At 39.1% G+C, this 72,089-nt stretch overlaps 2 protein-coding genes across 2 annotated transcripts; both read right to left on the bottom strand.

The window, feature by feature from the left end:
- Window positions 1-40,359: 40,359 nt before the first annotated feature.
- Window positions 40,360-54,816, bottom strand: G3PP4 (Major facilitator superfamily protein). Its single transcript, XM_089141396.1, has 4 exons — window positions 54,456-54,816; window positions 52,953-54,325; window positions 41,288-41,839; window positions 40,360-40,672 (listed from the first exon to the last, which is right to left on the bottom strand). Exons 2-4 carry the CDS (start codon window positions 53,986-53,988, stop codon window positions 40,635-40,637), a joined length of 1,626 nt encoding a protein of 541 aa, XP_088997522.1. The 5' UTR covers window positions 53,989-54,325; window positions 54,456-54,816; the 3' UTR covers window positions 40,360-40,634.
- Window positions 54,817-66,667: 11,851 nt separating this feature from the next.
- LOC149029270 (uncharacterized) lies at window positions 66,668-68,683 on the bottom strand. The gene has a single exon (XM_089142713.1). It carries the CDS (start codon window positions 68,681-68,683, stop codon window positions 66,668-66,670), a length of 2,016 nt encoding a protein of 671 aa, XP_088998839.1.
- Between the last annotated feature and the right edge of the window lie 3,406 nt (window positions 68,684-72,089).

Genomic DNA, 72,089 nt, shown 5'->3' with positions numbered 1-72,089 from the left:
GATTACATTCTCAGAGGGAGCTTTGTCGTTCGCAAGGGTTGAACTCATAACTTTTCTATGATCTCCACTGACAGTCATTTTTCATTTAGTGAAATAAAAAGAATAAAAAACTGCACATGGGTGCACCATCCAATAAATGTGAGAGAGAACCAATCTAGGTTGGTTTTCACATGGCTCTAAATTATAGAAATCATATTGGATTATATCTTTATACACCGAAAAAACCTACATAATTTTAAACCTTCTAAATGCATTAATTAAAAAATTCCTCTTACCAAAAAAATTAATTTAATAAAAAATTAAATAATTCCAAAGTTGTCCTATATATTTATCATTTAATCCTATTTGTTTCCAAACCACCCAACTCAGAACGTGCTAGCTGCAACAGGTAATTAAATCATTTCCAAATAATAATTTTGTTCATTACCAATTAATGGACTTTTGAGATCTATTATATATGTAAACGAAGGGAAGTAGGTAGGTTTCCAACCATACATATAAGTAAGTTAATAGAGATTCATGGCTTCCATGAATTAATGAGCTGTACATACATGTATACCTCCATATTTTCTAATCTATTTTATCATCTAGTATTTTTAGTTTGAAATTCCCTCACTTTGTCGTTTACATGGATATTGAAATCATTCTTAAGATGTTTGAGGTCCTCTATATAGGATGAAGAGGAAGAAGTCAACCATTTGACTTGGTTCTTTTCTTTGAGAGAGAAAAATGTGTTGGGAAAAATACCGATAAACGGTTCACTCTTTTCCTGCCTGTGTAAAAGATCAACAGAAGAAAAAAAAGTACAAAAAGAGGTATTTGTGAATAGTGTCTATGAATAGTGCCCTGTGAATAATGCCTATGTGGGGGCACACGTGAATAGTACATGTGCGGAGCCCACGTGAAAGATGAATGATCACACAAGAAGCACGGACACAACAATATATGTGGTTCAACTTTGCCTACATCCACAGGTATTATGGGACTTTTCACTATGAGAAAGTAGAAATACAACACTTATAGAGTGCTTGGATTTATAACCAATTCCAACCCCGTATCCAAAATAGGATACCCTTGTACACCTCTCTCAACTCACACTCTCAACCCTTGAAGAGTTTCAAACCCACTATTCCAACACAAATACACTTCACTCAACTCTTTGTACTTTCTTTCGCTCACCTGCTCATCCCTTAGGAAACCCCCCCCCCTCCCCATCTATTTATAGATGGGGAGGAGAGCGATTATGAGAGACGAAATCTCTCTCATTAATTGCGTCCGTCTGCTTGCAATTAATAAGGAGATAAGTAGAGAAGAAAATTCTCTCATTTAACCTCCTGATGCGTCCAAAATCTGCTCAGCCCTTGGATCTCCACGTGATGTCCTGCAAAACGAAAGCGTCAGATGTGGCCCGACCGCTGGGGTCGGGAGTCCACCTCCGAAGGCTAAGTCAGTTGATGAACTTAATCACAAACGGCTCTGCTAGAAGCGCAGAGCTAAGGAATGAAGAAATGGGAAAGGTGATCTAGATAGCAGATCGCGGATAGTTTAGGTCTATCAGTATGTATCTGAACCTGAGTCTCAGATAGTATTCTTCTTGATCGATTGATCCGTCCCTCACCCTGTATGGTAGTGAGGTTTATATAGAGTGTACCTTCGAATCTCCTTCGTTGGATGCACTTGAGCCTTCTTCCGGTAGTCGTTGGATCTTATCAGTTAGATCCGTTGAGCGATAGACTTCTACTAGTTTAGGCTAGTAGAGGACTCCTGAGATAACCTTTAGGTTATGCGATAGTTATCCCTTCGATAATGATTATCCGCAGCCGTCAGTTTGAGTCTGCCATCATCAGGGTGATTACCCTAATCCATAAGTAAGATTAGGGCACGCTTGTAGCAGAATAAGCTTTCTTCTTCACCAAGCCATATTCCGGATCAGGTTCGCTCGGGAGCGATTCGGTTTTCTCCGTCTCGACCGGGGTCGAGGGTTGGACCAGGTATGAACCCGGTCGGATCATAAACTCTCCATATCACGAGCCCCCCAGACCAAGCGTTCGGTCGATCCCAAGGGCTTGGTTTTTAACTGGGTTCGTCGTCAGGTGATGATCTCTGCGTGCTTCATTAAATGTCATATCACATTTAATGCGGTGGTCACTTTTCCTCGAGCGTTGTGAGTGTAAAGCTACATATCTCGTTGCAGTTGATCTGTTGTGGCTCACGTCATCCAAGCGACGGTTTCCGAACGCCTATTTCGGATTCGTGAGTTCGAACTTTCAAAACGTCTTTCAATCTTGATCGTTGATTTTGAATTAATCTCGATCGTTTAGATTCCCGAGCACTCGTGCGGGAGTTTTAAAAGCGGTTCGTTGTCTTCGTAGGTTTCATTCTTCCTGTCTGAAATTTGAACCTTTGTTGTCTGCTTCGCGCCTTCCTGCCCTCAAGCTTCCGTCTCACCGAATCGGTAAGTTTACTGATCTTTTTCCTTTGTAGTTCTTGAAATGAGTAATGGCGGACGATAGGGCTTCTTTAGTACCCCATGTTGGTAATAGCAGTGATGCTTTTGCTTCTCCTGCTCCCGAACAGTCGGATAGTGATAACAAAACCCTAACTGTCCTCTGGCAGGAGTTCGCTGAAGTTTCTCAAAAAGGTTTTGAAAGAAAAATCGAAACTTCTCCTGTCCTTCTCGAGTTTGGATCTTCCAAGATTGTCGAGTCTTCTAGGCAGCCTCAAACCTCCGGGTCCAATGGTGGACCTGGCTCTGTTCCCTCCATTTACAATGAGGAAACCCTTTTTTCAGCTGTCCAAGATTTTGATCTTCCTTCCTCATATCAGGTTAGGGCTCCCCACCCTGATGAGAGGGTTGATTCATCCCTTTCGGGTGAATTTTCTCTGTATATAGATGCACTGGAAAGTGGGGTTCGCTTTCCCTTTTTTAATCCTTTGTTCTCCGCAATTTTGAATCACTGGAACATTTGTCCCGGAATGCTCCTCCCAAATAGCTGGCGTCTCATCGTCGGCTTCTTGGGTTTGTGTTTTGAGCTTGGCATTACGCCATCTCTTTCTCTTTTTGTACATTTTCATGTTCTTTCTATCTCCCATCCTCCCGGATGGGTCTTTCTTTCCAAACGCAATAAGGCTGATCTTGATTGGAGGGGCAGCATCCTTGTCAAAGGAACTTGCCCTTCTAACCACAAAAGATAGCGCGAACGATACTTTTTCTGTCGAGCGCCTCCATCAGATCTTAACTTCCCAACCGCCTGGAGGAGGTTTACTTCTTCATCCGAGAGTAACCGGGGCCTTCCCTTATCCAGAGAAGACGAGGCGGCCATCAGGAAGATCAAATCCATTCCGTGGTATCAAGAGATACATGGATATGAAGTGGAGTATAACTCCATCCTTCAAGATCTTGGGGCTTGGCTCATTGTGAGCTTCTAACCATCATCCTTTGATTTGATCAAGTGATATGTTTTGAATTTCGACTCTTGTCCTTCCGGAATGAACCCCGAAAGCCTCTGCGGGTGAAGGCCGCTAGGGCCGTTGTGACAGCCAAGCAACGATCGCCCAGGGTCTTGACCGTAGATCAAGAGGCTTCTCTTCCCTCTCCCGACCCCTCTTATAGGGGTATCAGGAATAGCTGATGCTTCGGGTAAAGGGAAGAAACCAATGGTGGAGAGGGCTAATGTCTCTTCCTCCGCCCGAACCAAGAGGAGGCATGACACAATTGATGCTCCCTCCAATAAAAAATCCAAAGCTTCGACGGATGGTGAGGAGGTCTTCATCCCCCAGTGGATCCTGAAGATGACCGACAGGGTTACTCGGGATCCCAAGAAAGCTGCAGAATGGAGCTCCCTCAGTCTTGCTCCTTCTGATCGCCAGGAGTTTGAAGCCCTGGATGACACCTCCCTTGTTAGTCAATCTACAAGGTACCGGTCTTCTTGATTACTTATGTTTTCATAATTTCTTATGACTTCTTCTGATATCTTCCGTCTTCCCAGGAATGTTGTGTTGAGCTTTTATCAACACATGGAAGCATTGAGCCGGGTTGGTCGCACCAGCTCCTTGCCGCAAACTTGTGAAGAGAAATTGGCCAAGGCCAATTCCGAAATAGACCATTGATCGCAGCCTACCGTGGAGCTGCAAAAAAAGCATGAGGAAGAAGTGATCTCCCTCAAGGAAGCCCTCGAAGCTTCGAAAATTTGTGTCACTGCTGCCGAGCGCGAGGTCAGGAAGCAAAAGGCAGCTGCCACGTTGTTTGGTGACAGCCTTGAAATCGAAAGTAGGGAGCTTGAAGAACATCTGAAGTTGGCGATCCCTAGCAAACCTGAGCATATAAAGCCAGAGCTTCGGAAGGAGTGCATTCGGAAATACCTGAACAGTGTATCTTTCTCCGAGTTGCTAGGTCTCTACAACATTCAAGCTTATCGCATGGGTCAGAACGACGTTTGGGAGCAAATCCTTGGAATGATCCCTGACTTCGACATCTGCCTCCTTTTCGTGAGGTATGCCACCAAGAGGTCTTCGGGAAAGTTGGTATCGATCTCCTGATTGGGCTCGGGAAGAAAATGATCCTTTTCCAACCGACCCTTAATATGAGGCATACCGAATGACGAGCCGGCACTTCCCAGAGGAGAAATCACAAGCCGGGTCTCAAGTTGTTGTTTGTAGAGGACTCAGCCGATGCCACTCTTGAGGAAGGCTCTTCTCATGGTCCCGAGAAAAGTCCTCCCGACCAGGGTCCCTCGGGCAACAATGAAGAAAAGGCTTAGGGAGTTGTCCTTTTGTAAAGATTTACCCTCAATTTAATGAATAGACATTTCTTTTTTCATGTTGGCCTCTAAATTTCCCCGTCTCCTCGCCGAAATCTTGCCTTGAATATCAAAGTATTAATGATAAAACTTATCACTTAACTTTTCATTCCTCGCCGAATAATAATCTTGTAGAAATATTGTGAAGATGCGTTTCGGGAAGATGCATTAATCTTCCCCACTACTTCATTTATTGCAAAGTTCGCACGTTTCCCCTCGCGAAGTTCAAACGTTTTCCGCTTTTTGTATACCATTCATTGTTTCCAATGAATCGGAAATACATCCGTTATTTTAATGGCGGTGCGACGATTGGAGGTATCTCTCGCATCGGTGCTCACTTCCACATGTTTCCATGTGGCATCCCTTCGACCGTCGATCTTGCTTTTAGCGGATTTCGAAGCGTCATTTCGATCTGGGTCGTCGGTTGTCCTTAGCCTTCAACCGTCGTCTTATACCCGAGGCTATTTAAAGCCTTCGTGGGTACTCTCCATCTATCCCGACTTCGCAAGTTAGATTTGCTAAAGTGCCAAAGCAACCTTTCGTCCTTCGGCCCTGCTTCCGTATTCCTCGTACTCCAACAACAGCTCTATCCACTTCTGAACAAGTGAGTTTTTTGATTACTCATCTCTTTCCCTACTTCCCCCCTGAGTAAACTGCACAGTAGTTAAACTTGGGGTTTAGTTTGTTGGTTTGTCGGAGTTTCGGAGAAAACTAGGGTTTCCCCACCGTTGTTGTGTCGTATATTTCTCGATCGATACTGACTGTGGTTTTTTTTTTTTTGTTGTTTTGCATAGTGGCTCCCAAGATCAACCCGAACTTTATCGAGCAAAAGCTTGCAAGAAAATTGTTCCGTCGGTGGTGGTTGGGGCCAGTGCGATGGTTTCAGCTAGTGAATCCTCCAAGCGTAAGGCGCGCTCGGCGGTGAATCTTCAAGTCAAATTCCCGCAGTTTTTCTCGATGCCGTCCTCGCGCCTCCTTTGCCCAAAGTGATCGCTCGTCTTTCCCAGGAAGATCTTGATCACTCCGTTGCTTGATGGTGCTGCTTGGCGCTCCCGCTGTTGGTGAGCTTGTTGGTGCACCCCCGAAGGAGACTCTTCGGGCATCCGAGGCAACTATGTTGGCGTCGATGAAGGTGTGGTCCCAGCAGTGCTGCTCCTATTTCTAACTCTAGTGCTTGTTTGGCATCCTCCTCCTCTCCTTCTGAGTTGGAGGATTTTGCCACTAGGAAGCGTCGTCGGGTGACAAGTGATGAAGCTCATCCTTCTCTTGGTGTAGTTCATCCTTCTCATCCTTCGCCTGAATTAGTGTCAAACGAGTTTGATAGAGCGTTGGAATGGTGTACTGTTGCTCGAATGACTTCTAAGAGCGCAGTTCTTTCCAAACTTCTAGATGAAGTCTTTACAAAGTCACTGGTGATGTAAGTCTTTCTTCATTATTCTCTGATTCTGAAAAATTACTTTTCTCGCTCCTCGCTAACTTGGAAGTTGTTTGCAGGAGTCTTCTGGTAACTTCCACAACCAAGTGGAAGCAAGTTACTAGACTCGATGAGGTTGAGCAATGAAGTTTCTAGGCTTCGGGAAATCTCTGAAGCTAAAGATGTTGAGATTGCTCGCCTTCGGAATCTAGCTTGGGAGGTGGCAGGAGAAAAAAATTCGATGATTGGTCGTCTTCGGTCGGACTTGGATGATGCCAGGGAGAAGATCCGGCGACTGGAGCGAGCAGTTGGAAAGTCAGGAGCCAAAGGATCTGAAACGTTACCTGAAAGGCAAGCTGTCGTTCCTTTGCCCGAATCCCTTCCAACTAATGTTCGCAGAGCCTGCGTCTTCAAGTATTTACACAGTAAGCCCTTTGTTGATATGCTGAATGCTTATAACTTGCAGGCGTACCGGGATGGTGAGAACGAAGTATGGGAATCAATATTAAGGAAGGATCCTCATTTTGATACGACTCCCTACAAGGTCTTGTTTGCCATCCTGAAGTATTTACCGACCTGGGTCTTCCTCCTCCCGACTGGACCAAGGATAAGATTGATCCTCCACCTTCCGATCCAGATATTATGCAATATCTGGAATATTCTCCTGTTTATTCTCCGCTAGAAGAAGTCAATTATGACGAGCTTGTACTGAATGCGAATTTGGTCGAGGACCATTCTTCTCTTGGACAAGCTGGACAAAGAGTATGAAATTGCGGAGGATTTTATGCATACCGAAATATTTTTTTTTAATCCTCATTTCTTCTCTTCTTTTCCTTGTATCCCCACCAATGGTTGACTCATATGTTTGTTCTAGCAAAGTCGCGTCGATCTTCTATAACTTGTTAACAGTCACCTGTAATGACTTTCTTCTTTGATCAAAGATTGTATCCAGCTCTTGTAATTGTTTTGATACTGGCCTCTTTGGATCTTTTGAAGAAATAAGAAATTACTTTATCTTGAACTTTGCTAGCCACTTGAATCGCCGTTGTATTAGGTCTTAGTTGTTTGAAACAATGCCTTTACTTAAGGATTTCCGGAGAAATACAATAAGTCTGAGAAGGAACTCACTCGGGTTTTAAACCAATGCCTTTACTTAAGGATTTCCAGAGAAATACAATAAGTCTGAGAAGGAACTCACTCGGGTTTTAAACCGATGCCTTTACTTAAGGATTTCCGGAGAAATACAATAAGTCTGAGAAGGAACTCACTCGGGTTTCAAACCGACGCCTTGCAAAAGGAACTCACTCGGATTTTCATCCGATGCCTCGACTTAAGAAAGTTCGGAAAATTTCCATAAGTGTTGAAGTGTTGAAGGACCCATACGAATTTTCATCCAATGCCTTATAGTTGGATCTTGAACTTGAATGTGGTGTATGATGCCCCCCAATCAAAAGATAGTTTGTTGAAAGCCGAAAATTGCATTGATTGAGTTGAAAATGATTACATCTCAAACAAAATTGAAATCATCCTCAAGGATAAAACTTTTTGAGATGCCTAGCATTCCACGAACGATCCAACTCTTTCTGGGAATCGATGTTCTTCAGCCTGTAAGCTCCTGAACCGACCGGATTCACAACCATATAAGGTCCTTCCCAGGAAGGGTCCAACTTTCTCTGGTGACGCGGGTCGGAAGCTAAGGTACTTCTCAACACCAGATCTCCGGCTAAGTACCGACGATTCTTCACTCGAGTATTATAATGAGACGCTATCCTTATTTGATAATGTTGAGTTTGTGCTATTGCCTTTGCCCGAACTTCGTCCAACAAATCAAGACTATCAAGCAGTCCTTGTTCATTTGCTTTTTCCTCGAACTCACGATCCCGTAACGTCCCCGCCATTATCTCCACAGGTGCCAATGCTTCGGATCCATATGCCAACCTGAATGGCGTTTCTCCTGTGGGTGTTCGAATCGTAGTTCTATAAGCCCACAGTACATTATGTAGTTCTTCGACCCAAGAAGCTTTGTCAGCTTCGAGTCTTCTCTTTATTCCATACAGTAGCGTTCGGTTAGTAACCTCTACCTGGCCATTGCTTTGGGGGTATGCCACTGAGGACATACGATGCTCGATCATATATGTTCCACAGAATTGCTCAAATTGTGGATAGTCAAACTGAGTACCATGGTCAGTGACAATAATCTTTGGAATCCCAAAGCGATATATGATTGATTCAAGCACAAATTTCTCCACTTTTTTCTCAGTAATTGTCGCTAGTGCACTGGCTTCTACCCATTTTGTGAAGTAATCAATTGCTACTATCGGATATTCCCGTCCTTTGATGCCTTGGTGAATTTGCCCATGATATCAATTCCCCACATTGCAAAGGGATGGGATTTAGAATTGAAGTCATAGTTTCCGCCGGGCGCTTTGATACTGTAACATGAATTTGACAGTTACTACATCGACGAACGTAGTCCATAGCAGCCTCTTGGATCTTAGGCCAATATAACCCAAGTCTTAGAATTTTGTGGGCCAGGGCTCGGCCACCCATGTGAGCTCCACAAATTCCTTCATGAACTTCAGCCAAAGCTGATTTTGCTCCTTCGGGGCCTATACATCTCATAAGGGGTCCAGCATAAGATCTTTTGTATAGTCTCCCATTCTGAATGACAAATCTAGCTGATCGAATCTTGATCAACCTTGCCTCCACTGGATCTTCGGGTAATTTGTCATCCCTTAGATATTCGATTATCGGATCCATCCAGCAACGTTCTGCTTCAATATAAGAAATTTCTTTCTCACGATAACTTGGAAAAGTTATCTCTTCAATGTAGACCGAAGGGTCTAGATTCTTTTCCTTGGCATTGGCTAGTCGGGATAGCTCATCTGCCACTGAATTTTCATTCCTCGAAATCTGAGATATCTTCAAATTCGAAATTGGTTTTGAAATGCCCGCACTATCTCCCGATATTTTTGCAAGCGTGGTTCTTTAATGCCATACTCCCCCTGGACTTGGTTGACTATAAGTCGAGAGTCACTATAAATAGTAACATCTGTAATAGCTAATGCTTTTGACAACCGAAGTCCCGCTATCGAGGCCTCATATTCTCGCCTTCGTTATTACTTGCATCAAATGCGAATCTCAAAGCATATCGAATAATAAATCCTGCTGGACTTTTTAATAGAATTCCAAACGCTGCTCCATCTTTATACCTCGAACCATCCACATATACCTCCCAAGTGGTTGGTATAATGGGATCTTCAATGGTGGGCTCCACTTGGTGCAGTAGTTTCTACTACAAAGTCGGCTAATGCCCGAGCCTTGATTGCGGTTCCGGGCTTAAAGCTCACTTGGAACTCGCTGAGCTCAACCGACCAGGACACCATCCTTCCGGACAAATCAGGTTTGTTAAGAACTTTACTAAGAGGAAAAGTTGTAAATACCTCAATTGGATGAGCACGAAAATATGGCCTTAGCTTCCTGGCGGCCATCATGAGAGCCGAGCTCGCTTCTCAATCTGCGAATATCTCGTCTCCGCATCTAGCAACACGTGGCTTACATAGTAAATCGGCCACTTGTTTTTTATCTTTCTCCCGAACAAGTACCGCACCGACCGCCGAAAGGGACGTCGCTAGATATAGCTGTAATATTTCCCCCTTCTCCCGCCTAGACAGGATCGGTGGTTTTCCAAGTGCTTCTTTTAATTCCTCGAAAGCTTTCGGCACTCCTCGGTCCACTTTGCTTCCTTACTCGCCCTTCGGGTCTTTAAGTGCCTTGAAGAAAGGCAAACATTTTTCTCCGGACTTGGAGATAAATCGATTTAAAGCAACAACTCTCCTGTCAAACATTATACATCCCGAACGGTTTTGGGAGCCTCCATATCAATCGAGCTTGTATTTTGGCGGGATTAGCCTCAATTCCCCTCTCGTGATACCATGAAACCCAAAAATTTGCCCGAGGAGACTCCAAAGGCACATTTTTCGGGTTTAACTTCATTTGATGTTTCCGCAAGATCGAGAAAACCTCGGTCAAATCTGCAATATGATTTGCTTTTGTAAAGCTTTTCACTAGCATGTCGTCAACATAAGCTTCAACATTCTTTCCAATCAGCTCTTTGAAAATCTTGTTGATGGCCCTCTGATATGTTGCTCCTGCATTCTTCAGGCCAAAAGGCATGACCTTGTAATAATAGCTCTCACGATCAGTCATGAAAGCCGTATACTTCTCATCCTCCTTATTCATAAGGATCCGATTATACCCGAGTAGGCATCCATGAAACTTAAAGTTTCATATCCTGCGATCGCATCTATCAAGAGGTCAATCCAAGGCAGCGGGTAGCAATCTTTCGGGCAAGCTTTGTTTAGATCTGTGTAGTCTGTACACATCCTCCACTTCCCATTCGCCTTTTTCACCATCACCACGTTGGCCAACCAAGTTGGGCACTCGATTGGTTCTATGAAACCAGAATTCTTAAGTTTTTCAACTTCGCTTCGAACGGCTTCATATTTTTCAATAGAGAAATTTCTTCTTTTTCGTATCCTTGGTTTCGCCTTAGGGTCTATCCAGAGTTTGTGCTCTACAATGGCTCGATCGATCCCAGGCATGTCCTCAGCAGACCATGCGAATACATCCTTATTCCGTTGAAGAAATAACTTCAACTCATCTTTAAACTCTTCCAGCTGTTCAGACCCGATATAAGTAATCTTTTTCTCATCTTCGGTACACAGCTGGATTTGCTCCAGTTTCTCTGTCTCTTCCCGATCATCTCGAACTTCTATGGGGAGGGCAGTAACCTTCCTCGGACCCTCCTTGTCTTTTAAATAGGTAACATAACACTGCCGAGAGATCTTCTGGTCAGAGGAGACTTGACCAATTCCCATGTCAGTCGGGAATTTTATCTTCAGGTGTTTTGTCGAAACAATAGCACCTATCTTGGATAAAGATGGTCGCCCGAGAATCATATTATAGGCTGGTAGTTCTCGAACCACCAAAAAATTGATTCGGACAGTTGTTTCCTTAGGGAAACTTCCAATGGATAGATCCAACTGAACCGATCCTTCCGCTACTGCAGATGACCCCCGCAAAGCCATATAGGTGTGTAGATGAAGGTTTCATCAAGTCCTGATCAACCTTCAATTTTTGATACACTTCGTAGGAAATTAGGTCAGCTGCAGACCCTGTATCAATCAATACTCTATGCACTTCCCGCCGTGCAATCTCTACCTTGATGACTATAGCATCATCATGAGGTAAACATACGTCTCTTTCGTCTTCCTCGCTAAAGGTGATAGAATCTTCACCATTCAGCTTCTTCCGCTCCTGCGCCTCTCCGGCTCCAACAAATTTGGATTTTGTTTTCAGACTCCTGAATGATTCGGGCTCTGGTCCCCCGAAGATGGTAAGGATCGGTGACCGAGTAGCAGCTTCAATCACCTCCTTGCCTTTTTTAGACTTCGGGGCCTCCCTTGATCGTTCTGAACTAGCCGAACGATCCCTCTTTGGAGCAGCCGCACGTGGCCCACGTGGCTCCTCCCTTCTCCTGCTAACAAAACCGGACAGATGTCCCCGAGATATTAATCTCTCAATATACGCCTTGAGATGACGACAGTCATTAGTGTAATGACCATAGTCCTTGTGGAATCGGCAATACTTTTCCCGATCCTGCTGCTCTCCGGGTTTCAAAAGAATTTTAGGCGGCCACTTTAAAATATTTTTTCTTTCGAGGATATTCAAAATATCAGCCCGAGGAGCATTCAATGGAGTGTACTCACTTTTACCGGGGGATCTTTAGCTGGGATTTTCCAACCCGATCGAGAACATTTTTCTTTGGCTTCTGCTTCTGCTCAGGAGCCTTTTGTTCCTTATTGGAGACTTTATTATCTCTTTGGCGCGCATCTAGAATCTCCATGACTTCAACTTGCTTCTGGCATCTCTGTACCAACTCAGCATAAGTCGTAGGTATATCCTGTAGTAATAACTCCAGGAGTTTCCGATTAGTGAGTCCTGTGAATAGAGCGGTTCTGGCTACTTGTTCATCCAAGTTTTCTATCTCCATCGTCACTTTGTTGAATCTTTTGCGAAACTCTCTCGATCGATTCGCTCTTTCCTTGTTTGACAAGAAACAAGGTTTCTTCCGTTTTCTTGACCCGTATCCCACTCGGAATCGCCCTATGAATTGGCGCGCCAATTCGTCAAAGTTTACGATCCTTCCGAGGGGAGGTTCGAAAACCACTTTTGTGCTGCTCCGGTTAAAGATGAACCAAAACCCCGCATAAAATTTCATCGAATTACCCGAAACCGCCATGGTCCGTTGGTAATAGCCGATGTGAGCTGTTGGATCTCCGGAGCCATCGAATGTTGAGAAGGTAGGCAAACGGAAGTTATGGGGAAACCGATATCCCGCAATTGGCTCAGCAAAAGGAGTCTTCCGAATGACTGAGTAAATATCCTCGATTATTCTTCCCTTAGCCAATCGCCCTAATTTCTCATTGATGTTGGCCAATTCTTGACCAATCTGGGTCGAGTGATCTTCAGCAATATGATCACGACCTCGATTAACACGATCATCCCGTGCTACTCGATCATCACGAACAGCCCGTCCTTCCCGAGCATTCCTTTCGTCACGAACTGCTCGATCATCACGAACGGTTCTTCTAACAGTGGGTGAGTGAGTTCTTACCCCTGTATCTAACCTTGTGTTTGAATCAGTTGTACTCTCTTGCGGTCTGTCGAACCGATCGTCTCGCCTCGGTTGATCATCGATCCTCCGAAGTCCTCGGTCTCCTTCACGAAAATTCTGATCAACATTCCGGTCTTCAGCCATTCTCTGGTCACGTGGCAATGCACGTCTCCCTGAATCGCGTTGATCAGGCTCTTGTGGTAAAACCACTCGTCTGGTGAGCATACGGAGTGCTTGGCTCACCTCCAAGAGTTGAATCTTTACCTGATCCAATTGATCTTGGATTGTATCAGGAGGAGGATTACGTCCTCCCTGGCCATCATCCACTTCGATAGGATTTTGGCTTTCCTGGGGAATATCTGGATTATTCACCCCAAGTATCTGAACACCGGAATTGCGTTGTGCAGCGGCTGCTGCGGCTGCTGATCTAGTCACCATGGCTTTTCAAGTCTTTCCCACAGACAGCGCCAAATGATGCGTCCAAAATCTGCTCAGCCCTTGGATCTCAACGTGATGTCCTGCAAAACGAAAGCGTCAGATGTGGCCCGACCGCTGGGGTCGGGAGTCCACCTCCGAAGGCTAAGTCAGTTGATGAACTTAATCACAAACGGCTCTGCTAGAAGCGCAGAGCTAAGGAATGAAGAAATGGGAAAGGTGATCTAGATAGCAGATCGCGGATAGTTTAGGTCTATCAGTATGTATCTGAACCTGAGTCTCAGATAGTATTCTTCTTGATCGATTGATCCGTCCCTCACCCTGTATGGTAGTGAGGTTTATATAGAGTGTACCTTCGAATCTCCTTCGTTGGATGCACTTGAGCCTTCTTCGGGTAGTCGTTGGATCTTATCAGTTAGATCCGTTGAGCGATAGACTTCTACTAGTTTGGGCTAGTAGAGGACTCCTGAGATAACCTTTAGGTTATGCGATAGTTATCCCTTCGATAATGATTATCCGCAACCGTCAGTTTGAGTCTGCCATCATCAGGGTGATTACCCTAATCCATAAGTAAGATTAGGGCACGCTTGTAGCCGAATAAGCTTTCTTCTTCACCAAGCCATCTTCCGGATCCGGTTTGCTCGGGAGCGATTCGGTTTTCTCCGTCTCGACCGGGGTCGAGGGTCGGACCAGGTATGAACCCGGTCGGATCATAAACTCTCCATATCACCTCCTTTAACATGTGTTTTTCCCTATTTGTCAACAAAGAAGGCTGAAAAAGATATGCACCAAATTTGTTAGTCAAATTCGGTGTGTCCTCTTGTGAGGAGGACCCACAACAAACTCCCCCTCCGACTCATAAGGAGGGACAATTCATGTCTGTCATGCTTCTACAGTAGTCATGTTTGCCCTTTGGTAGAGCTTTTGTCATCATATATGCTCCAATTCTATCAATATGGATTTTCTCAAGCTACAACTGGCTTCGTTTCAATACATCTCATATCTAGTGATACCTTACATGGATTTGTTTGGATTTATAATGGAAACTCAGATTCTTACTTATAGAAATTGCACTTTGACTGTCACAGTGACCGACATACTTTTCTTTATTCAAACCGAGTTCTTAAGTGAATTACTTCATCCACAACATCTCCTTACATTCTTCAACAACAACAATGTACTCAACTTCTGTGGATGACAAAGCCACACATTTTTGTAGCTTAGATTGCCATGATATTGCTCCCCCTACAAAAGTAACTTGGTGTCCTGATGTGGATGTCCTAGAGTTAATGTCTCCTGCCGAATCAGCATCTGTATATGCTTGTAACATAGGTTTCTATCCTCCAACACATAGGAATGTTAGTAGTACCTTTAAGATATCTCATTATCCACTTCACTGCTTCCCAGTGTTCCTCTCCAAGATTGGATAGAATCTACTAACAACTCCTACTGCATGTGCAATATTAGGTCTAGTACAGACCATGGCATACATTAGGCTTCCTACTGCTTAAGAATAAGAAATATGTTTCATTTCATCCCTTTATTCTTCAATTGAGGGACTTTGTTCACTGCTTAACCTGAAAGACTTGCAAGGGGGTTACTTATAGATTTTACTTTGCCCATATTAAATCTTTCAAGTACTTTCTGCACATACCTTTCTTGTGATAGCCATAACTTTTTAGTTGCTCGGTCACGATAAATCTTTATGCTTAAGATTTGTTGCGCAGCTCCTAAATCCTTCATGGTAAAGGACTTGCTCAATTGTTTCTTCAAACCTGTAAATTTTATTGGCATCCTGACCAATAATCGTATTGTCATAAACATAGAGCAAGAGAATAATGAAATCTTATTCAGAAAATTTCTTAACAAACACACAATGATCTGATGTTGTTGTGTTATACCCCTGATCTATCATGAATGAATCAAACTTCTTGTACCATTGTCTCGGTGCTTGTTTCAAGCCATAAACCATGTGTTCCTTACCTTTGACTTCAAAACCTTCTGGCTACTCCATGTAAATTTCTTTCTCCAAATCTCCATAGAGAAAGGCCGTCTTTACATCTAGTTGATGGATTTCCAAATTCATACTAGCAGCTAAACTTAACAACACCCGTATAGAAAACATTTATATAGGTGAAAATTTTTCACCGAAGTCAATACCTTTTTTCTTTTGCCTAAATCCCTTCACGAACTATCTTGCCTTGTACCTTGGTTGTGAGCTTTTCTCTTGGTCTTTTAGCTTAAACACCCATTATTCTCAAGTACTTTATTACCCACTTTACTAGGTCATATGTGTGGTTCTTATGCAGAGAATCCATCTCTTCTTGCATGGCTTTCAACTACTCATCTCTATGCTTACTATCATTTGCTTCTTCAAAGCATTCTGGATCACCTGCATTTGTTAGCATAACAAATTGATTAGGTGAATATCTGGTAGATTGACAGCGTGGCCTGGTGAATCTTCTTAACTTAGGCTCAAATGGTGGTTCTTGAGCCGGTTGCTCCCTTTGTCCACCATTGGTGGGAGTGATGTTGTTGTCACTATCACCATCGCCTTCTTGAACATCTCCCACTTCACCTTGCACTGATAGTGATGTGTTTGGACCAAGGTCAATAAGATTGTCATTATATTGTTGAGGCTTCTTGATCTTATCAAAGTCTTGGATTGTTTGGTCTTCTAGAAAGACCACATCTCTACTTTTGATCACCTTCTTATCAATTGAATCCCATAACTTAAAACCAAACTTGTTAATAGCATAACCCAAGAAAATACATTGTTTTGCTTTCTCATCAAGTTTGGTTCATTTGTCTTTTGAGATATACACGAACACTCTGCAACCAAACACCTTCAAGTAGTTATTGGTACATCCTTTCCACTCCAAACTCGCTCAAGAACATCTCCATTCAAAGGGGTGATGGAGATAAGTCGATTAGGTGAACGGTTGTGTGCATTGCTTCTCCCCAGTAATATTGTGCCAACTTTGCATGTGAAAGCATGCATCTTATTCTTTTAATAATGGTATGGTCCATCCTTTCAGCTACACCATTATGTTGTGGGGTCTTTGGAATAGTCTATTCATGGCGAATTTCATGCTTATTACAATACTCTTCAAATGCTCCACTATACTCACCTCCGTTGTCAGTACAGACATATTTAAGAGTTCTACCTGTTTCTCTTTCAACAGAGGCATGAAAAGTTTTAAATACATCAAAAACTTGATTCTTAGTTTTTAATGTATATGCCCATACTTTTCTAGATGCACCATCTATGAAAGTTACAAAATACAAAGCTCCCCCGAGAGTTTTTACTTTCATATGACCACATACATCCAAATGCACTAATTCCAAAATTTTTCTTTTTATTTGGGAAGAGGTTCTATTAAAGGTAATGCAATGTTGTTTTCCCTTTAAACAATGAACACATCGTTTTAGGTATGTAACTTTAATGTTTGGCAAAAGATTCTCTTTTGCGAGAAGTTGCATATCTTTCTCACTCAAGTGGCCAAGTCTTTGATGCCAAAATTTTGTAGTGGATTCCTCCTCTACTGCAATTACCTCTGCTTTGCATATTTGCATTTGTATTTTGTACAAAGTGCAACATTTCCTACCTCTTGCCATCACTAGAGATCTTTTGATAAGTTTTCATTGATCATTGCTAAAATGGTTATGATATCCTCTTCATCTAGCTTTCCTAGAGATTAGATTTAAACAGAAATCTTGCACTAACCTCACTTCCTTGAGTACTAGTTAACATCCGACATTTGTTTTGATGCACACATTATATTTTCCCATGATTTTTTAAATGCCACTGTTGCCCATTTTTATTGTATCAAAATCATCTTATTCAAAAGTGGTAAAGAATTCTTTGTAAGGGGTAACATGGAAGGATGCACCTTAATCAATGACCTAATCCAAGTCATGGCATGTAGAAATGAGGCAAAACTTGTCACTAGTTGAGACGATGATAATATCTCCATTGGAGCTGATGGCAATGGTTTCTTGGTCTTCTTTGTCCTTACTCTGGTTCTCTATTCGTACCTTAAATTTTATGCAATCTTTTTTCATATGTCCTACCTTTTTATAGCAATAGAATGTGATCTTACTTCTTGAATTGGATCTTTCTTGTGATTTCTCACGAAAATGAGGTGGTTTGGTTTTACTTCTTCCCCACTTTTCAGTGACAAGGGCTTCACTTTGAGATGAGATTGAGGATTTTCTCCTTATCTCTTCATTCAATAGGCTTCCAGCTACTATATCCATTGTGAGCTTCCTGATGAACACATTTATGTGTGAAATCTTAGGGCATAAAGCATGCATTTTATACACTTAGAGTGGAGTTACCTTGGGTTTTATGTTGTTTTTGCAGATTTTATGACTTTTCAAGATTTAAGCAAATATTTGGAGTTTTGGGCTTGAATCATGCTATTTTACACGTCAAGAAGTTCATTCAAATTCTCAAATGCGAAAATGGGCCTGATCTGGAGCATGATGGGCTAGAGATGTGTGATTATGGGCCAACTCCGAAATATTGAAGAGATAAATAAGGCAAATTTGATCTACGGCTGAGATTTTAAATCAAATCTACAGAGATATTATTGAGAGAGTCCAAATGGAAAAGAGTCCTTGCATACCTCAATATCTTATTTCCTATCTTGGATTTAATTAAAGAAAGAAAAAGAGGAAAAATAATTATATTCAGAAAGAAAAAGAGGAAAAGTCCCGTTTTTGAATGCCTCTGTCCAGTTTCGATCAAACCCTTCATCGAACAGTCATCCGATGTCCGATCGTGCTGATTTTTGGAGGAGAGCTTCATGACTACTTAAACCTCAAATCCAACGGTGGAATTATGCATCTGATCTCTCTAAGTCGGCGCGATTACTACGTCAAAACCCTAATTGGCTGAGTCAGATAGAAACCCTGAGTTTTATTCAAATTCAGCCGTGCTTCATATCTCATGTAAACTCTATAAAAGGGATTTTTATTTGCGGCAGCGGGAGCAGCCTGCTGCCGATTATCAAGATCTTGACACGTGTATTAATGTTAATCCAGCGGTATAGAATTAAAAGGTAGGGATTTAATTGTAAATATGACATTTTATTTTTACATTCAAGGTTTTAGAAGTTTGTAAATTTACGAAATAAAACCCTCAAACTACGCAACTCCTCACAAACTCCTCACCCTTGCTGGAGATTAACGTGTCTCCGGCGACTGAAATCAATACACAACGGAGCCTAAAATCAATACTCCATTGGCAAACTGCTCTGGCCCTATCGGATAGGAAGGTAAGAGAGTATCAAACCTGTTATGTCTGAACCCAAGTAGATCCAATCATATTGAACAGAACAAGCTTGGCTATCGTTTTCTTCCATTAATGCCTACCGGGAGAGAATCAGAACTCAGAATCTAGAACAAGGAATGTTGATAAAAATCAAATAAACCCAGAACAGACGAAGAAAACAAAACTGAAAAAGGAAATGGATAGCGTTTCAGTTGATTGGACTAATCCATTACAGTAGCCATCAATTTCGTTGGTTTAAGGGTTGGATTAAGGACTGAGATAAGAGAAAGAAGGGTTGGTTTATGAGGTCATGGGTTAACAGCTACTGCTGTGTTGGCGTAAGGTCGGCCATGGATGTTGGGTTACCGTTGAGAAAGCAAGCACAGCTACTCCCCGATTTTTATTTGCAGAAGCGGGAGCTGCCTCCTGCTGTTTTTCGGCTCCGTTGACAGATGATTTTAGTCATCAGAGACACGTTACCCCAGCAAGGGCGAAATGAGAACGGAGTTGGGTAGTCTGAGGGTTTTATTTCGTAAATTTACAAACTTCTAAAACCTTGAATGTAAAATTAACATGTCATATTTACAATTAAATCCCTACTCTTTAATTCTATACCGTTGGATTAACATTAATACACATGTCAAGATCCTGATAATCGGCAGCAGGCTGCTCCCGCTGCCACAAATAAAAATCCCTATAAAAGGAGATCATATTCAATCAAAGGAGAGGATGTTCTTGTGTTTAATTTATTTTTCGCTTCAATTCAATTGCATTAGACGTATAGATTAGGATCATTTAGTTTAGTTAATTAGTTAACAAAAATTGAATCATTCCACTCTCGCATTACTATTAAGAAGTTGAATTATAAGTGGCATATCTCCTTGAGATCGACCCGTTAGCTACACGATACCATGCGCTTGCGGTTACTTTTAAATTTCAACAACAAGTTTTTGGCGCCGTTGCCGTAGAGGTATTAGTCCACTTTATTTTCTCATTCTTAGGTAAATCGAAGTGTTTAAAAAATAAAAAATAAAAAAAAATTCAAAGATATTACTCTTAATTTGAGTAGAAACAAAAACGTATAGTAGTCCCCACTCTACTGCAGAATCCCCAGGATTCGATTGTAGGTGGCTCCGAAGACTATACGGATTCCCTTGTTGTCAAACCTATACAGCGTTCAGCTATACGGCAACCTTACAGCTTTGGAATCATTGTTTCAATCTTTGTGGTGGGAAATTCACTACTTTCCCTTCATTTTTTTTTTTTCTTTTCTTTTTTCTTAAGTTACTTTATTTATTTATTTTTTTAAAAAAATCTCATTCTTTCATAAGAGCCATTAATTGCATTAGGTGGTTAGTGCATGTGTGTCTGGACTCGTGATTCTACAAATAGAATTGTCCGGGTGTCTAACTTGACCATGGAAGGTCTACCTCCACCACCTCCACCTAAGAGTCTTAGGGATAGATTTTATCCAACCCGATCTGCACAACCTTCCTGTATACGTTTACCTGAAGTGAGGGGTAATAATTTTGAGCTCAAATCTCATTATCTGTCTATGTTACCCCAATTTCATGGGTTACCTGATCAAGATGCATATTTGTTTCTTAGGGAGTTTGAGGAGGTTTGTGTCCTTATGAAGGTACAACAACTCACTGATGATGTTGTAAGACTACAGTTCATTACATTTGCATTAAAGGATCAAGCCAAAAAGTGGCTTTATAGCTTACCTAGGGATAGCATTATCACATGGGAACAATTTATTGTCCTATTCTTGAAGAAATTCTTTCCTTTCTCTAAGACGAATAAAATAAGAAATGATATTCTTCAATTTCGTCTGAAACCCAATGAATCCTTTGCTAAGGTAATGGAGAGATTCCAAAGCCTTCTCCAAGAATGTCCTCACCATGGTATAGAATTATGGCATTTATGCCAAATAATTTATGAGGGTATCGATTACCAAACAAAGCAACTTTTAGAGTCTATGTGCCCCACAGGATTTACATCGTTCACTGATGATTCTGAAGCTTGGGAATTTCTTTTAGACCTAGCAGATAGAACTAGAGAATGGGAGTCAACACAAGAGTCTGAAAGGACTAGTAGGGGATATTTTGTTGATAGCCAAGTTCATAAAGAAGCACAAATAGATAATCTTTTGAAAAAGTTAGAGACCTTGGTAGTTAAAGCTGCACCACCACCACCTAGTCAAGCACATTTTATTGACAAATCTATTGCTATGTGTGCATGGTGTCAATCTCCTACACATGTAATTGAGGAATGTCCTAGCTATTCTGGAGGCCAACATGAGAATGTTAGTGCAATGTTTCCAAACCCATACAGTAACACGTAAAATCCTGGGTGGAAGAATCATCCTAACTTTTCATGGTCTCAAAGGCAAAACCAAAATGGATTAAGCAATTATTCCACACAAAATTACTTTGGTGCCCCTCAAAAGCAAAATGCCCAATTTTCTTATAATCCAAATGTCCAATTCCCTCAAGCCCCAAATTTCCAGAATGCCAATTTAGCTAGGCCTGTCAATCCACCTATTGTGCCTTATATGCCTCACATTGCACAAAATCAATCATCACCAGGTTTCAGCAGAGGTAACAATCCATAGTTTTCTCGTCTCTCTTCCTTAGAGAAGAATATGGAAGTACTTTCCTGCACCTTCATGACTTCTATGCATAATATGGAAAAACAAATTTTCACTCTTGCAAGTGCTTTGTCTGAGCAAGAAAAAGGTAAAATGCCTAGCCAACCTGAGTTATATCCTAGGATTCAGATTCAACAAAGACCACAAAATCAAATCAACCAAGTTGAATCCTCCCATTCTTCTTTAGCTTCAATTAATTTTGTGTCTGCATTGAGAAGTGGGAAAGGGTATTTAACAAGTGAGTCACATATTAATGAAAAGAGCGAGATTAGTGACCACTGTGATGAGGAGAATGTTCATGTATCTCCTAATGAGGGTTTGTCTGAGAAACCCATAGAAGTTGAGGATGAGCCAGTTGCTTTAGCAGTACCTAAGTTTGGAGAACCACTATCAGAAATTATGGGAAAAGAGCAAATTTCAAATGAGAGTCCTTATGTTCCTAAGGCTCCTTATCCTAGTCGTCTAGTTAATAAGAAGAAGACTGCAACTATGGAGAAAATTTTCGATGTCTTCAAAAAGGTAGAAGTGAATATCCCTCTTTTGGATGCCATATCCCAAATCCCCGCCTATGCAAAAGTGTTGAAAGATTTATGCACTCATAAAAGAATCACTAGCATTCCCAAAAAGGCGTTCTTGGCAGGTAACATTAGTTCCATAATTACTCAACCTATAGCAGCCAAATATAAGGATCCAGGGAGCCCCACCATAGCTTGTGTCATAGGCAATACACACATTGAACATGCTTTACATGATCTTGGTGCAAGTGTGAATCTTTTGCCTTACCATGTTTATAAGCAACTAGGACTGGGAGAATTGAAAGCAACTAGAACTACTCTTCAGTTGGCAGATAGGTCAGTTAAGATTCCTAAAGGGATGGTTGAAGATGTTTTACTGAAAGTGGGAGAATTTATTTTTTCAGTTGATTTCATTGTGCTAGATACTAAACCTTTTTCAATCAAGGATGAAATCCCAATAATTTTAGGAAGACCATTTTTGGCTACTAGTAATGCATTAATCAATTGTCGAAATGGCCTCTTACGATTATCTTTTGGAAATCAAACTGTAGAGTTTAATATGTTCAGAATAGGGAAACAACCACAATAGAAGAAGAGATCAATATGCTTGAGGAATCTTTTGATTTTCCTAATGATGTGATTACCAACTTTGAGATTGACTTTGATTCTGAATTTCAAGAATGTATGGATATGTTGGATGATGATAGTGAAACTTTCTTTTCTGAAGTCTTAAATTTTCACACACCTTTGGAGCCTATTAAACCTCTATCCATCTCCATCTCCATTCCCAAGCCCTCAATAATTGAACCCCCCCCCCCTTCAAGCTAGAATTGAAAGAGTTGCCTTCTAATTTGAAGTATGCTTTATTGGAACAAGATAATACTCTTCCTGTCCTTGTTGTCTCTGATTTAACTTCTGACAAAGCAGAAGAGTTGATCACACTGTTGAATGATAATAGAGAAGCATTGGGTTGGTTTGTCATTCATATCAAAGGTCTAAGCTCTTCCATTGAAGAACATCATATTCATCTTATGAAATATGCAAAACCTTCTAGAGAACCTCAACGTATGATGAGAATTTTCTTTAACATTGTGAATGTTTTTCTTGAGATCTTAAGAGATGATTTCTTGATTCACGGTTTTTCTTATTTGGAGTGCCTTCCCCATCATACATTGATATTGAAGATAAGACTAAAGCCTCCCATGATAAGCACATCTTGACTGAAAGGTATACCCCTCATTTGTCTTCTTTGTTTAGCATACATGCATTGAGAACATTGCATTACTTAAGTGTGGGGGGGGGGGGGGGGGGTATAGCTGCATTGTAGATTTTAACTTTGACTTTTGGTTATTATACATATTCTTTCAATTGCTATGATGTGTGAAATGAGAGTGATTTTGGTACCCATCATGAACACATAAAAACCCTGTTGAGAGGAACGTAACTTGTATATATGTTGAGATGAAACTTTCCTTAGAAAAATAAAAGGCCCTTAACTTAAGGCGTTGAACCATCTATGAGTTTTGTGGGTCCTTGTTTCTTTGGCTAGAAGTTGAGATCAATTTTGTGTATGGCATGACAAAAGAAGAAAAAAAAAGAAAAAAAAAAGTGTAAAGTAAAAGTTGAATTCCTTGGAACTAGACAGGGCACTCCGACTCAGGAATTGAGGTGACTTGATCGAAACTCTTAGGAAGGAGATTATTGAAAAGTACTCTCGCATCACTGTCTATGTGGGCATATGCAAAGCAAAGCTACAAAGTAACTTGGGTTTCGGGTGTCTGCTCCACCATGTTATTCAAGCCAACCGTAGTGGAGTAATGTAGAGTTCACTACTCAAAAGAAAAAAAGAGAAATAAATACAAGTGTCATCAATGCCTTGGTAAAATTGTTTGGTCAAAAATACTTCAAAACCTTAGTCCTTGGTCCCCTTACTTTATGAGTGGTTTTGCTTAAAGGAGAGGTGTACTTGAAAGATATAAGGTGAGTCCTTGATTGAGATATATGCTAAGTCTCAAGAATCAATATGGGGTAATAAAGTTCAAGTGTGGGGGATCTTAAATCAATGGTGAGAAAAATTGTCATAGCTATTGATCTTGTATGAGTACTTACCAATTGTTAGAGTTGGAATTTGCAATGTTTTATTTTGAGCTAAAATTGGAATTTTGGATGCACATTCACTGCAAACATCCACGAGACAAAACTCGTCCTCTAGGGGTAACCTAGTGGTTTAAAGGTCTGTTGCACATGCTAAGTGTAACCGTGATTCCTACGAAAGTGAGTTAGGATTTATTTTGTTGCACTAGTTTCTTACTTGCATTTGAATTTTCTTTAATTTTTGCTTGAGGACAAGCTTAGTCTAAGTGTGGAGGAATCTGATGAGCACATTTATGTGTGAAATCTTAGGGCATAAAGCATGCATTTTATACACTTAGAGTGGAGTTACCTTGGGTTTTATGTTGTTTTTGCAGATTTTAGGACTTTTCAAGATTTAAGCAAATATTTGGAATTATGGGCTTGAATCATGCTATTTAACACGTCAAGAAGTTCATTCAAATTCTCAAATGCGAAAATGAGCCTGATCTGGAGCATGATGGGCTAGAGATGTGTGATTATGGGCCAACTCCGAAATATTGAAGAGATAAAGAAGGCAAATCTGATCTACGGCTGAAATTTTAAATCAAATCTACAGAGATATTATTGAGAGAGTCCAAATGGAAAAGAGTCCTTGCATACCTCAATATCTTATTTCCTATCTTGGATTTAATTAAAGAAAGAAAAAGAGGAAAAATCCCGTTTTTGAATGCCTCTGTCCAGTTTCGATCAAACCCTTCATCGAACAGTCATCCGATGTCCGATCATGCTGATTTTTGGAGGAGAGCTTCACGACTACTTAAACCTCAAATCCAACAGTGGAATTATGCATCTGATCTCTCTAAGTCAGCGCGATTACTACGTCAAAACCCTAATTGGCTGAGTCAGATAGAAACCCTGAGTTTTATTCAAATTCAGCCGTGCTTCATATCTCATGTAAACTCTATAAAAGGAGATCATATTCCATCAAAGGAGAGGATGTTCTAGAGCTTAGTAGAAGCATTCTTTCTTCTCTCTTTAGTTTATTAAGGTTTTCTCTAGTTTTCTTTGCTTGCATTAGTGAGATTTAAATTTCTAGATTCAATGTTTAGGTTTAATCTTTTTATGTAATACAATTCAAGTTCAAGCTTCAAGTTCAAGTTTCAATTTTTTTAGATTCGTTTTTCTCTGGGTCTAGCAATTGCAGATTTAGATCATTCTAGATCTAGATCTGGTTGTTAGGGTTGGTTGAGATTCGAATCGTTTGTTCAATTCACAAGTAAGTAACCTTCTTTATTAATCTTCTCTCCTCCCTCCATTCCCGCTTCTATCTACCCCTCCATATTCTTAATTTAGGATTTACTTTCAGCATTATTTATTGTTCTCCCTTCCCCTGGATCCTTGATCAGAGATGCCTACAGTCGTGCCTCTCTTTGGTTAAGGCTTCCTTTTCCTTTTATTGCTTTGTTTATTGCTTTGTTATTTACTTTCTGCATATTCATTCATCATCTCGGACCACATAACCGGAGCAAGCCTACAGTCGTGCCTCTCGCTTTCTCGGTGACGGGTGGTGTTGCATCTGCATTTTAGCTATGAACTAAATTTTACTGACTGCTTTAACATACTAACTGGTTTTACTTTTTTTTCCTTTTTATTTTTATTGTTCGCAATTTCAATTCCTGTCTTTTATTTATGCATTGATTGTGTTTAATTTATTTTTCGTTTCAATTCGATTGCATTAGACGTATAGATTAGGATCATTTAGTTTAGTTAATTAGTTAACAAAAATTGAATCATTCCACTCTCGCATTACTATTAAGAAGTTGAATTATAAGTAGCATATCTCCTTGAGATCGACCCGTTAACTACACGATACCGTGCGCTTGTGGTTACTTTTAAATTTCAACAACACTTCCCTTCAGGAACCAAGTTACTGAATGATACAATTAAGGTCTCCCAGCTTTCTAGCAACGGACTAAATAGTAACAAAGCCTACAACTCATCATCAAGTGTCATTTTCATAGAACTGAGTTGATTAACAATACTTTGTATCTCATTTAAGTGTGCTGCCTTAGAGCTCATTCCCTTGTATTTGAGATTTACAATTCTCCTGATAAAGAATGCATTGTTGTAGACGAATTTTCTCTCATACAGACCTTCTAGCTTTTGCTATAGTGAATGCGCCGAACTTTTTGTGGAAACGTGATGATAAACAGAATCATCTAATCATTAGCAAATGAAGCCAATGGCCTTTAATCTAAGACTTTCCACTCTGCTTCAGACATCTTGAATTTCCATATCATCCAGTTGCTCATGTTCAAGTTGATCATCTGTCCTATAGCGCTTACCTCCATCGACATCTTGTACAACAGTCATGCAAACCAGGCTCTGATACCACTTGTTGGGAAAAATACCGATAGACAATTCACTCTTTTCTCGCCTGTGTAAAAGATTTACAAAGAAAAATGAATTACAAAAAAAGGTATTTGTGAATATTTTTATGAATAGTGCCCGTGTGAATAACGGCTGTGTGGGGCCCATGTGAATATTACTTGTGCGGAACCCACGTGAAAGATAAATGATCATGCAAAAAACACAAACACAACAATATATGTGGTTCAACTTTGCCTACATCCACGGGTGTAATGGAACTTTTCACTACGAGAAGTAGAAATACAACACATACAATGCTTGGATTTATAACCAAAACCAACCCTATATCCAAAATTGAATACCCCTATACACCCTCTGTCAACTCACACTCTCAACCCTTGAAGAGTTTCAAACCCATTACTCCAACACAAATACACTTCACTCAACTCTCTGTACTTTCTTTCACTCACCTGCTCATCCTTCAGGAAAATAGATGGGGAGTTATACGAGAAACAAAATAGTTCTCATTGATTGTGTTCGTCTTCTTGCAATTAATAAGGAGACAATGAGAGAAGAAAAAGCTCTCATTTAACCTCCTTTAACATATGTTTTTCCCTCTTTGTCAATAAAGAAGGCTAAGAAAGAGATGCACCGAATTTGTTAATTAAATTTTGGTGTGTCCTCTTGTGAGGAGGACCCACAACAAAACGTAAGTCTATATTGTTATAGAAGTAAATAGCAAATCCCATTTTGTTTAACTTGAGTGGACAAAAAAGATAATCATCTGCAAATAGTAGGTGAGAGATGGAAATGCACGTGTGTCTAACCTTCACACCATGCAATGATCCTTCATTCTCCGCTCTATTTATGATAGTACAGAGGGTCTATGAGCATAATATAAAAATAGCAAGAGATTTTGAGTACCCTTGCCTTATTCCCCTAGATGGATAGATGCCTCCCTTGATAGATAAGGCTTTTCAACAGCAAAGTGTGGAGTGTTGGACTTCATGGGATGGTAGAGTGGCAATTATTATGCAGACCATGTCTATGAAATCCCCAAGGATCCAACTGGAAAATCATATTGTAGGTCCAAGAACCCGGAATGTGACTAGAAGATAGTTGTGGGCCATCGAAGTAGAGACCATTGGATCGGAACCTAGACCAATGGATTTGGACGGCAGAGATGATTAATAAAATCTAGAGTTTTATGTCTTGGAAGAAGATTTGACACAAGCACTAATGGATTGGGATAATGGATTAGGAGTCACAGTCGGTGCATTTGGAAGGTCCCCCAATTCAAGTAAGAACCCTATGTAGTATGTGATAGCAGTATCATGGAGCAACCACCTAAGAACACACTCTTGAAACAAATTCCAAGGGTGGATCGATCGGGTAGTGCAGCCCCACGCGACCCACCCTAGTGCATGCAGGTAAAAAAGGATATTTTTGGGTAATTACTTTACAAACCCCTATTTAATGCTATTTTAGCCTTATTTTACTCCCAGCCATCAAAGAACATCAGTCTATGTCAGGGAAGTCATTTTGAAGAAGGAGAAAGCTGCAGAGATTATTTGGAGAGTGATTCGAGTCCTAACTAGGGCTGCAACTGGGCCGGGCTTTTGCAATCCCAAGCCAAGCCCATTCTCGCCCTAATTGGCCCTAATTGGGCCGGGTCGGGATGGGTTGGCCCTGATTGACCTTGATTGGCCCTGTCCCTGTCCCTAGTCCTGACCCTGATTAGCCGTTTCCCTAGCCCTGATTGACCCTATCTTGGCCCTAGCCTTAATTGGTCCTATCCTTGGACCTAAAATATCAAATGTAAATTCATAAAATAAATAAATAAATAAAAGTATCACAAGTAAACTTAAAGTAAAATTCATAGAAATATAAGATGATTCAAGCCCATACAAAATGATAAAATAGTCAAGAAGGTGATAGTGTTGCTTTAAACATAAATAAATTCATACTTCATAATTCTATATTGACCTCTGAAAATGTCCCATTGCTTTGGTGATGGAAATTGAAAACCTCTCCTATTGATATCCTTATTCAACAAAAAATTTCATATTCAAAACTTTGTTAAAAAGTAAATCAATGACGATAATTTAGTATTGATTTTTTTTTCGCAGTTAAAGAAAATGATATTTTAGTTACAAACATGGTTATCTGTCCTTAATAAGTTTTTATTTTTTATTTTTTATTTTCTCCTTCTTTTCTGAAATATTAAATTGGAGGCAAAAGAAAGATGTCAATATTCATGATAAGAAATTGGGGAGTAGATTTGTTAGATATTAATTCTCTATATACTAACTTTTATTATTCATATATATTATCTCGCCTTAGTCCAAAAAAAAAATCAATGATTTTTGGAAACTAAAAACGACTTAGTTGGAAAAATAAAAAATATCTTCAAAATAATATAAAAAGTGAATTCATTGTCTAATATGATCAAAATGACTGAAGGTCAAAGTCGAGACTTATATTAATGTTAATATGAAGATTAGGTAAAAATCTAATAAATGATCAGGGTCAAATTAACATTAAGACTATAGCCAAAATTAGGGTCAGGATGGGGCCAAAATCAAATGGATGCTTACTACATTGGTAATGATGATATAATTTATTTTTATTAATTTTTCACAAAACATGATTATGTTTTTAAAATTTGACACGTGTCAAATATTCACCCATGTGGATTAGAATTAATTCCGCTCCATATGAGTGGACGGTCTAGACTCAAATTAAGGCCAAAGTTATGGCCAAGATTAAGGCCAATATCAGATCCAAGATCAGGGCCAGGATCAGGGCCAAAATCAGGGCCAGAATCAGGGTCAAGATCAAGGTCAAAATCAAGGCCAGAATCAGGGCCAGAATCAGGGTCAAGATCAAGGTCAAGATCAAGGTCAAAATCAAGGCCAGAATCAGGGCCAAAATCAGGGACAAGGCGGGATGGGTTGGGCAGGCTAGAGAGTAATCCCAGGCCCGCCCTTGGCACTAGTTTAGGGTCAGAATATTTTGGCCCTAACCTGCCCTTAGGGCCAAAATCTTTAGCCCAAGCCCTATTCGGGCTCAGAGCGGGCTTAGGCAGGTCAGGGCTGCCAGGACCAAACTTGCACCCCTAGTCCTAACCAAGAAATTGAAGGTTATTTCTCATTTCTATTAATTCAACTCTTTTGATTTTTCTAATGGAGGACAACCACAAAGGAAGATCACATTATTTAGGGTACCTAAACCCTATTATAATCTAGCAATACAAGTGATTCTCCAATCACTCTATAATTCTAGTTTTCTTCACGGATAGATTTTGGAAGGACCTAGATCGTATATATTTTTATTCTTGTTTGGATTTGAGTTTTGGATATGTTGTTATGGTTAGACCTTGTTTGGAAATGATTTTGGGAAACCTTAATCATTCTAGAAGTGGTTTGAAACCAAAAAATGAAGCTGATGAGAGCCATGTCGAATTGTTATCCGCACACCCAACAGTGAACGCCCTAGAGGGGTTGCCCCAGCCTACCCACCTAGGTCTATTCCAACCGACCCTACCCCACAGGTCGATTGGACAGGTCTCCTCAGGCTACCCCCCCCCCCCTCTAGCTACCCACCCCCTTGTAGTTTGAGAATTGTTTCTATACTTCGATGTTTTACTTTCTAGGTTAATTTTTAACATAAACAAATAATTATTAAGGATATCCTGGAATGTGTTAGTCCATCATTCAATTCACTCTTTAAAGGTATTACATTGCTTATCAGGTGAGGAAATTCAACTATGTATGCTTATTGAAGCTTGAATTATTATTTAAAGTTCAATATGAATTATATGGTGTTGTATGATTCTTTTATTCATATTAGAATCTGAATTTACTTATACTCATGCACTAACTATGTTATAATGAATCATGAAGTATGGTGGTTGAGTTTGGGATTAACAATGTTATGCATGGACTTGACTTGGGGTTGTGGCATGATCATTGCCCTCAAAACCTTAGCATGGACATGTAGTTTAGGTTGCACACCTAGGATGTCTACTTGCATATGGTAGAGAGTACCCCCTGACATATTATGACCCTATCGGCATGGGAATTGAGGTCGAGTGACTCATGGCAATGGTATTTGGTTGGTGGATGCCCAAGATGGTGAGATGCATGAGGGGACACAAGAGTTTCCTCCACCCTCCCCACCACCACCATTATATCTAGATGACCAATACGGTTACAGGTGCACAGCCCGAATTGGTTGGTGCCATAGGATATGACATCCCTAGACTTGGAAGGATACTAAACCAAGAAGGTGAGATGCATAAGGGGAGGTATCTAGAGCTTGAGTAATATGTTGAAGTAGATATGCATTGGGTTAGATATTACCTTGACATGTGCCAATACTCGTGCCAATGCTTGTGGTGAGAAAGTGTGGCCCTAATCCCCAGCCATGGTCACTGAAAAGACTATTATCCCTATACCTTCGTCGTTACACTCAAGATCGGTGAGACTCCATGAAAATCTATGCGAGACTACCCAGAAGAGGTTGGTGGCATACCTTAATGCGTATCTGCCTTGATGGAGACTTGCATTAGCTAGAGTATAGGAGCGTCACTACATTGCATTGCATTATCATAATCATATTATCATAAATTTACTTTATTCATGTTTGATTATATGGATATGTATATATTGTTGAATTACTCGCGGAGTTCTTTGAAACTCATTCTCATGGATTTTTCTTTTTAGATGACTACACAAGTATCGAAGAAGCCCCGACCTCGGAGGTCTTGGCCTTTAGGATACAATTGAGGCATCGGTGGGAGCCATTATGACCCATGGCAGGATCCATGTGCCAATCTGGAGTAGCCTTGCGGCTCCAATCAGCAGTGATAGGACCCATTTAGTTCGCCATTGGGATTACGAATTAGAGACAGATCCTGTGATGAAAACTTTTATATGTTTAGAAAAGAAATGTAAGCCTTGGAAGTACTTGGAAGTATTGAACTCATCTTTCATTCCCAATTTGACTTTCCATTTTTAGATAGACATTTCTTCCAGTTTTGATCATAGTATCATTTATTTAAGATTTATTTAGGATTTGTTTGAGATTCTTTTGAATATTTTTATAGCATTAATTAAATATTAGATTTATATTTTATTTGCTCATGATTATGTTATTATGTATATTTGTGTGTGATTGCATGTGAACCTGATCTTGTGACTATGGATCACTCCCCCGGTAATTCTGGTGGATCTAATACTCGCTAAGCTAATGTGACAATGTCATTACTATGTATATCATTACTTTCCAATAAATAACCTTTTGAGTATTGACTTATTGAAGAACCTTCTACCAAAAAGAGTTATAGAATTAGTTAGTGGAGCTTCTAATTAAACAAATTAGCACCAAATTAATTTATACCATGGATCATGGAAACTAAGGAACTAATTAAGAAGGAAAATACCCATCATGGAGGAGAACCAAAGAAGGAGTTAGAACAACTAAAGTTTACCACTAATAAACATGAATAAGCTTTCTAGAAACAGGACTTCGTTGACAAATGTAGGAGTTCTCTTGGAGTTTTAGTTATAACTCGAAGCTTTAATTAAACCTAAAATGAGATGGGAAATGGGAGATCAAAACCCTAAAAGAAGGAAAAATATGGAAGCTTACCAACGGAGTGAAATGCAGGGAGCAATAGTGCAGATGTTCGTCCCTTTCTCTATTTCCTCTCTGATGTCGCTTCCAAACTGAGCCTGTTCTCATTTGTCTTCCCGTTCCTCGTCAAAATCACTAAAAAGGATCTGGAAGCCCTAATCTTTCACCTTCCCCTTCTCTGTTTCCTCTATTTGTGATCGCCTTCTCCTTCTCTATTTTCTCTCTATCTGGTTGCCTCGACTAAAATTGTTGCAGGTTGTTCATCGTCAAAAGAAGCCCTTTGCTTTACCCTCCTCTTCAAAGACTCTATGTTCATTCTTGCTAAGAAGTCGAAGACAAATGCATAGAGTTTCCTCTATTTTGGGATTTTAAAAGTTTGGATGGTGGGTTCGGTCCAGTCGACTTAGGTTGGGTTGGGTTCGAGTCAGTGAACTGTATTCTCACACGGTTTGGATTCACTTAAATGACATGAAGTTCACGTGTTATAATTAAATGACCAGGATTGAACGAGATGGCATGGCTATACGCTGCTCAGTGCTACGCATTTATTATGCAGCACTGAAGCAAAACGCCTGCTCAAGCCTCAAGCCTAGCTGGTTCGTTGTTCTTAGATGACTCTGGTTCTAATTCGGACCATGCCCTGATTTACGGCTGTTGTGTTGGCTTTCCGATGGCGTTGGCTTTCCGAAGCCAACGGAAAGCCAACACAATGTCAAATATTGTGCTTCACATTATCCTACTTATGGCGAGATGTGGGTGCTCTATCCATTCACTACTTCGACAAGGGCAACTTCTATACAATTTACGAATGTGTTGAAGATTGCAATAGAGTGTTGGTGTTTGTACCATGGTGGGCAAAACCATCGAACAATTTGGTCCCTTCACGTTTGAAATTTGAATATACTTAACGGCGGCTAACAGTATTAGTTTGCTTGGGACCCACACGTAATATATTGCATTAAGGGGACCCAACATTAGTTTATGGTCCACTAAAGGTAACCACACGTAAAAAACTCTAATAATAATAAAACCATCTCCGTGGCTATTCCCAACTCAACTACCTCTTCAAAGATAATCAAACATTACAGGCTCCTCATGTGCTTATAGATCAACAAAATCTACATTGAAGCATTCTCTGTGAAATCCATTAATCTTTGTGCATCTTTCTTCATTTTTGAAGTCACAAGACTGTTCTTATGAGCGCATGATACTATATTACAAACTCAATTTGAATCGAAGAAGACAAAGAAGTAGAGGACCAACTCGACAATTGAGAAGATTGGAACACACATGAAGAGAGCTCGGACCCATATTTTCTCTGCTTGTTCTACGACTCTAAATACAATCTTGGTGAAACTCTATGGAAGCATTGTAGTTTGTTAATTGTATAATCAAGGAAAATTATGTAAGATCTAGAAATAACAAGAGGAGATAACGTGGTTTGGCCAGAGGCCTACGTCTACGGGAGAAAGGAGGCTGCTTTAGTTTACATTAATTCTAGGGTTTTACAATGATCCACAATTTATAGGTTTATTTCCACCGCCTTACCCTCTCTACCTGGGAACGGGTTATGACCCGACCCAATACAATTTAATACTCCCCCTCAAGTTGGAGCATGGACATCATGAATGCTCAACTTGCTAAGAAGAAAATGATATTGTTCTTGACTCAAAGCTTTAGTAAAATATCTGCCACTTGATGCTTAGAAGAAACATAAATTGTTTGAATTTGCCGAGCCTTAAGTTTTTCACAAATCACATGACAATCGATCTCAATATGCTTTGTTCGCTCATGGAAGACTGGATTTGCAGCAATGTGTATAGCTTCTTTATTGTCTCAAAATAGATCCATAGGTTCTGGATGCAAAACTCCTAAATCCTTAAGTAAATAGTGCAGCCAAGTCAATTCACAAGTTGTTGTGGCCATGGATCTGTATTCCGCTTCAGCAGAAGATCAGGAAACAATTGACTGCTTTTTACTCTTCCAAGAGATAGAACTTGATCCAATGAAAACACAATAGCTAGTAGTAGAACAACTAGAAGTGGCACAACTTGCCCAATCTGAGTCACAATAGGCATTGATGTGTAGGTCGCTAGCAGAATATAACAAAATGCCTTTTCTCTGGACAAGATTTTAAATAGCGTAAAATCCGAAATGCAGCATCCAAGTGAGCTTTTCTAGGTTTTTCCATAAATTGACTGAGAACTTGCACAACATAGACAATTTCATGTCTAGTGACTGTGAGATAAATCAATCTTCTAACAAGTCTTCTATATTCTGTTGGAGTAGCAAGAAGTTCGCCATCTTCACTGTTCAATTTCAAGTTTAGCTACATAGGACAATTGATGGGTTTGAATCCAAGTAGACCTGCATCATTAAGCATCTCCAATGTATATTTCCTTTGAGAAAGGAAGATACCTTTAGTTGACCGAGCAACCTCAATGCCAAGAAAGAATTTGAGAGTGCCCATGTCTTTGATATGAAAGTGACTATGAAGAAACAATTTCAAAGCATTGATGGCAACTTGATCGTTGCCAGTAATAATTATATCATCCACATAAACCAAAACAATAGTGATGCTAGACCCACTGGAAGATACAAACAAAGAATAATCAGCTAATGATTGTTTGAATCCAGCAAGTTGTAGAACATAAGTGAACTTGGAGAACCAATTGCGAGAAGCTTGATTTAAACCATATATGGACTTGTGAAGACGACAAACCAGATTATTCTCCCCCTTTCGGGAAAAACCAGGTGGCAAAGACATGTAAACTTCCTCATCTAGATCACCTTGAAGAAAAGCATTGTTAACATCCATTTGAAAAAGAGGCAACCTTTAATGGAAGCAATAGCAAGGAGGCATCGCACAATGACTAATTTCGCAACAGGGGAAAATGTTTCTTGGTAGTCAACACCTTCAATTTGAGTAAAGCCTTTGGCAACCAAGCGAGCTTTGTAGCATTCAATAGAACCATCAGCTCGATATTTAATTTTGTGTACCCATTTACACTGGATAGCGACCTTGCCAGGGGGAAGAGGTTGCGAGCTCCATGTATGGTTTAGCTCAAGAGCCTTAATCTCATCAGTCATTGCAGCACACCATGTGGAATTGTGGGAAGCCTCAACAAAGGAACGAGGTTCAGAATCAGTAGAAATACTAGAAAGGAAAGCACGGTGAGTAAGGGGAAAAGCCGAATACGAGAGGTAATTATTGAGAGGATAAGGGCAAAAAGGAAGAGAAGCAACATTGCACTGATAGTCGTGGAGGTGAGGAGGAGGGCGAGTAGGACGAGTACTATGACGAAGAGGGACATTAGGATCATCAGAGTGTGATTCTAGTAAAGAGGGGGTGGGATAGGAGGAGGAGGGGATACTGAATCATCAGTTGCAGGACAAGGAAGGACAGTTGGAGAAGAGGAGTGGGGAGAAGGAACAGATTGAGGGAAGGTTGCATGCTGGTATGAAAATATCGTCTCATGAAATATGACATCCCTACTAGTGAATATCTTACGAGTGACAGGGTTATAAATACGATATCCCTTTTGCCCATATGGATACCCAACAAAAATGCCTGGAATAGCACGTGGAGAAAACTTAGATTGATGAGGAGTTAAATTCTTAGCATAACATAAATAACCAAAAACACAAAGATGAGAATACTTAGGTGAAACATCAGTCACAAGCTCATTTGGGATTTTCCCTTTTAACAAGGGGGTAGGGAGACGATTAATGAGATAAACTACAGTCTGAACACATTCCTCCCAAAAGGCTAAAGGTAGATGTGCTTGAAAACGTAAAGCTCGAGCAACCTCAAGGATATGGCGATGTTTGCGTTTAACAACTCCCTTTTGTTGAGTAGCAACACAACTATGTTCATGAATTATGCCCAACTCATTAAAGTAAGAAGAGATAAAGAGAGAGAAATTCAAGACCATTATCACTACGAATTTTCTTGACAATGTAATTAAATTGTGTTTTTACCAGAGCAATGAAATTTTTAAAAAGACATTGAGTTTCAGACTTGTGACGCATAAACATCGAGAATAATCATCAACAATGGTAAGAAAGTAATGAACACCAAGAAGAAAAAAAAAAAAAAAAAGCAATAGAAAAATCACTCCATACGTCACAATGTAGAAGAGAAAAAGGACAATTACTCCGTTCAACATGCATTGGAAGAGGTAAATGTGATTGTTTAGCAAGAGGACAAATATCACAATGTCGAGGTAAAATGGTAACATCAGAAACAATTTGAGATAAAAAATTGTGAGGAAAATAAGAAGGATGTCCTAATCGCCAATGCCACATGTCAAAATTTTGTGAAGGTTGTGAAACAAATGAAGCAAAATGATCATGAGCACGATAAAAGTAGAGACCAACATGCTTTTCACCAATCCCAATCACCCGTTTCGTGGTGAGGTCTTGAAGAACACAAAAATCAGGAAAGAAAATAAGAACACAATGTAAAGATTTAGTGAGTTGACTGATAGACAATAAATTATAATGAAAATCAGGAACATAAAGCACATCATGAAGGTGAATAGAAAAAGATAAGTGAGCAATCCCTTTGTGAGTCACTGGGACAGATGTACCATTAGGTAGACGAATAGGTCTAGAATGAGCATAAAGTAAAACATTATTTAAAATATGCAAAGAGTGTGTTATATGATTGGTAACACCTATATCAATGATCTAATTTGATGAAGAAATGGAGGAACAACAAATAGACTCACCAGACAAATTGGTAGAAGGTTGAGGGCTTCTAGTATTGACAAATTGCATAAACTGCTGGTACTGTTCGGCTGTGAGAGATGGGTTAGAGCTAGGAGCTACTGTAGAAGTTGCAACACTGAATGAGGAGGAATTTGAATCTGGCACTTTAGGAGGAAAACCGTGAAGTTTATAACAACGAGCCTTCAAGTGCCCTTCACGTCCACAATGATCACATTTAGGTCTTGATCGATGAGTGCCAGAAGAACGACTCGCATGGCTAGAATTATTATGAGTAGCTGTAAGGGCAGCAACATCAGGATGAGTAGGTACAGAATGAGTAATCCGCAATTCTCGTTGATGCTCTTCTTGAAAACCATAGAGAATACTTTATTGATATTTGGAAGAGGTTCAATGGCCAAAATCTAGTTGCTAATAATAGAGTAGCTATCGTTAAGGCCCATCAAGAATTGAAATACCTTCTCTGCGTGCTGTAATGTTGTCAATGCCGTTAAGGCCCCACAAGAGCATAGTGGAATGATGGAAAGTGAAGCCAGCTCATCCCAAAGAGCTTTCACTTTATTAAAGTAAACGGAAATGGAAGACTAACCTTGAGTGTGGTAACTAATGGTCTGTTTCAGTGATATATGCGGGTGGCATTCCCTCCAAGAAACGCTACGCCAAATCATTCCAAAGATCATAGACCGTATCAATAAAAGCCACTGAAGATAATATCTCTAGAGAAATAACATTAAGTAACCAAGATAAGACCATGTCATTGCATCTAATCCAAGCATCAACTACGGAAGGTGGGGATGAAAGTTTAGATAAGGTGCCAATAATGAAACCAACTTTATTCTTGGCAGAGAGAGCCATCCACAAAGTCCGTTGTCAAGTATGATAATTATCGCCAGTGAGAACTTGAGTGACCAGAGTGATACCTAGATTGTCAGATGGATGAATATAATAAGCTGAATGATATCCACTAGATTCAACGGTAGATGTCGAAGCATCCAATGGGGCAGCCATCTTTGGCAACCAAAAACTTCAAAAAAAAGCAAACCGTGCACTAAGATGGTTGCCAATCAAATTAAAGATAATCCTCTGTTTTTGTGGCTGTATATGCTGTGCAATAGATCAGCAATAGGAGATGACTTTTGGCTGTATAAGTTGTGCAATAAATCAGCAATAAGAGATGGCTGCCAATCGAATTAATAAAAGCTGCCGTTTTGTCTGTATATAGTTTGCAATGGAGCACCAAAAAGGGATTTGGAATCACGATTCCAATGCACAAGGTAGTTCGACGGCTTCACCAACGACGTCTTCGCCAACCACGTCGCCTCCAACGAAACCACACAAAAAAAAGAAATAAATAAAGTTGTATCGAAACGAAGAGTCCAACAATGGGAGAAAAAAAAATTGGCAGCACCTTATGGAGGAGATGGATCGATAACCTTAACTGATACCATGTTAATTGTATAATCAAGGAAAAATATGTAAGATTTAGAAATAACAAGAGGAGATAACGTGGTTCAGCCAAAGGCCTACGTCCACGAGAGAAAGGAGGCTGCTTTAGTTTTCATTAATTCTAGGGTTTTACAATGATCCACAATTTATAGGTTTATTTCCCCCGCCTTACCCTCTCTACCTGGGTACGGATTATGACCCGACCCAATACAATTTAACATAGTTCAATGCACCATTTTGATTTTGGGAAAGTTAGGAAAACCCTAAGATTGGATTTCTATGATTGTTTAAAGGCCATAAACTATGTTAGGTCTCAGGTCAGATTTCATTTTTAGCCAACTGGTTCGATTACAGAGATCTTCTTGCAGGGACGGTTGGTTGAGAAATTTTTTAGTAGAGAAAGGCAGTTTCTGACAAAGGTTAGGGTAATATCCCTTCACCCACTTAAGGGTTTGGGAGATGTTAAGTAAGATTGGGGCAATATTATAATTTCACTGCCAAAATGGCATTTCATAATTTATATTCAAATTTTGAATGAGTTAAATGGGGGCAATAATATCATTTCCCTGCCCAGAGGCCAGTTGGGTGACTTGATTTTCAAGTTTTAAATAACTTAAATAAAGACAAGGGCATTTAGGTAATTTTACTTACCATTTAACACAATTTTCAATTGAATAACTTAATTTTTAAAATTTAAATGACTTAAACAAAGATAAGGGCATTTAGGTAATTTTTACTTATCATTTAACAGCAAAATTTAACTGTAAATAACTTGTAATTTTTCGAACTAGTGCCATGTAATTTATAGCATAATAGTGGGTGGTCACTTGTTTCACCCCAAAAATAGTGGGTAATGTATAAAAAACTCCTTAGTTTTTTAACATTTCAAGAAATTGGGCAACACATCATATATAGGCATTCTATATATTGTGCCATTAAGGTCTGCAAAGCCTTTTGATGCAAAAGCTTGAATTCATGATTGAACATTTGCACCACAGTGAGAAGAAAATACCCAAGAAAACCTCATAATTTGCATACCTATACAGATAATTTTGAACTCTGGGAATGCAATTGGTTTATACTTCCATTTTTATTTTTTTTGGTACAAGTTTATACTATCATGTTGATGAACAGTCATAACTCACAAACAAATCCCAAGGGTAGAGTTTTCTATGCCGCTTTACCCTAACAATTTGCTAAGAGGAGCTTGAAAATTCTCACTTCCCTTCAATTTCCCTTCCGACAAATGGAGCCTAAATGCAATTCTGCAAATGGCATAACGAACTCCAATATGTCGTAAAGGATAGACCCAAGGTCCGACAGGTCGCCTGGTGTCGCCGTGTCGGTGCGTGGCGACACAAGCAACACCGGCGAAATTTCGGACGACTTTTAGTCTTTGGTTTCGGTGATATCGATGCTCCACGACCTCCACCTTCTCAGTTCAGTTCTCAGTTTCTCACCAGTTATTCCCAAATCAGGTAACGTCGGAGACATCGTTGGGCACTCCTGGATCTTCTCGGCCAAAATCAGGTAACGTCGGAGACATCGTTGGGCACTCCCGGATCTTTTCTTCCAAAATCAAGTAACGTCGGAGGGAGAGGCAGAGTGTGCGGGTGTGGGTGTGATGGGGTTTACTGTTTACAACTGAAAGCCAATTTAGGGATTTGATTGTGAAAACCAGAAGAAACAAGTTCCTTTAAGATTTTTTGGGTCTATAGGAGTCGGAGATTTGCATCGCTCACCATTTGGAGTTATGAATGAGTCGCCATCGCCAGCCTGGTAGCAAACCCTTCTCACCCTTCAATTTCCCTTTTGAAACATTCAACTCCACCCGTTTCCAGAATACTTGAACAAACCGTAATGAGAATCTCTGCACACAACCCAAACAAGCAAGCAATACGATTTCAATTGTTCCATTTTCATTTTCTTGATCGATTTCATCTCTAACAAGAGGAACTGTTTGTTGTCGCCGGTGGTGGTGGGGTAGGTGTTTCATAAAACCCTAAAAGTGTGGCAAGTCTCCGATTCGAACTTCGAAGTGCTTGGAATCGATTAACTCCATCGTTGCAGGTTTTGACAGTTTGGTCTTCACAGGCTCCACAGACTTTTCGATAGTCGCCGGTGGTGGTTGCAGTGTTTCAACGACTTTTCAATCGACTTTTCGATCGGGGGCGATATATCGCCGACATATAGTAAAATCAGTGTCACTGGGGGTGTCGTGTCGCCCCCCAGCGACATGCCGATTTATCGCGACATTTCGGCGATAAATCGGCGACATAATATACTATGGATAGACCTGCCGCCTTTTCAACTATTGCGTCCGAGATTATGATGTCTACTTGGGTAACAATGACAAGCAACAGCCAGGGAGAATTTTATCATTATTCTTGGTACAACTGGGTAATAAAATGCACTGAAATAAAAAACTCAACCAAAAATAACCTCTGCTGGTTAAAGAAGATGCGTATACAATACAGAATTGATACAACACGGTCACTGTGAAGTGATGATCTATATACAGTATCTCATACATATATTTCACACTTCTTTTGAATTCCATCCCATCCAAGAATAAATGAGTTTGTGGCTCTGTACTTACTGTCATCTTTGATTCCCCAAGAGAGGTTGAGATGCAGAACCTACAAACCAAGAGCAAGAGAAGAAAAACAAGGATAAGTAAGACTCAAACTCACTAGGGCAGATACAACTATAAAAAAAAAACGGAGGGTTTCTTGATCAGCTCAATGGCACAAGTCAATTTTGAAGTACAAAGAGCTCTTTAGTCAACAATAATGAATGCCATCAAGTTTCCCAGACCCAATGGTTTGATTGAAGGGTCTTATATTGATTATTATGATCATCTAATTGTTGCAAGCATGGTTCTGAGCAGTTCTGCAAGTTGCCAATGCCATATCGGTGACACCATTGGGACAAGGGATAAAAATGGTCAAAAAACACCATTTTAAGAGATTTAGGGCAACTTTGCCCCATACTGCCAATACAGTTCCGATACCATATCAGTATAATAACAGTTCTACAAATGACAGATTCTGAGGGAACCACAATGCAAGCATCACCTACTTAAGAAGCAGACGATTCATGGAAATGAGCTGATCTTGACATTCACAAGCACATGTCAGAGATTAGGCAACACCTCAACATCAGATGGGCCAGTAACCAATTATATCCTATTGCCTTTTAATTGCTTTCTTCCATTTCAAAAAAAAATAAAAATTCTGGGGTTTGTATAATACCTTCAATTCCTTGTTGCTGTGAAACATTGGAGTGACGTTTATGTTTGCCGGTTTTTTCTCGAAATTCTGCCAGGACTAATTGTGATAGAAGAAGACCAGCAATAAGAGCTCCTACAGTAAGCATTAAGAAAACCGCATCCCATCCCTTTTTTGAAATAATACCAGTAAGAAGTGGTCCAAATGCAGCACCAACAGATCCAGTGCCATCAATAATGGCAGTCACCGTTGCCAGTGCTCGAGCATTCCCCTTAAGAGAACTATGGGTGCCAAGATCAGCAGAAACAGCGGTTGTGATCAATGCATAGGGCCCATTCACAAATAAACCAGCAAGCATCATCAGTCCAATGTTTGCGGACATGGAAATGCCCCCATATGAACGGTATAGTAGCATTGAAGGAATTGCAGCATACATGAAGCTGGCTGCCGTAATGGCTCGGGCATTAAGTCTATCAGACATGTAACCAGCAAGGATTCCACCAACTATTCCCCCAACATCAAACAGAGTAGAAAGGTTTCCAGCAGACTTAACTGACACATATTCCCCTCCAATTTCTGCAACATAACAATGGTGAATCAGAATAAAAATAGAAAAGCAAAAGGAAGTGGCGCACAATGGTATGATCTTAACATTGATATTGAAAGATTCAGCCCATAATTTCTGTAATGTCTACAATCTCTTAATTGATTTCAATTGTCCAAATTCACATAACCCAATTCAATCTTAACCACGATGTATTTTCACTAGTTGAACAAAGCAAACAGCTTAATTTTCTTCCAGTGAACCTACTGTAGTTCACCTTTATTGATAATACTGAGTTGGTGTCGTAGGGCACCGATTATTCATTTGCCCCGCTAATTGGGATATATTAGGCAGTGTAGGATATTCAATTGTCCAAATTCATATAATGATTCAATCTTTCTTTCCATTCTCATCATGCCAGCTGGCCATTTGTCTTTGTATTTAGTCTTCTCTTGACAGTGGAAAATGCAAGCAAACAAACAACTCCTTAGCCTTATCCCAACTACATGGTGTCAGCTACAAGGATATTTTACAAAACAAAGTAGGGAAAAACTCTGGAAAAGGAAAAGAAAGGGGAAGTCAAGTGAGAAGAAAGATCATAGCCTGAGAAATCACAACCTGGTGTTGACAACTATCCTTGCTCTCCAATGGGCTCTGAGGACAGATTTCGCGAGGGACTTGACCACTGCATCTAATTCTTCACAGCCTCAGCTATTGATCATTTTAGCTATGCCTTAACTCCTTTGATCATAATCAGATCACTCCTCCTTACAGTGGCATCCTTAGGCCTTGGGGAACATGGTAACGTCACCTCACACGACACTCTCAAAATTTCTCACCAATTGGAGCAATACCCACAACACTTCTATATGCTTGTTTCTCACTTTATCCTTCCTATTTTTCCGCACATCCATCATCTCCATCTCTACAACACAGCTTTGCTATATGACACTTCTTAATTCCCAACATCCATACATCATAACAGGTCATACAACAGACCTGCAGAACTTTCCTTTAAGCTTAAAAGGGATGTGAGGTCCCAATACCCCAGCTGCAGCTCCCTACTCCGTCCACCCCATTTCAATTTTATGTGAAACATCATGTCATCTATGTCACCTTCTTTGTATGTAGATCTCAAGTATCTGAAACCACCAATTGGCAATCTCACTATCGCCTCAATTGTCACTATGCATAATTGTCTATTATATTGTGACTAAAGTCTAAAATTACATATCCACCCCATTTCAAGTTTATGTGAAACATCATGTCATCTATGTCACCTTCTTTGTATGTAGATCTCAAGTATCTGAAACCATCAATTGGCAATCTCACTATCGCCTCAATTTTCACTATGCATAATTGTCTATTATATTGTGACTAAAGTCTAAAATTACATACCATCTCCTCTTCTATCTACTTATCTCAAGCCTCTTGTAAGGTCAATCTCCACATCTCTAACTTGGCATTAATCCCTTCTATCATCTCATCCACTGAAACAATAATGCAAGAAAACATACAATGATATCTCTGTTCTACAACAGTTCCAGAGCCACAGTTCAATCAAACCTCAGCCCTTTTTTCTAAAAGGCAATGTGTCTTCCAAGCTTAACTAATTGTCTTGCGGCTCTTGCCACAAGCACTACCACTGCAACCTAATGCAGCACTCTCCCCCAGCCTGACATCCTTTTGCACCACCTATTCTCCACAACTCACCACACTACCAGGACCACCAATGTGGCACCACCATCATCTTCCCTCCTCTCTCATCTCAAACCTATACTCACCACTACCTATCCCTCAAACTCATATCAAGAACTCTCTTTTTCGGAAAACCCCAGGTGATCCCCTTGAAGGTTAAGGCTCTTTGGTTATCTCAATAGATCAACATCATGTCAAACTGAGGGACCAGCGATTCTCTGACAGTGAGAAGGTCAATCTGCATGAGTCTTTACTAATTGCATCTCTCTAGAAGGAGACATTCCCTCTTGTTATTGGAAAACCTTCAAGAAAAGAAATATTGGATATATATCCTTCGTCACCAACTTTACTACCAGGATTCAATAACCTGATAAATTGGTCTCTCAGTTTCTACCGCATGCTAAGATATTTAGTGACGAACTCACTGTCGCCGGTAAACTGTTACTTCCTGAGGACTTAACGAACATGGTCAGAGCCTATATCATACGCAGAACTTCATTATTCCCTAAGCCACAACCTTCTTCCTTATTCCTCCATCAACATTTTAAGGATCCAACTAATGGAGCCCTTCACAGCCGCTCAAACAAGCAGTTCATAGAGTCAAGGCGTATATTGAGGCCAGCGACACTAGTTATTCAATTGGAAAGGCCAATTCCCACAACCAAGTGGCTGAATATGGCATACTATGTATAAACACATAAATCATATGACATCTACACACTACTACCATAACCATATCCCTGGACACCCCCCCCCCACCCCCAAAGCAAACTTATCCTACCTCTCCCATGCCATAATACCCCCCCCCCCCCCCCCCCAAAAAAAAATAATAAATAAGAATAAGAAAAGAAGCCCAACCAAAATAAGAAAACAATAAATGTCCGGTTTCCCATACACAGGTGCTTCTCACCATGTCACGGTTGATCTCCAGTCCCTCAATGTTACAAATAGATTGGTCGAGACCAGTTACACACTGTCAACGGCAAGGATCTTTCTATTTTTCATGCTGATTCTACTTCCACTCCATCCCACTCCCGTTGTTCACTTTATCTAATGTATTGCATGTACCTTCCATACTGAACCTCTATTGCTTTTCAGAAGTTCTTTTTTTGGATGAATTTCTTTCCTTTTTCTTGTATGATAGTTTTTTTCTATTCCTAATCCCACCCTTCCCAATTTATTTTTTTTCATCGATCAGACAACAAAGAACAAATCCACCAGAAAAATGGTGATCTCCAAACACTACCTACCCATTCAAGTCTCTCCATGCCTGTCAATATTATGGTTATCAAGCAGCAAGCAATAAAGGAGTTGAAGAGGTTCTATAAGCTAAAGTGGCACCAACAAGGCAGCAAGGTGCCCAAGGTGACCAAGGAACCAACACACCACAGCGCTGCATTGATAACAATAGTATTGCTGAAGAACAACCTATGATGGTAGGTGTCATCAACTTGGTCATCCCCATTAACACACTCTTTGTACAGTGTAATGAGCCAAAAATTTGTCATGTTTTTCTAGCTGGATTAGTATTATGGTTTTGCCTATCACATTGGCAAGGTTAGTAGATTAAGAAACCTATCTCCGTAAAAATTGATTTTCAGTGAAGTTTAGGGTCCTACTCTCACTCCCTCAATTGATGAATAGTAATACACGTGCATTGCTTTAACATTTTACCACATTTAACCCCCCCCCCAGAACAAACAAAAAAAACAAAAAAGCACTTGTAGAACATTAATTTTCCAAGAGAATTAGGCCATTCAGACAGATTGAAGCCGTAAATACCACAATGTACTAAATTCTTTGAACTTGACATCATTCACCATCTAGGCTGTCCCTGAACTTAATGACCAAAAAGTTTCTGCCAAACATCACTATTGCCATATTGTTGCCAGTGACTTGCCTTTTCCTCCTTGCTCATCAATCGGTTCCTCAGCATTGTTGGCATTCTGCATTTCAGACTACTGTATATCTCTCGAACTAGATGACCTCCAGAGTTACTAAAGGTTTGTGCCCTCTATTAACTTGATAACAAGAAGCTTATTGACTAGTCCTTATAAAAATAAAAAATAAAAAAAGAAGGTTGTCTCTGGCATCCTTTCTTTTACAACTTAACCCCTCTAATCATTATAAACTGGACTAACTTACAAGCCCCAGTTGGCCATTGCATGTAGATGATTTCAAAGTGCTAATACATTGCGCTCCATGTCCAATTTGGTGAGTCATCTTTCCCATCTGCCACTCCCTCCCTTCTTGGTCTGCCTCTAGTTTCTTCTTTGCCCCAACACCTGAGAAGCCATCCCCTCTAACTTAACTCACGCTCCCTATCCACCTTCTCCAAGATACCAACCAATGTCAGCAGTTTCATCCTTTCTAGAACTCCACCCTGGTCCCCTACAACACCATAGATTTTGCTGCCCCAGACAGTCAAAAGCTGCACCATATCCACCTCTATACCCTCTCTCCACTTTCTCTCCCCACAACCTGATGCAGTTAAGGCTTGGTTTAAATCTGGACCAGGTTTTTGTAGAGTTCCGCTATAGCTTCAATTTAGTATTTTTGTTGTGACAGGCTGAAATACAAGGCCCAGAAATTGGGCTGTAATGGGTGCACAAAAATTATTATTTTATCAGTGGATCTCATGTGACAGGGTTCAATATTGTTCTAAGCTGTTACTCTCTAAGTCACTTTAAGAAAGTTAAGAGTTATATTTTGTTGTCTAATTAGGAATGTCTTAGTAATTAAATCATCTAGTATATTTTATAACAGATTCTATAAATAAAGAATGCAATCAACCCCTCAGCCCCATGGTTGGAATTGAATGAATCAATTTGGTTTGTTGTCAGAGATGGCTAGAGTTTTTCTCTCTTTTTCCTTGGAAAGGCAGCTTCTGTCACTTCTTTCTGTATTTTATCCCTGTTCTTTCTTATTCCTCCCTCTAATTACTCTCTCATCTCCATGGTAAGAGATCCCCTTCACTTCCTTCATACCTTTCCTCTCTCCCTCCCACAGTTTACCTTCCTTCTCTCTTTCTAATAATTTGTTAAGCTTTATATACTAGCTTTGAGGAGTATTTTATTTTCTTCATTCTAATAGAACTTCATTCCTCCTTTAGTCGGACAGCATGTCACATTAATTCCCATCTTTCCTTTTTCTATATAAGCTATCTAAGTTCTAGCCTCCATAAATTCTCTATCCTCAATTCAATTAACTGTCATTATTTGAGCTAATTTTCGTTGCTCAAAATTATACTTGAAATTTGGTAGTTAGCAGAAATTCTAACCATTATGAAATCAGATCTGGCCCATGTCTAGCAGTCAAATTGAGGCCTATTTTCCATGACAGGATACCTACTCGTAGACCAATCAGAAGAATCAGATCTCATTGGATCTGAATCACTGACCCTCCCAAATCCACTCCAACCCCCACCACCATGCATCCATTCCCAATAACCGGCTCTCATCTAATAGCTACATCTCAGGTCTATCCCACAATACTTAGACACATGCCTAAACATGACAACTTTTTAAGCTGGTCTCTCTCAATTTGAACCTTAAAACACTACCTTTTTCACCTATCAAATCTTCCTGTCTCTATCAAGCCAACTGTGAACTCCCTAAATGGAGGCCATGAGTGAGAAGTCCAACCTCTTGCTACCAAACAACACTTGGACTCTTGTTCCTCACTATGTCTATATGAATTTAGTTTGCTGCAAATGGGGCCACCAAATCAAAAGGGACATTCATAGGTCCTTGCATCATTACAACGTTTGTCTCGTAACCAATAGATTCCATCAACACGACGCTGAATTCACATATACTTTCAGCCCTGTTGTAAAACCCACCACCAGTATGACTGTTCTACCTATTGAGTGTCTCAAGGATAGCTGGTCAAAGAGTCAGATGTTCACAATGTCTTCCTACATAACATTTTAAATTTAGATGTTTCAGTGGTACAACCACAAAGTTTTTAAGACAACTCATTTGAATCACATCTGCAAACTGCATAAGTCCATTTATGGCCTAAAAGAGGCTCTGTTCACAGTTTCTCTCTCTCCCTTCATTTTTTTTTTTTTTTTGGGTTGTTAAGTCTCACAGTTTCTCATTCAGTTTGGGTTCAATCCAGGTCATATGCTGCAACTTATGTAGACAACATCCTCATTTCTAGCAGCTACAAAATCATATGATTAGATTACTCAGTCAAATGACAACCATATTCTTGATTTAAAAAAAAAAAAAAAAAAAGGACCCCTAAATTTCTTTTTGGGTATCGATGCAATTCCCAACTCTAACGGCCTCTTGGCACAGTTGTCAAAGCATCTACATGAGCAAGGCGCCTGAGGTAGGGAAAGAAACAAGGCAACACCTGGACTCTTAGGTGATGCCGTGACAGCTATGCTTCTTGCTATCTCAATAATGGTATACTGTTGATTTCTTGCACAGTACAGCAATGACTAAATGCGAACTGTTTCTCGCACCGATTTCCACCTTTTCCAGCCAATTTGGTTCAGGAGAGTATTGCCTTCAAATGTTTCAGTATCATGATTAGTTGGGCTCTAAAATACACTAAATTAAATCATTTCGATGTTACTGCTGCTATCAACCATGGTTTCACTTCATGCATGCTCCAACCGAAGATCACTGAGCTCTTGCTAAATGTTGTTCCTTACGACATCCTAAGTTGCTTACTGACTGGCAATATTGATGATCTGAAATCGACAAGGAGCTATGCTTCCTTTCTGGGGAATAATCTAATTTCTCAGACTTCAATAAATCAAAACAATGTTGAATGACCATTTGACGTAGGCTTCAATATCTTTTGCAAGGAACTTGGTCTTATGCTCCCACCACCTCCGATCTTATGGCATTATAAAATTGATGTGACATATATCCCAAAACAACCCCATCACTTCCATATCAAACATGTCAAAATTGACTATCACTTTGTAGGAGACAAGGTTGTCAAACAGAGGTTAATAGTTTAGCCGATTTCCACTCAAGGTACTCTAGTAAATATCTTCAATTCTTGCATGACAAGTTGAAGATCCGTTCTCTTGGCTAATCAACTTGAGAGAGTGCATTGACAATGTTGAGTTACCTAGTGTATTATGGAATCAATGATTGGTTGCCCATTCTAGTTAGGATATATTATACAGTTTTTGATAGCTATCATCTTTCTTTCTATTCTCGGAAGGCAAGCTGACCATTTCTCTTTGTATTTAGTTTTCTCTCCTAATGCAAGCAAGCATACAATGGAATCTCTGATCTAGCAACTGTCATTCCTCAATAGCTTGACACCATCTTTAAAAACTTCCACAAAACCCAATCTAAGCCAAAATTAAGCTCAACATTGATGAAAGGGTTTCTAGATCCTAGACCTCTTCTGACCAGAAGAAGGGTGACGCACATTGTTGTAGTGTAACACCAATGAACCCCTTCCCCACACCCCCAAAAAAAAATGTTTGAGACGCTGAAACCATTGCAGTTAGCCAATTTCGACAATAACTAATCAAAATTTAAACTTGTAGGCTACCATAAGAAAAAGATTGGAGACAGAACATATAAGCACCATTCAGTCTGGCAATTTAAATACCATACTAGCACTGCCATGTAAACAGACATCCTCCCACATCAAATATAGAAACTTCTGCTCTTTATTGGTGAGAAGAATGATAATATATAGACGATACCAGTGTCATTTAATAATCACAATAAGATTTACCCGTGTAGGGGAACACAAAGAAAAAGTTCACTAAACTACTAAACTTCATCCAGTAAAATCTCTCAAATCAGTATGAGTCGGAGAACACCATAAGGGGTATTAATGAAGAGGGGGGGGGGATTTATTCTTTTCCTTGAGATAGCGAAAATTTTGGGATTTTAAAAGAATCAGTTTCAGGTATTGTAAAGTCATATTATGCATGGAGCAGAAGTTCTGACCCAGCCACTAAGGCTGCGTTTTGTAAGACTTGTCTTCTGCAAATTAGAAATGTTTTTCTTGACACTTTTGCATTGAAGAACATATTTAAACGATTTAAGTATGGGATAATTATTGTTGCCCCCTTGTACTTTGATTTTATTACTACTGTATCCTCTATATTTTTTAAAATTACTAATTCAACCTTTAACTTTGTCTATAATTACTAATCCCCCTACCGTTAAGCTCCGTTAGTTTACTAATGATGTGGCATCTATATATTTTCTTAAAATCCCAAAAATAACCCTGAGATTATCTCTCTACTTATTTACCCATTTGCCAAGTTATAATACTACCCTTAATTAACTTGGAAAAAATTAATCATAAATCCATTTTCTCTTCTAAAAAGAAACCACCAATAAACAAAAGCCGTGATTTTTCTTCTCTAAAAAGAAGCCACCAAATAAAGAAAAGATGTGATTGTTTCAAGATAAAAATAAAGATGAGGAAAGATAAAATTTAATTCAAAGTTGGAAATTGAAAGTCACGTTATATATGTTAACCATTGTGCATGTTACCAAATTTCCTATCAACTAACATCTTATATGCTAATTTGTTTGCAAAACTTCCATCATTGTGATTGTGGAAAATTTAAGTCGAGTTTGAGAGTTTAAACAACCATAAGTGTGTGGTCCCACCAATCCCCGAATTAAATTCTCAGAAGAAAACAAAAAGAAAAATAATTCCAGGACAACACTTCCATCGAAGATGAACCTTCCCTGAAAATCCATGCAATTCATAATTTTTAGTGCAACACTAAGACCCTCATTAACAAGTATCTACCGGACTGTTTTGAATATTGTCTTCTCATCCACTGATTGAAGGAAAATAAAGAGGTTTTGAAGAAGTTCTGGATGCAGAAGAACAACAATGTTGTACTAAATTCAGGTGTGTTTCCATTCTACATTTGTTATGATTGGATTGACAGCAATAAATACTCTGCAGCTGATCATGTAACCAACATTGTTGAGCGAAGGCTCAGATACTTCAGATCATTAATAACCACCATGTCCTCATCCAAAGCAGTTGGAGGGAGGGGATGATCATGCATCTACCCCATAAATTGAAAAGTTTAATAAAACCAAAAGTTTGTGCCCACATATTTATTGTTTTGTGATGCTAAAAATGTTACTTTCAAGTATCAAAACAAACCCTTATTTTAATAATAACAATAGATAAAAATAGTTGCAACTACCAGAAATTAGCAATTTCATAATTCTTTTAACATTGATAGTTCATAATTCCATCTGGACATATTTAGCATCCATCCAAAAATGGGCCCATCTCACTTCCTTCAGAATGAGAAGAAAGTATGCAGCTACTATATATTCCACTTAACAGGGTCACATGCATCTGGCAATCATAATGGGCATTCCACCCGTCAAACTAAATTTTTAAATATGGCAGTGAAATTAACGACTTGACTCATAATAGTAAAAAATAAAGACTAACGAAATTAAAAACTTGCCTCATACAACTGAAAAGTAAATAAACAGATTGCATGCAATGAATTGTCCCTTTCGCAATGGAAAAGAGCAATGAAATTGTGAAAAGCATAGAATTTATAAAAAGCACTATATGTTCACCCGGTCTCCAGCTTAAAGGGCAGGCCTTACTGCGATGGTTAATGACCTCAATCTTAAGGCCCAGCTCACCAACCCAAAAAAGCCAGTTGGCTCAAGATCTCACCGAGTTGGTGTTATTTTTTCCTTCCAACTCAAGGGGTATTAAGAAACATTTGAGACTGAAACTTGCACCTATTTTAGCCCGTCTGAACACATTGGAGACCTCAGATTCATTGAAAAAAGAAATATTGTAAGTGACCCTAGTTGGAGATCAATTGATGCAAATCCAGCATCGAAATAGACTATTTTTCTTGAAACCAACCTATGGTTGACGGATATGGGTGATGGGAATTTGTTCGATAGGTTTATCTGGTCATGAACCAGCTCTATGTGCCTAAAAGTTAATTGTCCAAGTACGAAAATAGGCTAATTTATTCATTTAATTGGTCAAATTATGCGAATTTTGCCCAACTTATGTTATAAGGGCATAATAGTCTTTTCTTACGCTGTATTTCAATTTTAAGTGTCTATGTCACAAGTCTAATAAGAGTCCAAGACCTGATGGATTCTTAATTTCTATTTCTTTGAAGTGTTTAAATCCTATTTCTATTATGAGAAGGTCGATTAGCAATTATTTATACCTTCAAGATTGGTATTTTGCATGTGATTGTGCTAATATACTGCTGGTTGTGTCAACATTGGACATAGAAACTCCACCAGTTGAGCAATCCTAAGGTTCTTGCAAGATCAAGCTAGATCCTTGCTATGGCTGAATATACAGGCTTCAAGAAGCCAATCTAGTCACTCCATAATTCAACAAGGCTCCATCCAGGTATCTAGCAGCTTACACACCCTCCTTCTTCTCCTATCACCTTTTTTCATTTTCTTAATAAGACTTTCGAATACAGCCAAATACAAGATCTGATATACACCAATTCTACCATCAGATCTGCCTCAAACAACATCTCCTAAACCCTAGTGACCTTAGATCCTGATTTGACCCATTTTGCCAACCCAACTTCAAGATATGAATATTTTCTAGAATTTTCGTACTCCCTAAAATTCCTAAACAAGAAACTCCATATCTTCCAATTTAGCCACCCAAACCCAACCAAAATTGGGAAATCAAATCCCTATTTAATCACTACATTCCCTCCAAGTTTCAGGTCATTCCAACACCTGTGAACCCCAGGTCCCCATCTCTAAGATATTCACCCCATATCTCTAAGATCAACCAGTTGGCAAGTTTTCTCAAGCAGTTTTGATTGACCCCAAATTATTTACAGATTACTTAAATCTCCAAATAGCCATATCTTTGAATTCTCAATGCAATCTTACATTACAGGAACCCCATTTGAAGTTTCCCCACTTTGCCCTAGGAAACAAAATTGCAAAATGTCCTTTTTGGAAAGTAAAAGGTTGGTTTTTTATAAGATCTTGGAAAAACTGACCCTCATTCAATTGAGGCTACATCATCGCCCCACTGAATAAAGTATCATGTAAGATCTCACTGAATGAATGAGGCAAGGTATCATGTGAAATATCACAACTTTTCGTTGTATGCTTGCTGCCGTTGAGGTTGCTCTGCTGTAACTAAGTGATCAAGGATTGGAGTCTTGAAACAGCATCCCTATGAAAGCAGGGTAAAGGCTAAGCACATTATAACCGACAGTAGAGAAGAAGCCCCATGCACTGTAGTTTCATGCAAACTATAGCTCACATTTATTTGATTATTTTAATGCCTTCAATTTAGCAAAATAGACAAATTACCTTTATCTTTTAATTGACACAGTCCTACTTCATGACAAAGACAAGGATATACAAAACATACAGAGATTGTTGACATGTGGGTTTTAGCCAATGTATCAAATTTACAGAAATCTTCAATTTTAGGATAGAAAAAACATACCTGTCTGACTCAGATAGAAAGGTAACCAATATAGGAATGTGTATGCCACAAGCTTTGAGAAGAAAAGGCACAATGCAAATGGTATCACTCCTGGTATGAACAAAGCATCAATAAGCCCAATCGCATTACTTCTAGTCATTGATCCAGATCGATTGATACTACTCGTTTCAGCTTCCACCACATGTTCTTTTGGTATCCGAGCTTCCTCATCTTTAGACCCCATCTCTTTGTTACCATGTGAGACCAACCCATGAGTGGAAGGAAAGCCTACATCCTCAGGGTAAGCAGCTAGAAAAAAGTAAACCATTATCCCTCCCAAAATGATCATTGCACCAGGAAGAATAAATGACCACCCCCAGCCATACTGCAGAACACTAGCAGCAACTAATGAACCACAGATATTCCCAACAGATGTATGAGCATTCCAGATACCCATTATCAAACCCCTCTTTCTCTTCCCAAACCAATTACCAATAACAGCAACAACAGAAGGCCACCCAGTGGCCTGAAACAATCCAGCAATCATCTGCATTACCAGATAAAACCAGAACACATGGATACTCCAGAAGTAACCCATTCCAAAAAGGCCAACAAAGATTCCACTGCCGATCATTCCAATTGTCAAGAACAGACGCAAGTCCAGTGTATCTCCAAGGTGCCCAGCTACATACATCCCCATGGAGTAACAAGCAAGAAATGCAACATCAATCTCTCCCAATTTCACAGTCCCATCATCTCCATTAAAAGGAACCCATCCCTCGCGCAATGATCTAGAACCTTTACCTATAAACCCTTTATCCTTCAAAAAAACCTCACCAAGAGGCCAAGGATAAGAATGGCTATGGCCAACCTTGGCAGGGTCTGGATCCAAAATACTCTTAACAATACTGGTTGGCTTTCTAGATGCATGGTAGCAAGCATATGCTATAAAAGTAAGAAGAAGAACGAAATATCTATATGTATTCAGGCTCCATTCCCTGCCTCTAAAGCTTCTAATAAGCAAAATTCCAGGTGGCGGAGCCCTCATTATATCCATCTTAGTTATTAAAACCCCAACAGGCAACGAACTGTAAATACCCGGTCTTGCAGACGGACAACCTTACCCCAGACAAGAAAATTTGTGAAAAGCTATCGATCCGCACACCGGGTCATAAAAATAACTCCTTACAGCTTAATCCTTACCAATAACGTTAAAGCAGGAATTTTTTTCAGATTAACTTGCAGATAATTAACCACTCAGAACTGAAAATATCCCAAAATGTAGAAGAAAGAAAAGAAAAGCTCAACGAGCTTCAGTTATCTCTAAGACGGGCATTGATACCGCCAACAAGAATCAACTTCATTTCTCCGAACATCAACCTCGAAACCCCAATCTGTTCCACCAAAGAACAAAATGAAAATAGAAAAGGACAAATTGACAAAAGTTAATATCAAAATTACAAAATTGACGTAATCATAAGAGTGCGGAATGACAGTCAATTGTAGGGATGGGAAAAGGCATACCAGAGTCCACGAACTTCGTAATCAGAAACGTCATTCCCCACAAAGAAGATCTGGAAGAAATACAAAGAGCCAGAAGGTTTTCAGTCGTCGATGCTTGACATTCACACAGAGAAAGAGAGGTTATTGGTAGAAGACGCGTTTAGACATCAGAGGATGAGCGACGATGGCGGAAGAGCGTCGTTGATGGTTATATATGAGAATGAGAGGAACATATCGACAGAGGGAATATACCCTGCAGGCATAACGTGGCTACTCCACTGCAGTTTTAAATGTTCAGCTCTTTGTGGAGGGAAAGAAGAAAAGAAAGGGCTGGATTTTGCGTGCTTCTCGGCATGGCCAGCGGGTTCAGCTTTCTTCAGGAGTTCAAGATGCAAGCTGCATTTGAATTTTAACGACTTCAATATTATAAATTTTTGTTAAATAAAATTTAATAAAAAAAAGGAAACTTTTATTGTTCTAACCAACGTGGCAGCCTCTACCCTCCAAGTGCATGAATATTTGACAGTTGGTATCCTCGTCGGCATCATGAAAATATTAGTTACAGCCTTACAGGTTAAGAATTCATATCTTTTTAAGATCAATGGTGAAGTCTTAGTAGTATATTTTTTTTTCTGTCCTAGTAAACGAGTCTTTGAGATCAAGGGTCTCCCTATCCCTGATGTACTCTGATTTTTTTTTTTTTTTTAATAACAAAGGCGCTTTATATATAAAAAACTTGGGATGGGGATATTACATATGCGCTGGTAAAGATTGAACCAACAATCTCTCCACTGAGAGGTGAGGTTATCAAAGACTTTATTATCCTTTCATTGGCATGTAGTCTGATTATGGTTCAGTAAATTCACAGGACAGTCCAATGCACCGTTGGACGGCGGCAATGTAAGCTTTATAAATATCAACCATTGTTCCCATCACATGTGCACTTAAACCCACTTAAGTGATCGGTTTAGCTAACTTGAACCGAAACCACTAGCTAGACCGAACCCAACCCTAACGAACCCCAAATTTCAAAATACAAAATCGAGGGGATAAAAACACCAAAGATTATATTTTCTGCTCCCTTTCGCTCTCCGAATTTGTAGGCTCCCTTTGTTTCGTTTTTGGTTAGGGCTTAACCTACATCTTTATTCTTTGGTATTTTCTAGAGTGAAGTTCTCAATTTTTATAAATGCTTCATTTCCATTATGTATCTCACTGAAATTTCTATGTGGTCATCCATACTCAAATGTGAGTGAAATTTCATTCAAAATGAAGATGCTATAGAAAATTTTGGTACATCAGATTTCATTCAAAAACAGAGGAAGAAAGCATTTGGATGGTATGAGAATATCATACCTGTTAATATTAGCATATTTCCTTAGAGATCATACTTGTTAATATTAGCATGTTTCCTTGGATATCATACTTGTTAATGGTAGTTTATGTCTAACTTTTTTAATTGCCTCCTTGTCGTAGGCTGTCACAGTTGGTTGGAGATGGATGGTCATAAAGATGGTTATATGCCTCGAATGTTTTATTCATCTAATCTTTGAAATTGTTTAAAAAAAACAATATAATCTCAACATTAACCAAAAGAAGGTAATATCACCTGCCAATTTCATTAACAGACCAACCATTAACATAAGAAGAAGATGTGTTCATCTAGCTGAATAATATGGGGGAAAAATCCAAATCTGACAATACAATGAATAAAGTGAGTACCTTATCAACAGTCTAAAGAATAATGGAGCAAATTAAAGGTTCAATAAAAGAATCAGAATTCAAAGCTACAATTTCTGACATTAGCAAAGAAAAGATTCTTTAATAGCTAATTAGGACTTACATTGGGATTTCCTCCATCTACAGGTGGTGAAACACTCTCAGCAAAAAAGTCAACTAAAACTTGTGCTTTAATAGCTGCTATGGGTTTGTAGTTGATGTCATGTTCAGTTAATTCAATTGCCCATGATACTACCCTACCTGCATGTTCAGGCTTATGAAGAATTTTCTTCATAGGCCAATTGGTCAGAACAACTACAGAATGAGCTTGAAAGCATTGCCTTAATTAGCTTTCTTGCAACTATTACCAAGGCCAAAGCTTGTTTTCCAATTTCAGGATATCTTGATTTAGCATCGAGTAAAGCATGACTTACAAAGTAAATTGGATGCTGATGTGCTCCTTCTTCTCTGATATGCACTATACTTACTGCTGCCATGGAAGATGCCAAATATTTTGTACAATTTCTCCTGGGATAGGCTGTGATAAAACTGGAGGACTAGTCAGTTGTCTCTTTAATTCCTCAAATGATTACTGGCACTCTTTTGTCCATCTGAACTCATTTTGGGCATTCAAGTTCTTCAACGCATTAAAGAATGCTACAAATCTATCGCCATACTTGGATATAAACTTGTTCAAAGTTGCCACTTTTCTTGTTAAACTTTGAATTCCCTTCATGTTGCTAGGTGGCTCCACATCCATGATGGCCTTTATTTTTTTGGGATTTGCTTCTATTCCATGTTTGTAACCAAGTAACGAAGGAACTTTCCAGACGATGCACCAAAAGCACATTTGTCAAGATTAAGCATCATCCCATGCTCCCTCAAAACATTTAAACATTCTTTCAAATCTACCAAATGACCAGTCTTCAATTTACTCTTTACAAGGAGGTCATCTATGTATACTTCCATGTTTTGACCAATCTGATCAGAAAATAATTTGTTTATGGCTCTCTAATATGCTGCTCCAACATTTTTTAACCCAAAGGGTATTACCTTGTAATAATAGCTTTCACAATTGGTCATAAACTTTGTATGAAGTTGGTCTTCCTTTTTCATGAGAATTTGATTGCAACCAAAATATGTGTTCATAAAACTTAACATTTGCTTGACCGGAGGTTGCATCGTAAGTTGATCAGTTCGAGGTAATGGATAACAATCATTTGGATAGGCCTTGTTTAGATCTGTGTAGTCTACACACATTCTTCATTTGTCATTATGCTTTTTCACCATCACAACATTTGCTAGCCAAATTGGACATTCGATTTGCTCAATAAATCCTAATTTTTTAAGCTTTTTGACTTCCACCTTTATTGCATCTTGCTTCTCCGTAGAAAAATTTATCCTTTTTTTTCCCATTGGTTTCACTTTGTTATTGATCCAAAGGCTATGATGCCTAATATCTTTGCTTAAACCCGGCATGTCTTCTACTGACAAAGCAAATATATCATAATTTTGCTATAAAAAATTTGTGAGCACCTTCTTGTCCTCTTCAGATTGCTCTGCTCCAATCATGATTCCTTTCTCCAAGCCATCAGGTTTGAAGAAGAATTTCTCCAACTTCTCCACCGAATCTCCTCTTTGGATTTTATCTTCATCCTTGTTGTCCATGACCTCAACAGTTAGGACTAGGGCTTTGTATGGCACTTGTCTAGAAAACCTCGATCTAACCTAAATTTTCCAACTCCTTATTTAGTAGAAATTTCACTCTTCAGATGTCTTGTGGATACAATTGCTCCTATTGCATTCAAAGTTGGCTTGCCCAAGATCATGTTGTATGGTTGACAAACTTCGATCACTAGGAAGGTTGTCACAATTGTCACTGTCTTCGATTGAGTCCCAAGTGTTATGGTCAGCTCAATTGTTCCTTCCACAAGAGTTGATTCTCTAGAAAAACCAAACAACCTAGTCCCGCAAGCTTTAATTTTAGAAAAGCTTCATATGATAAAATATCAGCCGACCCCATATCCCTCAAAACTCTATGAATATCACGATTTGTAATTTCTACAACTACGACAATCGCATCATCATGTGGCTCTTGAATTCCATTCATTTCTTCTTTTGTGAAAATAATTTCTTTCATCTTTTTGATTCGCTTTGGAACCGATCATGTCACACCCCAACCGTCGGTATCTGGCTAGCCTGACAACCCATGGGAGTGATCCACAGCCACAAGATCCACAGTTATATCATCAGTAATAAATATTACACAAAATGCCATAATTCATGAGCAAGAACAATTCAATAATTAATTAAGGAAATAAATGAATCCAGAAATCCAAACCAAACTGAAAGATATCAAAGAATGTCTCATAAGAGTGAATCCTAAGGTAGGTAACAGGATATGTAATAAGGTTTGTGATAGCATAAGCAAAATTATCGAAAGAAATGTCTCATCATGTTTATTATTTTCTTGCATCTTCTTAGGTTACTCTATCTCGTATTTCTCAATCTACGAAGTCATAAGTCCCTCCTCATAGACCGATCCAAATGACGAACAACATGGGCTCTCTTTCCATCAATAGGTGCCATAAGAGCATTCCATGCACCCGCAGGAAACTTCGTGTTGTGCAAGACCAAATCCCATTGTCGCCGCCAATATCTCTTCAGGGGCGTTCTCCCACACATGGGGAACTTTTCTTGATTTTGTAAAGTCATTTGAAGAAAACAAGATAATCCACAAAGAATGACTTATAACGAACTCAGTAAGGCAACAATTCCATATCTCCCACAATCACATAGTGAACGACAGATGAAATAGTAATATGTTGATTTATGAATTGCATCTAGTAATCTAACTATGTGAGTCTTTCGCCAGGCAGACATGCTTTAAGATATACCACCAACCCTCCTCTGGGTAGGCCTCATCACTTTGATCCTTCATGGATTGGCTACCTCTGTTGGGATCCCGGGTAAAGGACACAGTCCTCATCATCAACCATGGTAGGGGTATATGTCTATAGTCTCTCACCACAACCATTGGTTTGAGCATTGGTGCATGTCAGGGATTCTAAACCCAATGCAAGGTCCTATGGTAACACACTACATGTGGTCCAGATACCTTCCCTTATACCTAGTGCATTGTCGGTCTAGTATCCTTCTCCACCTAGGAATGTAGACTCTCACAAACTGATTACCTCTGTTGGATCCCATTCCTTAACCCTATGGTTATTCACATATTGTTGGGGGAAAATACTCTCATGTGCCCTCATGATACCCAAACCGCCTATTAGGCGCCTATGAGCCCAACCCTATCATATGCAACCCTACTAGTATATGATTGATAGTGGACCACTGAGTCTCCTCATGGACTGGCTACCGTTGTTGGAGGATATAGAGTCATGTCACTACCATCATGGGTCACTTGTCTTCAATACCCTTGCAGAAAGGGTAGCAGCGTGTGTGGGTTCCTAATCATGCAGTCTAGATCTCCTAATCGTGTAGGACATAAACCATGAAGGTGCTAGGGGCATCAGAGGACAATGACCCGTACCACAACCCCTAATATCCCAAACTAGATATTCCTCAATCATAGTCGCACCATGCACACCATTCCACACCATGCAAAGTAATAAAAGGCATCCTATCATCATTCATGACACATCACTATCATATAAACATGTATAACAATAATTACAACAAGATACAAGGCTAATGACAAATACAACAAAGCAATCAAGTAATTATAGCACTAGGTCAGATATACATGCAATTGTAACCATACTTGTTTCAACAGAAGAGTATTGGTAATCGTGCTAGATCTCACCAAGTAAACACACTAATAGGTTCCAGAATATCGTCATGAAGTTTCATTAAGATTTGAGATCCAAACAGAGCAAAAACAACATCAAAATAGCCTCTGGAAGTAGGCTGGTCCGTTAAGGCAATAGGTTGGGTCAATCGACCGCCCTAAACGACCGCTCTACTCTCAGATAGAATTCCAAGTTCGAAATTCAGACTTTTGATCACCCATTCTTGATCTGGTTTTGGGTAGATCCATGTTCGAATTCCATTCTTAAAACTACAGAGAGGTCACTAGACTACAAATCATAGAAGAAGAATAATCAAAATCCACATCATCTTCCTCGACAAGATCAGCCCTTGATTTGGATATAAGAATCCATCTTCTGGCATGATCCAATCCATATCATCAATGGAAAAGGTTTGAACTACTGAAATGCATCACTACAAATTTTAGAGGAAGAAGATTACTCTCTAATAATATAAAATCTATATAGAATATGAGAGTAATCAACTAACCTCAACTGAATATAAAGTCAAAGTAAAATCTGAGATTTCTTTGCAAATAGAGGTTTCTTCTCCACCAACCACATGTGCTCTGCCTTTACTCAATCCACAACATCCTCCACGAATAAAATAATGTGTAGTTAGGTCATGGATGGCTTTAAATAAGGTGTTGGGGACAAATCAGGGTTTTATTCCCCAAGTCTAACCAGCTAGTCGCTTTAGGCGGTTGGTTAGGTCAATCAACCACCTTAAGCAATTGCCCCCTAGTACTTTTCAGTATTTGGGTGCTTTGCTTATCCCGATTGATCCCTAACACTACTCTAACTTTAACCAACATGTGGAGGGGTCTTACCTTATTCGTGGACATCTTCCAGCTCGACGTTTCTCACGTTGGAAATCCACCTATCCAGTCCATCCGGTTTCCAGCGGGATCTTCTTCAGGTTCCTAGTAAGGCAAGTTCTTCACCAACCAAATCCAGATCCATGGGCTCTAGGGCCAAAAGATGGGTCTCAATCCGGATAACCCACAACTTCTTTCGGCTAGAGCTTCGGGTACTCGGACTTGCAATATAGATTCCGAGTTAGGATTATGGGGGTAATTACAAATCGGTATGTCTACTGAATGTACAATCTGCATGAGCTTTCAACTTAGCCATAGAAGTTAAATCAATACTCCCCAGAATGCCCATAACTGGTGATTGCTTCTGCCGAGGCTTTGGATCTTCATGATCCTCCAATGGAGAATCTGATTGGTAATCCTTTTAACTTCTTCTTTTTCTGGTTCTAGGTTGTTCCATTCGTGGCTAGTCCTTATTTCATTGCGGGACATAGCGATTCAAATGCTCTTGGCTGATCAGCCATTCAATTTCGTTTTTCAAGACTCTACACTCATTTGTATCATGTCCATGATCCCTATGGAAACAACAAAACTTGTTTGGATTCTGATCCTCTACTCTGGCTATCATTAAAGCAAGCCACAGTAAGAATCTTTGGTGGTGAACTTACATTAGTATATCCAACCTTTTAGCATTCAATGGAGTATTCTGATCAGGATCTCGACGTTGGTCATTCTTTCCACTTCTATTGTCATTTTTTGAAAAATTTATGTCGTTTCTTCGATCTTTTTGGTCAAAATGTAGTGTTCCACTTTCTTTATTCTTATCTCCTCCTCCATCAGTTTTAGATGTTAGTTCTGCAATGTTTGCAGGTTCGTTCATGATTAGAAATTCAAGCAAATGATCATCTTTTAGTTCTCTAAACATAGCATCATAAGCTACTACTTCATTTAAATCTTTGATTTGGATTCAATCCTGATTGAATCTCTTCATGTAACTACGAACCGACTCTCCTAGTTTGACGAATCACTTCTAGATTTTTTGTAGTCTTGTTGCTCTACATGCTGCTTTGGAATCGTGAGACAAAACCCTTTGTTAACTCTCTAAAATTCTGGATTGAATTTGGTCTAATACTGAAAAACCAAGTTGTTGCGAGTCTTTTTAATGATGACGGAAATGATCTGCACTTCAAGGCCTGCAATTCTCCTGCCAGCATCATGACAAAATTAAATTGGCCAAGATGCCCCAATGGATTTGTATTTCCATCATACATAGTGAACACTAGGAATTTAAAATTATGAGGAAGTGGAGTCTCCATAATGCCTTTGGAAAAAGGATTTTGACTTGTGGATTCACCAATTTTTCTTTGTTCACCTCATTTACTAATCTCTGAATTTGATTTCTAATGATCCGGATCTCTTGCTAATTTCAGATCCATGTACGTTAGAGTGATTGCAGATTGAGTTTTGTCTGTTTTCTTTCCGATTTCTGCTGCTTCCAGGAGTTGTACTTGGGTTGCTCTTTCTTGTGAGAGTTTTCCTGTCTCTTTAAGTTGAAACTTGGCCTTCCACCTCAATTGGTGGAACAACATGTTAAGTTGGATCAAAACTTTCTCCACAACCCTCATGATTTAGATCTGGCTCTCCACGATGTTGCCTCAACTCTTGCCTCCAAGAAATTTGGTTCAGAACCCCTTCAACTTGGGAAAGAGGAGTTCAATGCCCAATAGGTAATGTTTGTGTTGCCACACCTATAGGTGTTGGTATTCCAGCTTTACGAATGTGTGTTCTCATGAGATCCTGAGTTTTAAGGATCTGATGTTGCATATTTTCCATTTGAAGTAGAATCAGCTGTGGATCAAATATTGCTTATGAAGTTCCTATTGGTATCTCAAATGGATGTGTTCCTTGCTAGTTCTGAAGCTCCAAGAGGCGAGGAGATTGTCCTTAAAGAGTTTTTTGCTTCTGACAAGTTTGCATCGTAGGTGCTGGTGGTGGCAATGTCACTTCTTTTGTAGTTCTTCCCTCGATGATCTCTCTGACTCGCTTTGATGGCTTCTAGGGGTGTAAGTTTGGCCCTGGCAGCCCTGACCCGCCCTAAGCCCGCCCCGAGCCTGAATAGGGCTTGGGCTAAAGATTTTGGCCCTAAGGGCCGGTTAGAGCCAAAATATTCTGACCCTGAACTAGGGCTAAGGGCAGGCCTGGGATTACTCTCTGGCCCGCCGAGCCCATCCCGGCTCATCCCTGATTTTGGCCCTGATTCTGGCCCTGATTCTAGCCCTGATTTTGACCCTGATCTTGGCCATGATTTCGACCTTGATTTTGGCCCTAATTTTGGCCCTAATTCTGACCCTGATCTTGGCCCTGATTTTGGCCCTGATTCTAACCCTGATCTTGGCCCTCATCCTGACCCTGATCTTGGCCTTGATATTGGCCCTAATCTTGGCCTTGATCTAGGCCCATGATTTTGGCCCTGATTTGAGTCTGGACCCTCCACCCATATGGAGAGGAATCAATTATAATCCACATGGGTGAATATTTGACACATGTCAAATTTTAAAAACATGATCATGTTTTGTAAAAAATTAATAAAAATAAATTATATGTTCATTACCATTGTAGGAAGCATCCACCTTATTTTGGCCCGATCCTGACCCTAATCATGTATTAGATTTTACCCTAATCTTCACATTAACATTGACATAAATGTAAGTTTCAACTTTGACCTTCAGTCATTTTGATTATATTAGACTATGGTTCACTTTTTATATTATTTTTAAGATAATTTTTAATTTTCGAACTAACTCATTTTTAGTTCCAAAAAAATCATAGATTTTTTTTTTTGGACTAAGGCGAGATACTATATTATAAATAATAAAAGCTAGTAACTAGAGAATTAATATCTAACAAATCTACACCCCAACTTCTCATCATGAATATTGACATATTTCTTTTGCCTCCAATGTGATATTTGAGAGGGGAAAAAAATAGTTTATTATAGACATATAGTTATGTTTGTAACTAAAATATAATATTTTTTTTTTTTTTGAATAAGGATATCAATGGGAGGGGTTTTCAATTTTCATCACCAAAATAATGGGAGATGTTTTCAATTTCCATCATCAAAGCAATTAGAGACTTCGAGAGATCAATATAGAACTATGGAGTATTAATTTATTTATGTTTAAAGCAACACTATCAACTTATTGACTATTTTATCATTTTGTATGAGCTTGAATCATCTTATATTTCTATGAATTTTATTTTTAGTTTATTTATGATACTTTTATTATTATTATTATTATTATTATTATTATTATTATTATTATTATTATTATTATTATTATTATTATTATTATTATTATTATTATTATTATTATTTTATGAATTTACATTTGATATTTTAGGTCCTAGGATAGGACCAATTAAAGCTAGGGCCAGCCAAGGACAAGGCTATTTAGGATCAGGGCCAATTAGGGCCAATCAGGGCTAGGGATAGGGCCAACTAGGGTTAATCAGGGCCAGGGTAAATCAGGGCCACGGCCAATTAAGGCCAATAAGGGTCAGGGTCAATAAGGATCAAGGTCATTTAGGGTCAGGGCCAATCAGAGTTAAGGCCAGGGCCAATTAGAGCCAATTAGGGCCAATTAAGGCCAACCCATCCCGACTCGGCCCAATCAGGGCTAATTAGGGCGGGAATGGGCTTGGCTTGGCCCTGTAGGGCTTAGGGCCAAGGACAATAATCATTGGCCCTGATGGAATGAGCTCAGATTAGAACATATAGGGTTGTGCTTGGGATTGCAAAAGCTCAGCCCAGTTGCAGCCTTAATGGCTTCAATTAAGGGTGCATCATCCTATTCTTCTGGTAATTGAGCCATCACTTTTTGCTATATTCCCACCAACGGCCCCAAATGTTAGTGTTGAATCTTCCGAGATAGTAGATCACACCAGCAAGATTGTTCTAGTTCGAACTTGTTGGATCTTCGCTAGCTTGCAAGTAATCTGAAGAGGAATGTTAGAAACGAAGCCGATCTACTTTTTCGGTGATCCGTCTCCGACGATCAAGTTAGTTGAATGTTGGATGAAAGAAAATCAGAGCTATTGGGAACCCTAAGTTCAAAATATTAGAAAGTGAGAAAGTTGTAGATTGATTTGTATAAAACGAAGTGTCCTCCCCTTACCTTCGCCTTCTTCTTATTTATAGATTTTATTTTCTATCTAGATCTCATCTAGATCATCAGATGTCTATCTCCGAATCAATGACCATGATTAGTTTTCAATGTAATATATGGTTTGACACCGCATCATACTTAGACCATTGGTGGACCCGGTACGAACCGGTAGTTGATGGTTTACCCATAACAACCAGTCTTAGAGATTTCTTTGAGATAGGGGATTAGAAGGAAGAACTGTGCCTAATGAATGTTTGATGAAAAGAAAGCTCACTGAAGTGCAGTTTTGAATATATTTTAAAAAGACAAGTCTGTGAGCAACATCGAGTTCTCAAGGAGTGGACTGAAGATTTGTAGGTACTTTGTCGTCTTCACAGGAATTGGGATTTGTAAGGATTTGCAGAGCTGAAGGAAAGCGACTGGAGTTTGGGCAAGTCAAGTACAAAGTTTTCTCTACCTAACTCGTGAATGAGACCTAAAGCCAAATGGCTTAGGATGTAAGCCGAAGTGAATTAAATCAAAGTTTTTGAAGAAAAAGTGAAGCATTAGAGTTTCTAAATCCTGTTATTGAACGTGGGGGAGACGAGAAGCCAAGACGAGAAGCAAAAAGGTTCTATTCCTCTTAGTAGTTTATTCTGGGTTTTTGAAAGTACTATAATTAGCCTGGTTTAGGATTCAAGGATCCTTGCGCTTCATAATGCTAATTCTCGCCATTCTAACCTTTTCTTTTGGTGTCTGAGTGCTTCTTCTTCTTCTATTTTTCTTTTTTTTTTTTTTTGTTTTGGAAGATGGGAAGGGTATTCGTCCACCCATATTTTATCCACATAAAATAATTAGGGAGACTACATGCATGATTTCATTCTAACCTTTTCGTTTGGTGTCTGAGTAGTTTTTTTCCCTCTCTCTTTTGGGAGACTACATAGATGGGTGAGGGGTATTCCTCCACCTCTTGGATATCTTGCCTTTACATATTTTATCCACATATAACAAGGAAAAATATTGTAAAGGACACTTTTATGAGTATTCTTGTATTTTAATTAGTTTTAACGTAATATTTTTAATAATCCCAGAGGTGAGATTGATATTTTAGTTTTTTTCCCCTTCTTGTGGTAAAAGTATTTCACTTTTCTTGTGGTAAAAATATTTCACTTCACATGTGGATGGTCCGAGGTTATATGGAACTAACTAATTACTTCAGTGCTGTACAATTAATGAGCGAGACTGAGCAGCCAAATGGTGGGGATGGAAACAAGCAGTCGAGGTCGAATCTGGATCACTTGTTTCACATTTTTTTTGGAACTATACTGAACTGTAAAAAAAAATAAGCGAAACAAGTGGTTGATATTTCGACCTAAACCACTCTTTCGATTATTGCCCTACACTGCTTGAGCTTCATTTGATGGGCTTGGCTCCTTGTTCAGGCTTTGAATTTGGAGAGATCCCGCGGGCCTTCTTGCGCCGACTTCGACCTGCTTTGATGAGAGGTAGGCTCACTTAATAGGGAAAGTTGATGGTGGGAGGTTATTGCCACATTTTCCAGGTAACAAGGGGAGTGGATTTGCTTCTGGTATGTTAACAGATCAATCAATGACATATATTACAGAACCAACTAAGAAGATGAATCGACCTTCTAAAAGACAAACCCTAACAATATAACAAACATGAACAGATAAGGAGAAGATTATATACAACAACATGAAATTCTAAACTGGTGGTCTACCCTCAATACTTTGCTGCTGCCCTTCTGTAGAAAATCTAACTCTTCCAGTAAGCCCAAGATGAGCCATGAGAAGCCAGATGTGAGTGAGAAGTTCTCCTCCTCTCTTAAGTTGCTGAGCATGTATGGTTCCTCTACACTTATCTGCAGCATGACAGAACATCATCATCCACACATCAGGTAGTATCTCTGCCCACATATTCAAATTCGCCATTTTTTTTGACCTTCGCAGACTTTCAGCAAGCCTACATCCCTCATGAAGCACAGACTTACTTGCGTTTGATCCACCAATATGATTCCCTTTCTTACTCTCCTGCAACAACATCTCACAAGCGTTGCGTTTTGATGATGATTTTGTTTTCTTGAAAGCCTCCATGACATCTGCAAAGGTATCTTGGAACCTGATCTCCCCAATTCCTTCAGGTAACATAAAAGGACACATCAGGAGAAGATACATCATATAATCTGATAACAACTTGCTCAATTCACGTTTTGGTTTTATATCAGGTGAGTTCTGAAATTCACATTCATAACAAATATCAGTAGCTATATGCCAGATAAGTATGCTTTTGTCAAAATCCACATCCACCAGAGTCCTTCGAATCAAATCCCAGACATAATTGTTGTTTCTGAGCGAACCATCTCCAATTCTTGGACATGGGTAAGTGTCCTTCTCAAACCATGTTGCAGTTTCTGCTTTTGCCTTGAGCTTTTGAAAAATTATTTCTCTTAGTTTATCATCTTGCTGTAATGCATTTGAAATAGTATACCATCTGTGCTTCTCTAGCATTTTATCTATGCAGAAGAGCTTCTGAACCACGAGCAGTATCTCTGTTGATGATACTTCCTTGAGGCAAGAGGTGATTATACTGCACTGTCCCACTGAAGCGGGCCACCTTTGTCTAGATGGTAATCTTCTCTCCATTGTACGACTAACTATTGCTGGGATCATCTTGATCTTTTGCTTGCTTAACCAGAGAAATGCCCAGTCAGAGAAAATTAGAACATCAATTGCTGCATAGGTCTCTAGAATAATAGCTCCTGCAAACAATATATAAGTTGTGATCACATCCATCATCGGATATTGATGCCTTTCGAGGGTCATGAGAAGTAGAAATGAATTGAGAGTGAAAGCTAAGGAAACCAGCCTGAGGAAGACGCCCACATGAGTATAGGCTAAGGTGGCTTTGGTGTATAACACATCAAACATAAACCCTAGTTCAACCTCAATCATCTTGAAGGAACTTCTCCCTGAAGCTTGAAGGAAGAAAGACTTGCTTTCCTTCCAATCTTCAATACTAAGTATGTGATCTGTAAAGAGATGCTTGAATATTACAAAGAAGTGATACGCCTTGTGCAGAATCTCCACCTCTGATATATCCTCTTGATTCCCTCGCATTTCAATTCGAACTTCATCACTTGTTGCATCTTTGTTCTTCCTAGAAGGGTTTCCTTTTTCCTTCTCAGGTGAGCTGAGCAAAGAGTCTCCAAAACAATCCTTACTTGCCCACCTGAGAGCCCAAGTTTTCTCACCATACTTGATGATTCCAGGAACAAACATCAGAAGTGTCAGAATAGAGAAACGGCTGCCAACCCAAGACTTGATGAAGACATACAATGCCACACTAACTTGAAAGACTAATCCAAGCAAGTGTCTCAACCACAATTGGCTGTCTTCTAAAGAATAAGCAGTGATGGTGTCTGGAGATCCAAGATGAAGCAAAAGAAATGGTGCCCATATCGCCTTTGCAATTGATTCCTTTGCATCACTACAATGTTGTCTTTGGCTCCAAGAAAGAACACTGAGAGCAACCGTAGCCAATGAATCTGCAGACAAGTAACACAGCCAAAGAGTGATCTGCAACCAACCTTTTGCAATATACTTTCTGCGTTTGCCCAACAAGATGAGAATGATTTGTAATAAGAGGCTGAGAAGAACCATTGCCCGGAGCTCCCATTCTTCCCAGATTTTCTGGATCCAATCTGCTAACACTTGCGCCATGTTCTTCAACTCTCTTCAAAAGAAAAGTTTGCCAGTGACCACTGTCGATGACTAAGCTCAAAATATTTAGTTACAGCAGGGAGAGGAGGAAGCGTCTGATAGGTTGAACTTAGAGACTACAGCCAGGATTAAATAGACATTAGAAAGAGAGAGAGAGAGAGGGCACTTGCCATTGAGTCAAGTAAGAATTTGGTCAAGGTAAACTCAGCGGCAAAAACCAAGAACGTTGCTGGCAAGTATGTGGGAGACTTTCTCCTTGATCGTAATAAAAAGAAAAAGGGATTTGGGGATCTTTAGCAAACCCAACTGATGCGCGTGGGCCAGTGGAAAGGTTTATTTTTGTGCGTCTCCCTCACTGCAAAAAAATCTATCAAATTTATTGCTGTTACTAGATAACCTTGACACCTGATTGTGCTTATCTTGTATCTTGTATCTTGTATCCTTCTATTATACTCTTAAGTCGGAATCATACTTTTCTATAACATGTCAAAGCCATATTCAATTCATGTTAGAAGTCAATCATGTAGAATTCACTGTACTGTGAACAACTAATTTCATAAGGTTGGTTCTTGGAATATCTTTAATGTGTGTGTACAAGGACAGGATCTGATTTCATATTTCTCTATTATGTTAATCTTTAAAATTTTCCCTAGGATAGAGAAATTTTGCTCATCTATGATCCCTACACAAGGTTGTCTGAGTCGGGATCATATTTTAGTGCAAAGACGTTGGAGAAATTCTAGAAGCCGATCATATGGAATTCTCTGTATTCAGCATTCTATAATTGATCCTATATAGTTCGTCCTTTGAAGTGTCTTGAATATATGTCTTTATACAATAATATGATCTAAATTCATACTTGTCTATGGGTCTATGATCGGGATCGTGCTTTTGTGCAAAGAGATTGAAAAGTAGCTAATTATATAAATTGACTCTAATGTGAGTCTCATGATTAAAAATTAAGAAATTTAGTGAATGAAAAATTACGGATTTGAGAAAATAAATCATATTATTCAGATTTTGAGAATAATTCGTGAATTATTTGCAGAATTAAGTAACTATTTCATTAATAGTATTAGAGAATATGGCATAGATATATCCTTAATATTCTTTAAAAAATAAAATTGTAAACCCTATTATCTTTGTTTTCTACCGCACAACTAATATAGGATCAGCCACCCATCTATATTGATTAGATCCAAAACAAGTATACTTAATTCACTATGACTTAAAGAAAGAAAACTCTAAATTCCTGCTATCCCCACAGAGTAAAGGAAAAAATGAAGTCTTTTATTTTTCAGTCGAAAAAAAACATTCAAGTCAGATGAAGTTTTGGACCCGATTATATCCATAACTAAGGCTTTTTTTGGTATAAATTCTCATCCCTTTTACTCCTATTTAAAAGAAATAAGTACAAGAATTCATTATTGGTCAATAATGAAAAATGGTTTGGTGAATTTTGTCAAAAATAAATTATAAAATAAAAATAAGTTTGGTATGTCAAAATAAAAAATTGTTAGAAAATATTAGTAAATAAGTGAAAAAAGAGAAAAAAATATGATTTTTATAAAAGAATTTATACTAATTATTTTACCATCATCTTAATTATAAAATTTTAAGTAAACATTTATATAAATAAAGAGAATAAAACTCTCACCATAATCCATAATAGACTTTTTGTCTATTATGAATTTTGGAGACTTTTTTATTATTTTAAATAAAAATAAAACTGATAATAAATGTCAAACAATTTAAAATAATAAAAATTTATGAGAATACAATACCGAAGACAGAAAAAGGAAAAACAGAGAGAAACCATTCTTCTCCACATCTTCCTATCAATTTGCATGGGACCCACGTCCAAACCGCGTTGGGAATTGAAACTTCTACTTCTAGGCTTCTAGCTTATAGCTTATCACCCGCTAGCTACGGTACACTTTGATTTTGTTATGCCCAACATTTTCTTTCCTAATTCCTTGTACCCACTTAATGAATTCCATTTCTAAAGCCAACAAGTCGAACCTAGATCAGGTTGTTAAAATATTTAAGAATATTTCATATTCTATAAAAAATAATAATAATAAAATATCTCATCTAAAATGGATTATATTAGAGTGTATTTTATTCTAATTCAGTTTATTAAATTAGTCTAATATAAAAATTTATAATTACTATAATTCTAATATGACCAATTAGTATGGATAAACAGGATCTCTTAAAGAGAATAGTTTTTTCATTGAACCTGTATTAAAGAAGAGCTTAGAAGAAAAGACTATAGTACCATTAGAGATCGTTGTTCGTAAGAGATTAAAGAATAAAAAAATTCCATCATATTACTGACCGTTTCCAATAAATTAAAAAAAACAAAAAGGTTCATTTTTTATATTTATTCTATCACAAATTAAGATATTTTCGATCAATCTATACAAATTTTGTTAGGTTTCATCTTACACACTGCTAATCACATTGTTGAGAGTGATCAGTTGGATTCCTCCACCCTCAATAACACTATCCTGGCATTCTACTAGGGGTGTAAATGGACGAATTCGGATCGGATAGTGGTATATCCATATCCGCATCCAATTATATTCGGACGGATTCGAATAATATCCTATCGGTTTTCGGACGGATTCTGTCGGATTCGGATGATAATCGGATAGTTATTTTCTTAAGTAAATTCTTCTAAATGGGCATGAATATAAATTGAATACAAGTTTTCGACTACCTATTCATATCTTTACCTTTTTATTTGTGAGGGCTAGGTTTGAAATTTAAGAATTTAACAACTTTGGTAGTTATTTTAGTAGAAAATCTAGAAAAATAGTCACATATCATAGGTAAAATTTATAAAAATAAGAATAATAAATCTAAATAAGTAACTTAATCGGATAATTTTATCGGACGGATAATAATCGGTAAGAAAGGGGTAAACCATATCCGCATCCTATTAATAATCGGACGGATTCGGATACCCCTAAACGGATGCGAATTTCGGTTGTCCATTTACACCCCTACATTCTACTACCATTTGTTCAGCAGAAGAGCCCACTTGTTGGTATTCAAAGATAGATATTTTCTTGAATATGTGGTAGGAGAATGTCTAAAAGTGTTATTTCTCTACCATCTCAATTTGGTGAGTCACCTTCAATTGATCTAGTTCAAGTGTAGAAGAGTGGAGGAGAGGAAAGTAAATTTTTTCTTTTCTTTTCTGGGTTAGGAGACGAAAGTGATAATATTATAATAATTATTCCTTTCGGTGGTATTTCATATTTATGTGTTTCCAAAATTAAAAGAGCTAAAGAAGGAGAGGACCACTCTTCTCCACTAGTAACTCTTAAACTTCCCTGGATGCTTCTCTCTCACATCATGGTCTTTTGGCATGGAAATCTGGTATATGGTAAATCAA

Source organism: Hakea prostrata, chromosome 1 (assembly GCF_041222555.1).
Source record: "Hakea prostrata isolate BN-2017 chromosome 1, UWA_Hpros_2, whole genome shotgun sequence".
Classification (NCBI taxonomy): Eukaryota; Viridiplantae; Streptophyta; class Magnoliopsida; order Proteales; family Proteaceae; genus Hakea; species Hakea prostrata.
The sequence above is the reverse complement of the archived record's forward strand: the minus strand, read 5'-3'. Positions and strand labels throughout refer to the sequence as shown.

Bases quoted from the DNA above. Each gene is read 5' to 3' on its own strand.
- LOC149029270 (XM_089142713.1), bottom strand. From the start codon at position 68,683: ATGGCGCAAGTGTTAGCAGATTGGATCCAGAAAATCTGGGAAGAATGG.
- G3PP4 (XM_089141396.1), bottom strand. From the start codon at position 53,988: ATGGATATAATGAGGGCTCCGCCACCTGGAATTTTGCTTATTAGAAGC. The intron at 41,840-52,952 runs GTATGTTTTTTC...GTTATGTTGCAG, and splicing joins TTTCTATCTGAGTCAGACAG to AAATTGGAGGGGAATATGTG. The intron at 40,673-41,287 runs GTATTATACAAA...CTTGGTTTGTAG, and splicing joins ACAGCAACAAGGAATTGAAG to GTTCTGCATCTCAACCTCTC.